Below are 72089 nucleotides of genomic sequence, written 5' to 3' on the forward strand. Positions count from 1 at the left end.
ATCAGAGTCTTGGCCATGTCAGTTTCTTTTATGGCCGTCTCTCCTATCGTCTGGTGACTGCTGGTAATTCTTGCCATGTCTTTGCTTGTGGAAATACTCACATCGTGTCTGTCTTTCCCCTTCATGTGTCTCTGTGTCTATTCTGCTCTTTGTATAACTTCGTATAACTCAGAAATGTTTACGGTTGGAACTCACCCTAGTCTGGTATGGCCTCATTAACATAATAAAAGAAAACTCTATTTCCAAACAGGATCACATTAATAGGTACAAGGATCAGGACTTCAATACATATTGTGGGGAAGAACAACACTGTACAGGCCAAGCAAAATACATTAACAAAATCATTGAACCAGTGATCTACCTTTTGTGAATCTGTCTTCTTGAGACCTTCACACTAGGGCTTCCACAGTATCTTTGGGTTCTGATCCAAGTGAGAGAAAGGGGCGTGAGAAGCACTGAGAGGACAGGGCTCCAGGCCTCCAGGCCTCGTCCCTATATCAACCAGGGCTTGTTTTAGTTGTTGCTGAGTAGGTTCCAATTCATGGAGACTCTAAGCTTTTATGTAGTTTATCTTTTGGGCTACCACATAAGATTATATTTGAAAAAAGAGTCTTACACTACCTTAACAAATAATGTTTGAAAATGATTGGCTCAGAAATGTGGCACTGGAGGACACTTTCAAAGGAGATACACAAGACAATAAACCACCCCGCTATTATTGCTGCTTTCTGCAGTGTAGCTTTAGATTGGCTGGGGATGGATACTAGTGAGAAGAAAACACTGTCGGCTTCAGTCAATGCCCCTACCTATAGAAACAGTCACAGGACATCAGGTTCTGCTGGTATAATATACTGGCCCTTACAGTTATCGCCTAAGGGGTGTGGAACTTTGACTTCGGCAACATAGGAGAGCAATAACCTTGGGTTATGCAATACACATTAAAAAAATGGGAAAAGTATATACAAAAACATCAAGAATCCACTGCATCCAGATGAAAAAACTCATAAAAGTAGGGGAAGCCGCGGACAAAATGAATGACCTTTGGAATCCTAAATCCAAAGGTAGTGGGAAATATTTATATTCTTGATATATGAGAAATTTAATGTAGTCAAAAGTATAAAAACACAATTTATACATGGAGGTAAAGCCAGAAATGAGTTAAAAGAACATATTTCAAACCTAAGTTAGAGGACTGGAAACTTCCTGGGTTGTCCCAATTTCATGCAATTTATTCTTTTTAACAAAGGTGGTTTATTAAAAGTAGAGTAACATATGACAGTTTTCATATGAGTAAATTCACAAATTTGGGGAAAAATTTCTTTATCAGACTAAGAATTGGGAGTTGATGAAAATGTGGTTCTTTGAACTGATTATTTTAGGGGCAATAGCAGACAGAATCCAAAGAAGCAGGAAAGAATTTTAATATCCCCGTATACGATAGATGTTAACCTCTTCAGCGTTAATGCTTTCATCAGACAGGGAGGCTGGTACTGGCAGTTTGAGTTGGAAAGTGGACCAAGTGAAAAAGCAGGCAAAACTGCCAAGGATGAAAGCTTTGTACAATAAGAGAAGGATTTATGAAACACCTGGGATTAAGAGTAAGCTCTACTGCCAGTTCTGTGGTTGTCGAAGGGCAGAAAGTCCAAAGTTCTGTTTCTAAAAGGCTTCTCTTTCAGATAAATTTTGGGATAACTCCATATTTTTCACACGGATGAACTGTGAACCAGCTTCAGAGCTCTGAAATCCTCCAGATGCATTGCACATTAGGCCAGTGCAAGGATCATGTTTTGTGAGAAATTATTTTTTTAAGGAAGTCTGTAGAAATCATGCTTTTGTGATAAGCATATTTTTAAAAGCCTTAATCCTAAAAGTGCCATTGGATTTCTAATGCCTAAGTAACATAATTTTTCAATACTAAAACTATGTTGATACAATTTACTTAATTAACTAGTTAAAGGAGACATGACATTATTATCTCAACAGATGGCAGAAGATATTTGACCAACTCTAGTACATATTCTAAATTAAAGCTTTAACAATATGATTATATATTTTTCGTCCCCAAACCACTTGCTATCTAGCTGATTCTGACTCATGGCGATCCCATCTGTGTCAGAGCAGAAATGTGTTCCATAACGTTTTCAATGGCTGAGTTTTCAGTAGATTGCCAGGCCTTTCTTCTGAGGTGCCTCTGTGTGGATTCAAACCTCCAACCTTTTGGTTAGCAGCTGAGCACGTTATCCATTTCCATCCCCCAAGGACTAACTCTTTCTCCCTCTCTCTCTTTCTATACACACACACACACACAATCTTCCTTAACGTATTAAAAACAATCTCTTATCTCAAACCAGCAGCCGGCATTTTGCTTAATGATGAAATTCTATAAGCATTTCTATTATATACTGGTCCAGTTTACTATCATTACTATTTTATTGTGTTCTACAGCTAAAAGCCAAAGCAATTAGACGACAGAAATAATAGTACAGTTAAAAATATGGTGAGTACCCCATTAAATTATTTTTATGGATTATTTATCTCATTTAATCTTTACAACTTCATGAGACAGATATTATTATAACACCAAATTACTGATGAAAAATGAAACTGAAACTAAGAAAATTTCATTCATAGATGTGGTGACACATCCAACAAGAGTCAGGGTTCAGACCCAAGCAATCTGACTCCAGAGCCCAGGCTCTTTATTATTATACTATATTAATGTAATTGACAAATTTACGTTAAGTACCTATCGTGTGTCAGGTCGATGGGCACTAGGATTACAGCAGTGCATAAAAAAGACAAAAGTCTCTGCCCTTATGGAGCTTATATTATAGAAATAAGATTGATTTTGGAAAGAAATGCAAAATTATGATTGTATATCGACGGCACTGGGTTTTTTTTATATTGATGATGTAACTATATATGCAGAAAACATAAAATTTCAAATAAATATCTGAAGTGAAAACTCTTAGTTACTGATTAGTTTCAAACTAATACACAAACTAATTTATTTCCTATATTCACCCGATACTAAATTAGAAAAATAATGGAAAATTGATGTATATTTATAATAGCAAAGATGATAAAATATTCATGAAAATTTGCCAAGGAGGGGTTCTATAAAGAACCTATTTGCCAAGGACCTTTATATAAAAAAATTAAACTGATGAGTATCATAAAAGTAGTTAAATAAAATTTTTCTATACATTTTTCAGTTGTCGTTAGGTGCCATTGAGTCAGTTCTGACTCAAAGACCCTATGTGCAACAGGTCAAAACACCGCTTGGTCCTGTGCTATCCCCACAATCTTTGTTATGCTTGAGCTCATTTTCATAGTCGCTGTGCCAATCCATCTCGCCAAGGGTCCTCCTCTTTTTGCTGACCCTCTACTTTACTAAGCATGATGTCCTTCTCCAGGGACTGATCTCTCCTGTCCAAAGTATATGAGACAAATTCTCACCATCTTTGCTCATAAGGGCATTCTGGCTGTATTTCTTCCAAGACAGATTTGTTCATTCTTTTGGCCATCCATGGTATATTCAATATTCTTCGCCAACACCATAATTCAAAGGCATCAATTCTTCCTCCATCTTCCTTATTCATTGTCCAGCTTTCACATGCATATGAAGTGATGGAAAGCACCAGGGCTTGGGTCAGGTGTATCTTAGTTCACACCCTAGGGAAACTGCCTTTACATTGAATCAGGGATGTGATCCCAGTAAGGGTGTTACATCCCACCCTAATCCTCTTTAATAGAACCTAGTCTTGCCTCATTAACCACAGGGAGACATTAGGATTTACGACACATAGGAAAATTACATCAATCACAAAATGGAGGACAACTTCACAGTCCTGGGAATCATGCTCTAACCCACTGACACATATTTTGGGAGACACAATTCAATCCATGACAAGTGACTTCCAACCTGAGGGGCTCATCTTCTGACACTATATCAGGCAATGTCCCTCTGCTATTCTTGAGGTTTTCACTGGCTAATTCTTTTCAGAAGTAGACCACTTGGTCCTTCTTCCTAATCTGACTTAGTCTGGAAGCTCAGCTGAAACTTGTGTGCCATGGGCGACGCTGCTAGTATTTGAATACCAGTGGCATGGCTTCTAGCATCACAGCAACATGCAAGCCTCCACTATGATTTTGCCCCAATTAAAATGCTACTAGTAACATTTTTGTTATATGTCAAAATTATACTAAACTTAACCTGAAAAAAAAAGAAATGCAGAACTTGGCAGAAACATTCCAAAAATTGAGATGAGGGAGTATTAGCACTACCACATAGTAAAAGTATCATAAAATTACTATAATAAACCAGTTTGGAACTGGCATGGAATAGTGAGACCAATCGTTAAAACATGATAGAAAATTAAGAAATAGGCCTACAAAACCAAACTTAACATTTGATAAAAGTCACAATTCAGATGAGCAGAAAAAAGATAGATTATTCAAAAATTGTGTGCAGCAACTTGCTAGCTATTCCAGTTATCAACGTGTAACAAACTACCTGAAACACCACCACTCTATCACATCTTGTGGTTTTATGAATCAGGAAGTTGAGTAGAATTTGGCTGGGTGATTATATTGCTCCACATGGTGGTTACTGTGTCACTCAGCTCATAGATGAACTGGTCTAGAAGGTCCAAGGTCACATGCCTGGAACTTTGGCAGGGACAACTGGAAGACCAGGCTACTCTTGGCTTTCCTCTCTCTAGGTAGTCTCAGGACCTCTCCATGAACTCTCTTCAACAGAGTGGTCAATCTTCTGACATGGTGACAAACTTAGGGCTCCAGGAAAACAAGATGGAAGCTACTATTGCTATCAAATATTAAAACCAGAATTAGCAAGCATCATTTTTGCTCAACTGTCCAAAGCAATCACTAGGCCAGACTGGATTCAAAAGGAGGGGAAATAAGACTCATCTCTCGTTGGGAATATTGTCAATTAATGTGGGGCTATCTTTATTCTGTCACACTCGCTAGCTGCAAAAAATAAAAATAAATAAAACTATATTACCTCACTCCCTACAACAATATAAATCCAGAGAAACCAAATAATTAAAAGTATAAAAGTAAATCAATTACTAAAAGAAAACATCAATAAATTTTTAGAATATTGGGAAAAGTCTTTACTAGCATTGAAGGAAATCATGAAGATTGATAAATTTGGTTTTTACAGGTGTTAAAACATCTAGACAGCAAAGAAAGAAAATTCAGAAAACAAAGGACAGACTTCTGCTTTTGTCCGTGATGGAGTAACTAGTACTGAACTGTTGTTGTTGTTAGGTGCCACTGAGTCAGTTCCGACTCATAGTAACCTTATGTACAACACAATGAAACACCGCCCAGTCCTGTACCATCCTCACTCACAATTGTTGTTATGCTTGAGCCCATTGTTGCAGACACTGTATTAATCCATCTCGCCAAAGGTCTCCCTTTTTTTCACTGACCCTCTACTTTACCAACCATGATGTCCTTCTACAGGGACTGGTTCCTCCTAGTAGACATGTCCAAGGAAGGTGAGACGAAGTCTTGCCATCCTTACTTCCAAGGAGCACGCTGGCTATATTTCTTCCAAGACAGACTTGTTCATTCTTTTGGCAGACCATGGTATATTCAATGTTCTTCTCCAACACCACAATTCAAAGGCATCAACTCTTCTTCAGCCTTCCTTATTCATCGTCTAGCTTTCACGTGCATGTGAGGCGAATGAAAATATCATGGCTTGGGTCAGGGGCACTTTAGTCCTCAAAGTGATATCTTTGCTTTTTAACACCTTAAAGAGGTCTTTTGCAGCAGATTTGCCCAGTGCAATACCTCATTTGGCTTCATGACCACTGCTTCCATGGGTGTTGATTGTGAATCCAAGTAGAATGAAATTCTTGACAATGTCAATCTTTTCTCCATTATCGTGATGTTATTTATTGGTCCAGTTGTGAGGATTTTTGTTTCCTTTACGTTGAGGTGTAATCCTTATCGAAGGCTGTAGTCTTTGATCTTCATTAGTAAGTGCTTCAAGTCCTCTTCACTTTCAGCAACCAGGGTTTTGTCATCTGCATATTGCAGGTTGTTAATGAGTCTCCCATCAATCCTGATGCCGCATTGGTACCAAATGTGGCAATGAACTAGCACTCCCCAAATACATAACTGTCTTCAGATGCTGAACAACAGGCAGCACAGAACTTTGATCCCTCGGAGAAAGACAGCAAATGAACTGAGCCCTACAATTTGCCCTGGTTTTCTCCTTGGTCGTGCTTTCTGGATTTTTGCAAAGGGTGAGAGTACCCAAATAGAGCAGAATTTTCCTACTAAGTTGAAGCAACAGAGATTGGAGTTGGGGAGGCTGAGGCAGATTTTGTGTGACAGGGTACTGGAAAGGAAAAACTACCTAGAGTAAGAGCTCCAAAAATCTGCGTAGGGGTCCCCTTGAGTCCTTGGCTGAACACTAAGCTATGCATAGGTAGGGCGAGACTGCACAAGAATGAGCAAAAAACAACTACTGATATGACTTCCAGATTTAGCAAATAAAAATATAGGACATCCAATTAAACTTGAATTTCAGATAAACAGCAAATATTTCTTTTAGTATAAATATATTCCAACGCTACTTAATCTGCTAACCCTAAGAACTGGAGAATGATAAACTAAATTGCCAGAGCTTGCCCAGAGCTGGGAGATATTCAAATTCAAATCAATTTGAATAGAGAGCCAGAGTGGAAACTGGAAAAAATGGAGACTCCAGAATATCCACTCCTTAAAAGAAGGACTAAACTAACCCTGGAGTAGAGCTCAATCCATACCTATCCTAACAAAGCTTACATATGGTATCAAAAGTCAGAAGATTAGATGAGATCACCAAGTAGATGGCTTTAACAAAGAGAAATTTTTTCTCTCACTGTCTAGTAGGCTACAAGCCCAAATTCAGTGTATTAGGTCCAGGGGAAGGCTTTCTCTCTCTGTCAGCTCTAGAGGGAAGTCCTTGTTACCAGTCTTCCCTTGGTCTGGGAGCATCTCAGTGCAGGAACCTCAGGTCCAAAGGACACACTCTGCTCCAGGCACTCCTTTCTTGGTGGTATGATGTTCCTCTGTCTCTCTGCTCACTTCTCCCTTTTATATGTAGAAAGATACTGGCTTAAGACACTATCTAATCTTGTAGATCTCATCAATATAACTGCCACTAGTCCATCTTATTATATCGTAGCGATAGGATTTGCCACATAGGGAAATCACATAAAATCGTGGACAATCACACAATACTGGTCTCATGGCCCAGCTAAATTGACAGATATTTTGGGGGGACACAATTTAATCCATGACATTCCACCTCTTGGCCCCCCAAAATTCATGTCCTTGCCACATGTAAAACATATCCACCACATCATATCATAGCAAAAGTCTTAAATCATCTACAGTCCAAAGTACAAAAATTCCTCTTCATCTGTGAAATCCAGAATATAAATTATTTGCTTCCAAAGGTACATTGGCAGAACAGGCACAAGTTAGACATTTCCACTACAAATGGGAGAAACTGGAGGAAAAGAAGAGATAACAGGCACCAAGCAATTCAGGAGAATACATTACACTAGCCCTCAAGGCTTTGAAAACAATACTCTGTTCTCTGAGACAATTTACATGATGGCCCTGCCCTCCAGACTCTAGGTATTGCCCACACTCTCTGGATTCTGAGTGCAGGCCCCTTGACCCTGGGCTTCAGCTCCACCATCCAGGCCCACTGGGACAGCAACTCTGCTCCCTTGGCTTTAGCCGAACCATTCTCCTAGTCCACCTGAGTGGCAACTCCACCCTTAAAAACACCAGAGGCCACGGCTCCACCGTTTGAAACCCCCGAGTTCATAGCCATACCTTTTGAAACTGAGGCAGCTCAGTTTCTTCAGTTCTTTGTCTCTTCAGCTTCTGTTTCCTGGTTTCTTGGCCTCTCGGCTCCTCGGGCTTCACACCCGCATCTGCCCTGCTGGGGCAAGCATTCCAAAGCTCTGTAGCTTCACTGATAAGTGCCTGGAGGCACCCCACTCCACCAGGGAGCCTCCTGCACACATGCACTCAGCTCTATTGCTCCATGGGTCAGCTCCAGCACCATGTGGCACTGGTCTCCTGGTTCTGCTGCTGCTGGTTCTCTGTCACTGCCGCTTCTCTGCCACTGATGGTTCTGTGCTGCTTCCACTCCTCTATCCACTCACAGTTTCAAAACTGCTTCCACATTTTAGGTATCTGTTAGAGCAGCAGCCCACTCTTAGTACCAAATTCTTTCTTGGTCATCTGGTGCTGCTATAACAAAAATACCATAAGTGGATGATTTTAACAAAGAGAAATTTATTATCTTACAGTCTAGTAGGCTACAAGTCCAAATTCAGAGAATTAGCTCCAGGAGAAGGCTTTCCCTCACTGTTGGCTCTGGTCTGGGAACATTTCAGTGCAGGAACCTCAAGTCCAAAGGATACACTCTGCTCCTGGTGCTGCTTTCTTGGTGGTATGAGGTCCACCTGTCTCTGTTTGCCTCTCTCTTTTATCTCTCAAAAGGGATTGCCTGAGACACTATCTAATCTTGTAGATCTCACTAATCCATCTTATTACATCATAGTGATAAGATTTATAACACATAGGAAAATCACATAAAATAGTGGACAATCACATAATACTGGGTCTCATGGCCCAGCTCAGTGGACAGATATTTTGGGGGGACACAATTCAATCCATGACAAGGTCTAAGAACTGAGCCCTGGAGTATCTTAATGTTAAGAATTCTATGATAAAAGATGGATTCAGCAAAGGAGAATAAGAAGTGACCACTGAGGTATAAAGAAAACCAAGAGTGTGCAGTGTCCTAGAGGATAGGTGAAGAAGGTAAGAATAAGAACAACTGTGCCAAATGCTTCTGAGAACTGTCCACTACATTTGATGATGTAAAAGTCATTGGTGAAGTTGAGGAATTTTGCTGCTAAAAGTAACAAAGAAATGGGACAGTAGCTGAAGGAGAAGATAGGATTTAGAGAGTTTTTTTTTTTTTTTTTAAACGGGAGAAATAATATTTAGCAGTTTTAGGAATCATCTAGTAAAGAGAAAAAATTAATGCTTCAGAAGAAGGGGAAATTAGCTGAAGTGATGTTCTTGTGTATGTATGAGAGAGGCTGAGATCAACACACATGTGGAGGTGGGAGGTGTTGGTTTTGGATAGGAGCATGAATAGTTCATCTCTAGTAAGCGGGAGGAAGGCAGAGTATATGGGTGTAGATGCTGCAATGGGCTAAATGTGCAGTTGGGGTCCAAGAAAGTGCTCTTTTGAGTTCTTCAGCTTTCTCAAGGAGGTAGGAAGGAAGGTCATCACCTATGGACAAGGGTGAGAAAGGAGGTGTGTTGAAGGTTTGAGGAAAGAAAAAAAGGTGGGAAAATGCTGTTTAGGAAAGTAGAATGGTGAATGGACCAAAGAAATAAAATGAGATTTCCAGGCAGCATTGAGTCCCATTGATGTTTGTAGTCATGAATTTAAAGTGGGAGTAATCAGAGGGAGGCATTGGTGGTTCAGTGGTAAAATTCTCACCTTCCCTTCAGGAGATCAGAAGTCCCCAGTTTGATTACTGGCCAATGCGCCTCAAGCCCAGACACCACTCGTCTGTCAGTAGAGGTTTGTGTGTTGGTATAATGCTGAACAGGTTTCAGTGGGGCTTCCAGACTGAGATGGACTAGGAAGAAAGGCCTGGGGATCCATTTCTAAAAACCAACCAAAGAAAATTCTATGGATCATAATGGTCTGATCCTCAACCCATCATGGGGATAGCAGAGGACCAGGTAGCATTTGGTTCATTGTGCACAGGCTCACCATAAGTCAGTGCTGATTCAACAGCAGCTAACAATCACAGGGTAGTGTGTTTTTCTTCAGCCAGATGCCGTATAGACTAGGTGGAGAGTTAGATTTAACTAGGGTTGTGTTTTGTCAAGTTAACATGACAAAGTGAGAGAGGAGCAAGGAATTGAATGTACACACAGAAAATATGATAGTGGTGGTCACAGATTTTAAGCTGGGAAAGAAGGGAAGTGAGACTGGGGTGAGGGACCAGGAAAATGTTCTAGGATCAATGAACTGGAAGTCCCGATGAGCAGGGATGAACATTAGAGGGAGTGAACTGGAAAGACAAGAGGTAGGGTAGTGAAATAGACATTATGAAGGAGTGGCAGTTAGTAATACACAATAAGATTTACAGTACAACTCTAGGAGTGAGTGGCTGAGGTGCGGTGCAGGACAAGAAAGGAATTCAAAGGAGCTGAGAGACCAGCCTATTGGAAGGATCATATTTGTATGCAACGAAACTACCAAGAATTAAGACTTGAGAGAATGACACTGATTCATGAAATTACGGCTTTTTCTAATTCATTCAGTTTCCTTTGATCAACAGGGTAACAATACAAGCACTATATGCCAAAACAGTTGCTGTGTTGGCAAACATTGTCTCAAACTTAGCAGGTCCTTAGAAGCCCTGGTGACACAGTGGTTAAGAGCTTGGCTGCTAACCAAAAGGCTGGCCATTGAATCCACTAGCCGCTCCTTGAAAACCCTATGGGGCAGTTCTACTCTGTTCCATAGGTCACTGTGAGCTGGAATTGACTTGACTGCAATTGGCCTTTTTTTTTTTTTTTTTGGTTTAGAGGGCTTCAGTTTTACGCTGCAGTGAGAAGTAAAGATTAGTTTATCTGAGACAGTTGTTGTTTTTGTTAGCTGCCGTTGAGTCAGGTCCAACTCATAGTGACCCTATGTACAACTAAATGAAACACTGCCTGGTCCTGCACCATCCTCACAATCATTGCTATGTTTGAGCCCACTGTTGCAGCCACTGTGTCAATCCATCTCGCCAAGGGTCTTCCTCTTTTTCACTGCCCCTTTACTTTGCCAAGCATAATGTCCTTCTCCAGGGAATGCTCCCTCCTAATAATACAACCAAAGCACTTCAGACAAAGTCTTGTGCTTGCTCCTAAGGAGGATTCTCGCTGTACTTCTTCTGAGATAGATTTGTTTGTTCTCATAGTCCATGGTATATTTGCAGCTTTCACATGCATATGAGGTGATTGAAAACACCATGGCTTCAATTAGGTGCACCTTAGTCCTCAAGGTAATATCTTTGCTTTTTGACGCTTTAAAGAGGTTTTTTCATTTTTTGATTGCTACTTCCTTTTTTTTTTTTTTTACTTCCATGGATGTTGATTGTGGATTCAACTAAAATGAAATCCTTGACAACTTCAATATTTTCTCCACTTATCATGTTGTTGCTTGTTGGTTCAGCTGTAAGGATTTTGTTTTCTTTCTGTTGAGGTATAATCCATACTGAAGGCTGTGGTCTTTGATCTTCATCATTAAGTGCTTCAAGTCCTCTTCACTTTCAGCAAGCAAGGTTGTGTCATCTGCATATTGTGGGTTCTTAATGAGTCTCCCCCTAATCCTGATGCCACATTCTTCTTCACATAGTTCAGCTTCTCGAATTACTTGCTCAGCATAGACTGAATAAGTAAGGTGGAAGGATGGAGCCCTGGTGGTGCAGTGGTTAAGAGCTACGACAGCTACTAACCCAAAGGTTGGCAGTTCAAAGCTACGGTTCGTTCTTTGGAAACCCTGTTGGGGCAGTTTTACTCTGTCCTATAGGGTCGCCAATTATTGGTACATGCCAAGTTTCGATTATTAATGGATGTTTGCAGCTGTTTCTTCTCATTTTGAGTCATGCCACATAAACAAATGAAGGTCCCAAAAGCTTTACTCCACCCATGTCATTAAGGTCGACTCTACTTTGAGGAGGCAGCTCTTTTCCAGTCGTCTTTTGAGTGCCTTCCAATCTGGGGAGTTCATCTTCCGGCACTATATCAGACAATGTTCTGCTGCTATTCATAAGGTTTTCACTGGCTAATTCTTTTCAGAAGTAGACTGCTGAGTCCTTCTTCTGCAAACATCTATTAATAATTGGAACCTGAAATGTACAAACTATGAATCCAGGAAAATTGGAAATCATGAACAATGAAATGGAACACATAAACATCAATATTCTAGGCCTTAGTGGGCTGAAATGGGCTGATATTGGCCATTTTGAATCACATAGTCTACTATGCTGGGATTGACAACTTGAAGAGGAATGGTATTACATTCATTGTCGAAAAGAACATTTCAAGATCTGTCCTGAAGCACAACGTTGTCAGTGATAGAATAATATCCATATGCCTACAAGGAAGCAAATAATAGGAGAAGCTGGGCTATATGAAGAAGAACGGGACATTGGGGTTGGACGAAGACTCATTAACAACTTGCATTATGCAGATGACACAACCTTGCTTGCTGAAAGTCAAGAGGACTTGAAGCACTTAATAATGAAGATCAAAGACCACAGCCTTCAGTATGGACTGCACCTCAACATAAAGAAATCAAAAATCCTCACAACTGGACCAATGAGCAACATCGTGCTAAACGGAGAAAAGATTGAAGTTGTCAGGGATTTCATTTTACTTGGATCCACAATCAACAGCCATGGAAGCAGCAGTCAAGATATCAAAAGACACATTGCATTGGGTAAATCTGCTGCAAAGGGCCTCTTTAAAGTGTTGAAGAGGAAAGACGTCACCCTGAAGACTAAGGTGCACCTGACCCAAGCCATGGTATTTTCAATTGCATCATATACATGTGAAAGCTGGACAATGAATAAGGAAGACTGAAGAAGAATTGATGCCTTTGAATTGTGGTGTTGGTGAAGAACATTGAATATACCGTGGACTGCCAAAAGAATGAACAGATCTGTCTTGAAAGAAGTAAAACCAGAATGCTCCTTAGAAGCAAGGATGGTGAGACTGCGTCTTACACACTTTGGACATGTTGTCGGGAGGGATCAGTCCCTGGAGAAGGACATCATGCTTGGCAGAGTACAGGGTCAGCGGAGAAGAGGAAGACCCTCAACGAGGTGGATTGACACAGTGGTTGCAACAATGAGCTCAAGCATAACGATTGTAAGGATGGCTCAGGATTGGGCAGTGTTTCGTTCTGTTGTGCATAGGGTCACTATGAGTCAGAACTGACTCAACGGCTCCTAACAACAACAACAACAACAAGGAAGACCAGTTAATATGACTATTATTCAAATTCACAAACAAACCACTAAAGCCAATGATGAAGAAATTGAAGATTTTTATCAGCTTCTGCAGTCTGAAATTGATCAAACATGCAATCAGGATGCATTGATAATTACTGGTGATTGGAACGCGAAAGTTGGAAACAAAGAAGTAGGACCGGTAGTTGGAAAACATGGCCTTGGTGATAGAAACAATTCCGGAGATCGAATGACAGAATTTTGCAAGACCAATGACTTCTTCATTGCAAATACCTTCTTTCACCAACATAAACGATGACTATACACATGGACCTTACCAGATGGAACACACCGGAATCAAATTAACTACATCTGTAGAAAGAGACGATGGAAAAGCTCCATATCATCAGTCAGAACAAGGCCAGGGGCTGACTGTGGAACAGACCATCAATTGCTCATACACAAGTTCAAGCTGAAACTGAAGAAAATCAGAGGAAGTCCACGAGAACCAAACTATGACCTTGAGTATATCCCACCTGAATTTAGAGACCATCTCAAGAACAGATTTGACATATTGAACACTAATGACCAAAGACCAGATGAGTTGTGGAATCATACATGAAGAAAGCAAGAGGTCATTGAAAAGATAGGAAAGAAAGAAAAGCCAAAATGGATGTCAGAAGAGACTCTGAAACTTGCTCTCAAACATCGAACAGCTAAAGCAAAAAGAAGAAATGATGAAGTAAAAGAACTGAACGGAAGACTTCAAAGGGCAGATCCAGAAGACAAAGTAAAGTATTATAATGACATGTGCAAAGAGCTGGAGATAGAAAACCAAAGGGGAAGAGCATGCTCGGCATTTCTCAAACTAAAAGAGCTGATGAAAAAATTCAAGCCTTGAGTTGCAATAGTGAAGGATTCCATGGGAAAAATATCGAACGATGCAGGAAGCATCAAAAGATGGAAGGAATATACAGAGTCATTATACCAAAAAGAATGTCGGCGTTCAAGTATTTCAAGAGGTAGCATATGACCAGGAACCGATGGTACTGAAGGAAGAAGTCTAAGCTGAACTGAAGGCATTGGCAAAAAACAAGGCTCCAGGAATTGACAGAATATCAATTGAGATGTTTCAACAAATGGATGTAGCACTATGGGAAATATGGAAGACAGCTTCTTGTCCAACTGACTGGAAGAGATCCATATTTATGCCTGTTTCCAAGAAAGTGATCCAACCAAATATGGAAATTATAGAATATCATTAATATCACACGTAAGCAAACTTTTGGTGAAGATCATTCAAAAGCGGCTGCAGCAGTATATACACAGGGAACTGGCAGAAGTTCAGGCCGGTTTCAGAAGAGACGTGGAACCAGCGATATCACTGCTGATGTCAGATGGATCCCGGCTAAAAGCAGAGGATACCAGAAGGATGTTTACCTGTGTTTTATTGACTATGCAAAGGCATTCGACTGTGTGGATCATAACAAATTATGGATAACATTGCAAAAAATGGGAATTCCAGAACAGTTAATTGTGCTCATGAGGAACCTTTACATAGATCAAGAGGCAGTTGTTCAGAAAGAACAAGGGGACACCAAGTGGTTTAAAGTCAGGAAAGGTGCGCGTCAGGGTTCTATTCTTTCACCATACCTATTCAATCTGTATGCTGAGCGAATAATTTGAGAAGCTGGACTATATGAAGAAGAATGGGGCATCAGGTTTGGAGGCAGACTCATTAACAACCTGCTTTACGCAGATGACACAACCCTGCTTGCTGAAAGTGAAGAAGACTCGAAGCACTTATCAATGATGATCAAAGATCACAGCCTTCAGTATGTTTGTGGTTTTTTTTAATAAAGAAAACAAAAATCCTCACAACTGGAGGAATATGCAACATCATAACAAACAGAGAATAGATTGACATTTTCAAGGATTTCATTTTACTTGGATCCACAATCAACAGCCATGGAAGCAGCAGTCAAGAAATCAAAAGACACATTGCATTGGGCAAATCTGCTGCAAAAGGCCTCTTTAAAGTATTGAAAAGCAAAGATGTCACCTTGAAGACTAAGGTGCGCCTGACCCAAGCCATGGTATTTTCAATCGCGTCATATGCTAGACAATGAATAAGGAAGACTGAAGAAGTGACGCCTTTGAATTCTGGTGTTGGTGAAGAATATTGAATATACATACCATGGACTGCCAAAAGAACGAACAGATCTGTCTTGGAAGAAGCACAACCAGAATGCTCCTTAGAAGCAAGGACTGTGTCTTACATACTTTGGACATGTCGTCAGGAGGGATCAGTCCCTGGAGAAGGATATCATGCTTGGTAAAGTACTGGGTCATGGAAAAGCAGAAGACCCTTAATGAAGTGGATTGGCACAGTGGCTGCAAAAATGGGCTCAAGCATGACAACATTGTAAGGATGGTGCAGGACCAGGCAGTGTTTCATCCTATTGTACATAGGGTCGCTATGAGTTAGAACCGACTTGACGGCACCTAACAACAACAACTACAATAGGGTTGCCATGAGTCCAATACCAGCTCGATGGCAATGGATTTTTTTTTTTTTTTTTTTTTTGGTGAAAGGATACAACCCTGATGCACACCTTTCCTGAATTTAAACCACTCAGTATCCCTTGTTCTGTTCGAACGACTGTCTCTTGCTGTATGTACAGGATCTACGTGAGTACAATTAAGTGTTCTGAAACTCTCATTCTTCTCAATGTTATCCATAATTTGTTATGATTCACACAGTTGAATGCCTTTGCATGGTCAATAAAACACAAGCAGACATCTTTCTGGTATTCTCTCCTTTCAGCTAAGATCTATCTGATGTCAGCCATGATATCCCTTGTCCCATGTTCTCTTCTGAATCCAGGTTGACTTTCTGGTGGTTCCTTGTTGATGTACTGCTGATATTACGCTGAATTATCTTCACCAGAATTTTACATATGTGTGATGTTAATGATATTGTTCGTTAATTTCCGCACTCTGTTGGATCCCTTTTCTTTGTAATGGGCACAGATATGGATATCTTCCAGTCAGTGGCCAGGTAGTTGTCTTCCAAATTTCTTGGCATAGATGAGTGAACGCTTCCAGCATTGCACCCATTTGTTGAAACATCTCAATTGGTATTTCAATTCCTGAAGCCTTGGTTTTTGCTACTGCCTCAGTGCAGCTTAGACTTCTTCCTTAAATACCATCAGTTCCTGATCATATGCTACCTCCTGAAATGTTTGAACGTCGACCAGTTCTTTTTGATACAATGACTCGGTGTATTCCTTCCATTTTCTTTTAATGCTTCTGTTTTAGTTATCTAGTGCTGCTATAACAGAAATACCAGAAGTGGATGGCTTTAACAAAGAGAAATTTATTTTCTCACAGCCTAGTAGCTAGAAGTTCAAATTCAGGTCATCAGCTCCAGGGGAAGGCTTTCTCTGTTGGCTCTGTAGGAAGGTCCTTGTCATCAATCTTCCTCTGGACTAGGAGCTTCTCTGCACAGGAACCCCAGGTCCAAAGGACAGGCTCTGCTCCTGGCACTGCTTTCTTGGTGGTATGAGGTCCCCACTCTCTGCTTGCTTTCCTTTCCTTTTATCTCTTATAAGATAAAAGGTGGTACAGGCTACACTCCAGGGAAACTCCCTTTACATTGGATCAGGGATGTGACCTTTGTAAGGGTATTACAATCCTACCCTAATCCTCTTTAACATAAAATTAGTATCACAATCGGGAGGAAAACCACACAATACTGGGAATCGTGGCCCAACCAAGTTGACAGATATTTCGGGGAGACAAATCAATCCATGACAGCTTCCTACATCGTTCAATATTTTGCCCATAGAATCCTTCACTGTTGCAACTCAAGGCTTGAATTTTTTCTTCAGCTCTTTCAGCTTGAGAAATGCTGAGCATGTTCTTTCCTTTAGTTTTTCTAACTCCAGGTCTTTGCACATGTCATTGTAATACTTTCCTTTGCTTTCTCTAGCCGCCCTTTGAAATCTTATGTCCAGCTCTTTTACTTCATTTCTTTGATTCACCTTAGCTACTCTATGTTCAAGAGCAAGTTTCAGAGTCTCTTCTCATACCCATTTTGGTCTTTTCTTTCTTTCCTGTCTTTTCCATGACCTTTTCCTTCTTCATGTATGCAGTCCTTGATGTCATTCCACAATTCATCTGGTGTTCAGTCATTAGTGTTCAATGTTTCAAATCTGTTACTGAGATGGTCTCTAAATCCAGGTGGAATATACTCAAAGTCATACTTTGGCTCTCGTGGACTTCTTTTAACTTTCTTCAGCTTCAAGTTGAACTTGCATATGAGCAATGGATGGTCTACTCCTAAGTCAGCCCCTGGCCTTGTTTTGACTGATGATAATGAACTTCTCCATTGTCTCTTTCCACAGATGTAGATTTCATTCCTATGTATTCCATCTGGCGAGTTCCATGTATATAGTTACCTTTTATGTTGTTGAAAAAATGCATTTCCAATGAATTGATCGTTAGTCTTGCAAAATTTTATTATATGATCTGCTTTGCTTCTATCACCAACACCATATTTTCAAACTACTGATTCTTGTTTGTTTCCAACTTTTGCATTCTAATCACCAGTAATCATCAATGCGTACTGATTGCATGTTTGATCAATTTCAGACTGAAAAGTTGGTAAAAATCTTCAATTTCTTCATCTTTGGCATTAGTAGTTGGTGTGTAAATTTGAATAATAGTTCTATTAACTGGTCTTTCTTGTAAGCATATGGATATTATCCTATCACTAACGGAGTTATACTTCAGGAGAGATCTTAAAATGTTCTTCTTGAGGATGAATATGATGCTATTCCTCTTCAATTTCTCATTCTTAGTTTCATGGATTGAATTATGTCTCCCCCAAAATTTGTGTATTAACTTGGTTAGGCCATGATTCCCAGTACTCTGTGGTTGTTCTCCAATTTGTGATTGTAATTTTATGTTAAAGAGGATTAGGGTGGGATTGTAACTGCCCTTACCAGGTCACATCCCTGATCCAATGTAAAGGAAGTTTCCCTGTATTATGGCCTGCAACACCTTTTATCTCTCAAGAGATAAAAGGAAAGAGAAGCAAGCAGAGAGTTGGGGACCTCATACCACCAAGAAAGCAGCACCAGGAGCAGAGTGCATCCTTTGGACCTGGGGTCCCTGTGCCTCAGAAGCTCCTGGACTAGGGGAAGATTTAGGACAAGGACCTTCCTCCAGAGATGACAAAGAGAGAAAGTCTTCCCCTGGAGCTGACACTCTGAATCTGGACTTGTAACTCGACTGTGAGAGAATAAATTTCTCTTTGTTAAAGCCATCCACTTGTGATATTTCTGTTTTAGCAGTACTAGATGACTAAGATACTGAGCATAGTAGACTATATGATTTTCCAATTCAAAATGGCCAATACCAGTCCATTTCAGCTCACTAAAGTGTAAGATGTCTATCTTCAAGAGTTCCATTTTATTAATCTAGCTGAGACTAACCCCTTGCAAAGATGAATCTTTAGTGACTAGAGTGCACCTGCGCCAAGCCATGGTCTTTTCAATTGCTTTATACACATGTGAAAGCTGGACAATGAAAAAGATAGAACTGATTCATTTGAATTGTGTTGCTAGGAAAAATATTGAATATACCCTGGGCTGTCAGAAGAACAAACAAATCAGTCTTAAAAGAAGACTAAAATGGGAATGCTCCTTAGAATCAACGATGGCGAGACTTTGTCTTGCTTACTTTGGACATGTCATCAAGAAAGACCAATCCATAGAAAAGAACATCAAGTTTGGTGAAGTAGAAGGTCAGGGAAAACAAGGGAAACCCTCCATGAGATAGACTGACACAATAGCTGCAATAATGGGCTCAAACATACCAACAATCATGAAGACGGCACAGAAGTGGGCAACATTTCCTTCTGTTATACATAAAGTCACCATGAGTCGGAGCTGACTCATCGGCAACTAACAACAAACCCTTGTATGCTTCCCAGAGTGGGAGCTGGCTTCCTGCAGGGTGTGACCATTTGGCAAACATTATGAGAGGATACTGAGGAGGCGAAGATTCTACACATCATATACCTGAAAATGCAAGACTTGGACCTGATCATACAGGGACAATGTGATACTACCCCAATCATGAATGCTGAGATGGCAGAACAGGGGAAATTCAATGTCTTAGTCATCTAGTCCTGCTATAACAGAGATACCACAAGTGGATGGCTTTAACAAAGAGAAATTTATTTTCTTTCGGTCTAGTAGGCTAGACGTCGAAATTCAGGTGTCAGCCCCAGAGGAAGACTTTCTCTCTCTGTCAGCTTTGGAGGAATGTCCTTGTCATTCACCTTCCCTTGGTCTAGGAGCATCTCAGCAGAGGAACCTCAAGTTCAAAGGACACACTCTGCTCCCTGCACTGCTCTCTTGGTGGTATGAGGTCCCCAACTCTCTGCTTGCTTCCCTTTCTTTTTATCTCTTGTAAGACAAAAGGTGGTGGCACAGAAATGGGCAACATTTCGTTTTTAACCACAGGCAGAGATGATTTACACCACATGGGAAAATCACAGAAGGAGGACAACCACACATGGCCTGACCAATCTGACACATATTTTGGGGGGACACAATTCAATCCATTACATTCAGTAAGGCATGGATTCCAGGCCTTCACCATACCAGAAGAGATACTGATGCTTTCCTAAGCAGGCCCCGTATTGGCCCACAGAGACTGGATTGCTGTCCCCTAGTAGATCACTTTGCACTGTCCCAGACAGAGAGAGACAAAGGTGGAACCACACATTTGCTCCTATTCTTGCTTCTGTAAGTTTCCCTTAATAAATGCTTTTCCAGGTCTAGTGTCTATAGTGTCAGACCATTCATGCTGTGTGCTCAATGAGCAGATATTATTTAACTCCCCTCTTTTCTTCTTCTTAGCTTTATAGTCCAAGAAAGAAAACAATAAATTTCCTAACTATACATTCAGTGTCATGTATTCTGATGACTTGTTCTGTGAGGGTTTGAGATAATAGTCTGGAAAAGGAAGACTAAAACTAGACTTTCTTTTCCTTCTAAGTGTTAGGAAAGAAGAGAATCTGGCCTGGAAAGTCCAGTAGAAGAAGGAAACTCAAAGTAATCAGGCATTTTGCAGTACCAGCAATAGGTTGCTAAGGCAAGTATGAGGTTCCTGGTGCACCCATCTGTCATGGATTGAATTATGTCCCCCCAAAAACGTGTGTATCAACTTGGTTAGGCTATGATTTCCAGTATTCTGTGGTTGTCCTCCATTTTGTGATTGTAATTTTATGTTAAAGAGGATTACGGTGGGATTGTAACACCCTTACCAGGTCACATCCCCGATCCAATGTAAAGGGAGTTTCCCTGTGGTGTGGCCTGCACCACCTTTTAACTATCAGGAGATAAAAGGAAAGGGAAGCAAGCAGAGAGTTGGGGACCTCACACCACCAAGAAAACGGCACCAGGAGCAGAGGGCGTCCTTTGGACCCGGGGTCCCTGCACCTGAGAAGCTTCTCAACTGGGGGAAGATTAAGGACAAAGACCGTCCTCCAGAGCCAACAGAGAGAGAGATAACATTCCCCTGGAGCCGACACCATGAATTTGGACTTTTAGCCCACTTTACTGTGAGGAAATAAATTTCTCTTTGTTAAAGCCATCCACTTGTGGTATTTCTGTTATAGCAGCACTAGATGACTAAGATACCATCTATACTCCCAAAGTCATGGCAGATATCACAGAATACCTTTCTGCTGGTTATACACCAGAAGCTTGTTTTGCACAGCAGTCTAGTGAACCACTGCCAGTGAGCTGGAATTGGCACCAAGTACCCACCACTTTTGGTAGGATCACCTTTCTTGGGAATAGGCATAAATATGGATCTCTTCTAGTTAATTGGCCAGGTTGCTGTCTCCCATATTTCTTGGCATAGACGAGTGAGCACCTCCAGAGCTGTTTGTTGAAACATCTCAATTGATATTCCATCAAGTCCTGGAGCCTTGTTTTTTGCCAATGCCTTCAGAGCAGCTTGGACTTCTTCCTTCAGTACCATGGGTTCCTGATCATATGCCACCTCTTGAAATGGTTGAACATTGACTAATTCTTTTTGGTATAATGCCTCTGTGTATTCCTTCCATCTTCTTTTGATGTTTCCTGTGTCGTTTAATATTCTTCACTATTGCAACTCAAGGCTTGAATTTTTCCTTCAGTTCTTTCAGCTTGAGAAACGCTAAGCGTGTTCTTCCCTTTTGGTTTTCCATCTCCAGCTCTTTGCACATGTCATTATAATACTTTACTTTGTCTTCTTGAGACGCCCTTTGGAATCTTCTGTTCAGTTCTTTTACTTCATCAATTCTTCCTTTTGCTTTAGCTGCTCCAAGTTCGAGAGCAAGTTTCAGAGTCTTCTCTGACATCCATCTTGGTCTTTTCTTTCTTTCCTGTCTTTTCAAGGACCTCTTGCTTTCTTCATGGATGATGTCCTTGATGTCATTCCACAACTCATCTGGTCTTCGGTCACTAGTGTTCAATGTATCACATCTATTCTTGAGACGGTCTCTAAATTCAGGTGGGATATACTCAAGTTCATATTTTGGCTCTTGTAGACTTGCTCTGATTTTCTTCAGTTTCAGCTTGAACTTGCATATGAGCAACTGATGGTCTGTTCCACAGTCGGCCCCTGGCCTTGTTCTGACTGATGATATTGAGCTTTTCCATCGTCTCTTTCCATATATGTAGTCAATTTGATTTCTGTGTGTTCCATCTGGCAAGGTCCATGTGCATAGTTGCCGTTTATGTTGGTTAAAGAAGGTATTTGCAATGAAGAAGTCATTGGTTTTGCAAAATTCTATCATTTGATCTGTGGCATTGTTTCTATCACCAAGGCCGTATTTTCCAATGACTGATTCTTCTTCTTTGTTTCCAACTTGCGCGTTCCAATCGCTGGTAATTATCAATGCATCTTGATTGCATGTTTGATCAATTTCAGACTGCAGCAGCTGATAAAAGTCTTCTATTTCTTCATCTTTGGCCCTAGTGGTTGGTGTGTAAATTTGAATAATAGTCGTATTAACTGGTCTTACTTGGTGTATGGATATTATCCTATCACTGACAGGGTTGTACTTCAGGATAGATATTGAAATGTTCCTTTTGATGATGAATGCAACACCATTCCTCTTCAAGTTGTCATTCCCAGCATTGTGGGCCATATGATTGTCTGACTCAAAATGGCCAATACCAGTCCATTTCAGCTTACTAATGCCTAGGATATTGATGTTTATGCATTCCGTTTCATTTTTTACTTTTTCCAATTTTTCTAGATCCATACTTTGTACATTCCATGTTCTATTAATGGATGTTTGCAGCTGTTTCTTCTCATTTTGAGTCATGCCACATCAGCAAATGAAGGTCCCAAAAGCTTTACTCCATCCACATTGTTAAGGTCGACTCTACTTTGAGGAGGCAGCTCTTCCCCAGTCATCTTTTGAGTGCCTTCCAACCTGGGGGGCTCATCTTCCAGCACTATATCAGACAATATTCTGCTCCTATTCATAAGGTTTTCACTGGCCGATGCTTTTCGGAAGTGGACTGCCGGGTCCTTCTTCCTAATCTGGAAGCTCAGCTGAAACGTGTCCTCCGTGGGAGACCCTGCTGGTATCTGAATACGGGTGGCATAGCTTCCAGCATCACAGCAACACGCAAGCCCCCACAGTATGACAAACTGACAGACACGTGGGTGTTAGTTCAATTACTGATGGTAATTAAATTTGGATATAATCCAATGCATAGTTTCACAATGCTTAATTTCACCATGAAACTGAGCTATTATGAGACTACCGGCAAAAAGGAAGATATTGTACTTCAGTTCAGTACTCTGGGTTTTAAAGTCAGATGGATGTGAATTTGCATCAACCTGTTATCTTTTGGACCTTAAGTAAGTTGTGTAATGTCGTGGAATCTCAGTGTCTCTTCCATATAATGGAGATAATAATACTAAGTACCTTGAGGGTAACTTTAATCTACCACAAAAATTAAAGATAATACATGTAAAGTATCTAGTATGGGGTCTGGAACAGAATTATCACTTGATTAATGGTAACTATTTACATATATACATGTATGTATCTATATAAAAAAACACAACTTCTAAAAACACTCAAATCACTAGAAGGTCATGCAACTTTCCTTTGTCAAGGGTAGACTTCTTCACACACCATTGTCGTTGAAAAAAAAATATATATATATTTTTTTCTCTCAAGTCAGTTCCGACTCATAGCTACCCCACATGACAGGGTAGAATAGCCCCATAAGGTTTTCTTGGCTGTAATCTGGGTAGGTTTGTACTGCCAACCTTTCAGTTAGCAGCTGAACACTTACCCGTTTGTACCACCAGGGCTCCTTTCAACTATTGTTAGCCATCAAAAAACAAAAATTTAGGCAGCTGCTTCCATGTGGCTTTCTGACTATGTGAGTCATTGTTAAAACCTTGGCTGCCCTGACCAAAACTTTTATAGGTTTGCAAGATGTTCCAGAAATGGGCCATTGTTTTGTTTTGTTGTTTTTTTTTCTTTTTCTCTTTTAGTGGGAAAATAGAAGGATGGGGCTTTTATTTGTGTTAGAATCTGTTAGCCTCTCAGTTTCTTATAACTTTATGAACTTCTGGAAGGAAGAGACTAGGTCATTTGTAACCACAACCACACCCCTGTGATAAAAGGAGGGCCATTCAACTGTGAGAACCACATCCTCAGCCAATGATCCTGTGGCCAAAATAAAGGCCAAAGCCACAAAACTCTAAAGCCACGGACACATCACCACTGCTGGAGATTCTTTCCTGAGCCAGAAAGAAAAGGGGTAGAAATATCCTAGCTTCTCCCTTTTGCTCACCTTCCAGTCTCCCACCAGTCCCTTCTAGAGCCACATGCCAAGGGAACATGGAAAACAACCTGTAGGAGCCAGGCCACTGCAATACACAGCAGACAGAGCAGGAGCTCTTTCCAACTTTTAGTTACATATTCTGTGTCTTCTGCCTATAATTCTTTTCTCACTACTACTCACCTGGCTGCCTCTTGCTCATCCTTCAGGTCCCATCTTAAATATTACTTCCTCACTGATGCCTTCCCTAGCTACCTATCTGAAAAATTTCTCCCCTATTATTATCTCCTCAAAACTCCTTTCTGGCTAAACTTCATAATTATATACACATCTCTGTAATTATCCGTTTAATGTCTACCTATCCAGGGGCAACATGTATCTGTTTTACTTCCTACTACAATGTCAGAACCTAGCACAGTGGTTAGCATATAGTTGGCACTAATTAAATATTGGTTATAATTGTTACCACCTATTTTTTTTTCTATTGTTTTGAACAAAGGTCCCCGGGTGGTACAAATGGTTCTTGCTCCGCTACTAACCTAATGTTGGCAGTTCGAACCCACCCAACCATATCGCTGGAAGGACGGTCTTACGATCTGCTTCCGTTAAGATTGTTGTTATGTGCCCTAGAGTGGCTTCTGACTCATAGCAACCCCATGTGACAAAGTAGAACTGCCACAAAGGTTTTTCTTGGTTGTAATCTTTACGGATGTAGATTGCAAAGTCTTTTTCCCATGGAGCCCCTGGGTGGGTTGGAACTGCCAACCTTTCAGTTAACAGCCGAGTGCTTTTAACCATTTGCACCACCAGGACTCCTTCTCACAGAGAGGACAGCCAAGAAACATACAGAGCACTTCTACTCTGTAACACATGGGGTCACCGTGAGTCAGAATTGACTCAACAGCAATGGGTTTATTGTTTTGAATAGTAATCAAATAATCAGATGGAGATATGGGCCCTTTCTGGAATGTAAATTTCTTTCTGATGCCATTTTCTATTTTTTTTCTTTGTAATATTGCATAATTACAAGTTGCATAATTACAAGTTGTAGGAACCAGCTCCTTGAATAATTTTTAAACCTTTGTAATCCCAAATTTCTACATTTTGAGGCATCAAAAGTCGTTAGGGGAAAGTTGATGCATTCTTTGAACTGTCAAAACAAAAGCTTTGTTGACAAACTTAGAATAAACAAATTCTTTCCCTCAAATAATCTGTAACTGAAAATGTGCATATAGTAGAGCAATTTATCATCTGCAAAGTCTGTTTTATGTCTCCACATTCCGGTTTGGATCTTTTGATTTTTGTTCTTTAGAACTATTGAGTGATACATTTTCCTTGACACTTTCCAAGAGATCTTCATTATTCTTCTCCTACAATCAATCGATTTTTCCTCCATAAATTGTGGCTCCTTCTTATCATTTTCTTCTTTCTGCTTCATGTGGATTACAGAAATGCCCTATTTTTTACATACAATATAAACCTGGGATCCAAACAAAGGAAGGCTGTTTTGTCTTTGGGGACTGTCTCTAAAGTTCCCAGGCTTTCTTAGCCTCAGGTTTCCTGATGCCAGCTGCCACCATCTCCCTATGTTATCATGCAGAGAAAAATTTCTGCAAGCTCAGGGGTTGAGGAGTTAGGAGGGCCAAGGAGGCTGGCAATGACCTTCTTGGGGCCATCAGCATGTATGGAGCTAAGTTCCAGGTTCATTTTTGCCATCACTCTAATATTTATTTGTTCATCATCCATCAAATACCTACTGTGTGTTAGACACTGCTAGAACTGGGGATTCAATTACAAACAAGATGTCATTCGTATTCTCAAGGAGCTCACTGTGTAGAATAGGGAAGCAAGCAAGTGACAAATATTTATCATTTGTATGTTTATTGCTATAAGAAAGATTTAAAAAAAAGGGAATACAAAGTACTATGTGAGTACCTGGAAGGTCTCGGACCTAGCTTTGGAAGGGTGTTGGTGGAGATGGTACAGCAAACGCTTTCTGGAGGAAGTTATGCTTGAGCTGAAAGATGAGTAGGAGCTACCCAGGCAGAGAGTAGAAGAATGCTCCAGAAAGAGAAAAGAATATGTGCAAAAGTTCGTAGATGAATGACAACAATGTGTGACTGTGGAACTACAAGCAATTCAGGGCTAGGGCAGGGGACGGAACTAGGACAAGAGTGAAGAAGTAAGCAGGGGACAGGGTGTTAACAGTTTTACATCATGTGGGAGCCTGTTCTTTATAACCAAGCCCTCCTGAACTTACTCAGGCTAAAAGGAATTGATTACAGACAGTAGAAAAAAAAGAGAATTTTAAAGTCAGCAATTTGGGTTTAAAACTTGGTACTATTACTGGCTTGTGACCTCTGTTTAGAGGCTGAATTACTTAGCCCTTCTAAGCCTCAGTTGCCTCATCAATAAAAGGGAGATAATAAAATCTACCCTAAAATGTTATCACTAGAATTAAATAATATAATACATGTAGTATCCAGTATATAGCATGGTACCATGTTATACCTCAGTAACCACTACAGAATAAAATTGCTATCATCAAGATTATCCATGCAAAGCCTTGAGTCAGAAAGTTAAGTGAACAAAAACTGAGCTAGGTTTCTCTCTAGTTACCTGAGAGTCATTTAGCCTGCCCGACCTGTTTGTGTCTTTTTTGTTTCTTTGGCTCTGTGTTCAGAATGGTAAAACATATATTTCACAATTTGATGCTATTTCACTGCCTAATAAATGAGTCATTTGGGAGTAAATTATGTCCTCAGACTCATACTCATAGCAGTTCCTTGATGCCACAGAATTTTAGAGCTAAAAGGGACTGTAGAACTTATCTATGGAAGGTGGGAACAGAGCAGCATGTTGGAGACATGGGCTAAGAGCAAACAACCTGACTATCCATCAGTAGGGGAATGGCTAAATAAACTTGTATCTCCATGCTATGAAATATTATCCAGAACTCAAAGGGGTGAGATAGTTTTCTATGTACTAACATAGCTAGATCACCAAGGCATACTGTTAAATGAAAAAGCAGACTGCATAAAGATATCTGCAGAATGATACCATCATTTTTGGTAGAAAAAATACACACATATATAAACACTATTACATGTTTTCTATGGTTACATGTATGTGTATAAATGCATAGAAAAAGTCTGAAAGGATACACACTAAAATGGTAAGAGTGATTATTTATGGTGAGATGAGAAGGCTTGTGGAGGTAGGGAGTAGTTTAAGGAGACTTTTGCCTTCTCAGAGACATTTTAATTTTTTACAAGGAGACACTCTTGTCTGTGTAATCAAAATTTTATTTTCAAAAGAGAAAGAAAGAGCAAGAACTTTAAGGTTTTATGGAACTGGCTCAAATCCTGGCTCAGTAAATTGTTAACTCTACGGCTTTTGGGAAGACTCGACCCCTCTGTCTCAATTTCTTTATCTACATATTGAGGATACTATCACCTGTTGTACAGAATTGTTGTAAAGATTGAAAGTACTTGTATATTACCATTATTTATGTGTTGTTTATTCCCCCTAATCTGATTCCTTTTCTTTTTTTAATTTTTTTACAAATTAGGAAACCAAATAAAGTGATTGAATCACTTCCTCAAGGCCCCACAGCTAGTTAATGTGAGAGCAAGGGCTGTAACACAGGTCTCCTATATCACAACAAAATCAGCATTATGCTCTACTGGGTAGCTGGGTAATGTGACTGTTTCTAGTTGTGGTTCCCATTTTCAGACCCCACGGGACAGGTTTATTTATAAATTTGTCATTTAGAGCATCATATTCTGGAATTGGGCTACTGTTGAACAAACCAAACGAAGGAAGGCCAGGCAGGAGGTGTTGGGTAGATTTACAAGGTTACACCTGGCACAGTTTTGTTCTTTTGACCTTACTAAACGTCAAGGATGCCTGGCAGTAGATATCAGGGACCTAGCTACAAGGGGAGCATTGGTACCAGGCAAAGAATCAGTTAACAGGAAAGGAACTGAAGTGAACATCTGACATTCTTTTTAGTCTCATTTGGCCAGGGCGAAAATGATCATTCTGAGCAGAGAGATGGTCTTGGGTAAGTTTAAGCTGAATTGAGACCACAGTGATCCTAGGTTTGCTTTGACTTTTTCATCTGTCTCTTCCTTCTTAAGGGTGAGGCACAGCCAAGGGATGGTCCAGGTTTCTCTCATCTGACGCTCTGTCCATCGATTCAGAGATGAGGCTGGGGCTTGGACTCCTGTCAGTGATGGGCTGCCTCCCACATCTTGCTACTCTTTGATCCCAGAGTTTCAGTTGTATTATTTTTGGCTTTTACTTGCTGATGAAGAGGTTGATGTGGATTTAATTCTTTCCTTTCTCTGGCTGCCAAAGATTTTGTCGTTTGTAATATTCATAGGGAAATAGATCAAATATGACCATTTTTTGCTGGGTGTATATTTTCATAGTAGCGAGTAGTCAGAAGTGATATGTAGGTTACTAAATCTTGGGCTTTAACATGTAATTTTTATGGCCAATGAGAATGAGTTAGCTCCTAATATTTCAGAACTTCACATAGGAAGTAAGCCAGAATGAAAAATTACACTGTCCACCAACTAAATCTAGCAATTGTATAATGTATCTTCTCAGAAAACATAATCCTGACCCCTACTCCAATCTGATTTTTGTCTTCCAAGTCTGGAATTCTTGTTAAATGAACTCTTGGTGCTTATTTTTCTTTGGCAATATAAAAAATAGCAAGTGTAAAATATCCCTCACACAAATGTACAAAGCAGATGTAGTTTCTTTGAGTACCTCAGTTGATTGTCTTTCCTTGATAATCCCCTACCCTACTAAAGAACAGAAAACTAAAAACCAAATAACTACAATAAGGAAATGTATAGAGATTAGAGTTTAATAGCGGTTACCTGGGGTGGGAAGGGTAGAGAATGGGGGGGAATCATTGTATAGGTAGCACTGAGTTTTTGTCTATAGGGAGGAAAAATTTGGCAATGGATATTGGTGATGGCTGCACAACATGATTGAAGAGGTTGGTTTAACTGAATTGCATATGTGAAAAAATGTCGAATTGGCAAATGCTGTGTCCTATATATTTTTATAAAGATTAATAATAATAAACAAGTTGTAGTCCAAATTTAAATGATTAGGACAAGGATGGAACATTAGTCTGTCCTAATCATTTAAAATCTCTTTGGGCAATTCAATCTCTGGTCATTTGGCTCGGAAAACAGTAAATGCTTCAGCATTCTAGCCCCTCATTCTGCTCTTCTCCAAGGTGGGGTTTGGGTGTGGGGTTGGCAGTGTGTGGCTTAGATGGAAGGATGGGGGTTCTTAAACCTACCCAATTCTCTGAATCCTCATCAACTCCAGCACACAGTGGCTGGATGGGGCTGCTCCTTCAAGTGGCATCCAGCAGAGGCTGCTGGTCCTATCTGTCTTCAGTCTTGAAATCTCTTGAAATCTTGAAAACAAAAAGCTAAGCAACAATCTCCTTGTTCTACCAGGTAGCTACCCTTCCAAAATACTTAAACCCCTTCCTTGTCAACTTGCCAGTTAACAAGATTTACAGGACATGGAAATGTATCTGGACATATTTCAAAAAATATTCTGAGGCATAATAATAATACATTTAGTATCTATTTATTGCGCTCTAGGGACTAAGGTTTGCATGTGTTATTTAGTTTTCATAATAACCCTGTGGGAAAAGTTATGGTAATACCCATTTTGCAAATGAGAAATGAGGCCCGAGAGGGCTAAATAAGTTGCCTAAGGTCACATAGCTAATAAAGGGTAGATACAGGATTCAAATTTAGGTCTGCCCGACTCTAAACCTCTTGCTCTAGCCACTATAATTCCTCCTTCTGGAAAAAGCTGGCTACTAAAACATAATTTTGATTACACAGAACTCTCCTTTGGTAATTTAACTTTTCTATTCAGTTATACAGTGGGCCTAGGTTTTGAAGCTGGGCTGTGTACCTGTGCTTCATCATCTGTAAAATGGGGATAATAGTACCCTTAACCCACAGTATTGTTGGGAGGTTTAAATGAGTTAATACGCAACCAACACTTGGCACACAGGAAGCTATAACAGCTACCAATTATTGTCATGAAAGTCCCAGGACAATATCATCCTCATCATCAGGCTTAAGATTTCAAAATCTTTGACATCCAGGAATATTTAAGTTGTGTTCTATTGTTTCTTTTCCCCATTTATCTCTTAGAAATTCACCTCTATTCAACTGTAGGAAGAAGAATGTGCTGGGAATATTTAGGGAGAATTGTAGCTTTAAGTGTATCACCTGTCAGAAATATCACTGATTGTTTCAGCTTGTTTTTGCTTTATGTTAGAAGAAGCAATTGCTTTAATGAAACATTTCCATGTGTAATAATAGTAATGGTAGTAGTCATTGTTGTTAATATTTTGCCGTCATGAACTTAAAGTTGACTTTGCAGAGAAGCATGGAGGGAAAAAGGAAAGTCCCTGGACTCTGCAGTCAGACATACCTAAGTCTGAATCCAATTTCTGATTAATCCTTAGAAACTAACTTAATCACTTTGAGTCTCAGTTTTTGTCATTTGTGCCTACCTCCCTGATATGATTGATACTAGATTAAAGGATGTAATATGCTTCAAATGCCTAAATATTAATTGGCACATTACCAAATTCAATGAAAGTTATTTCTTTCTTGCCTCTACCTCCTATCTGTCCTTTCCAACCACCTTTAAATTAGAAAGATGGCCGTAAGTTGTGTGGGTGGTATCAGGGTGGGGGCATTTTTATTCTTGTAAATTTGCTTATTTTATTATAGTAAAAAATGAGGACTAGAGCCTTCTCTGAAACGTTTAGCTTGGAGACCCTACATTTTATAATTATTAAATTTTTACTCATTTAAAGAATTTAGTTCTGTAATCAAAACCAGAGGAGGTTAACGGTTTACCCAGAGAAGACATTACTAAAGATAAAGATTGTAAATGACAAAGACCTCGTGGGATTTCACAGAACACTGCTCTAAAAAACTCAGTAGTTAACATTTTTAAATGGCTTATGATGGCAAATTTTACCAATTACCCGCTAAAATAATTAGAAACAAAATCGTAAAAAAGTTATAATCACAATAATCTAAAATCTAAGCCTGACAGTCAACCTTTTGCCAAAATCTCATATAAATATAAACCACAAGTTAATGGGACAGGATTGGGAAACCACATTCAACGGCCTATGAATGTGTTCCACCACCCATCTGTCAGTTTGTCGTCCTGTGGTGGATTACATGTTGCTATGATACCGGAAGCTATGCCAACAGTATCTCAAATACCAGCGGGGTCTTCCATGGTGCACAGGTTTCAGTGAAGCTTCCAGACTAAGACAGACTAGGAAGAAAGTCCTGGTGATCTACGTCTGAAAATTAGCCTATGAAAATCCTATGGATCACAACAGAATATTATCAGACCCAGTGCTGGCAGATGAGCTCCCGAAGCTGGAAGGGACTCAAAACAGCCAGCGTCTACGACATTGAACTCAAGCACACCAATCATTGTAAAGATGGGACAGAACTGGGCGATGTTTCTCTGTGTTGTACGTGGGGTTGCCATGAGTCGGAGCTGACTCAATGGCAACAGCAACATGAATGTGTTCCTTTCTGGGTGCTAGATATGTTCGTTGTTATTGGGTTGACGTTGCTTCTAGGATTTCCGAGCAAGCATAAATATATTAGATGCTTTATATTTTATATATATTGAAAATATATCCCTGCTCTAACACATATGCACTTTAGAAGTCATGAGTTTGTACTGAAATCCCCAATTCAAATTTAACCCCAGTGTTGTTCCTTGTCTTCCTCCATTCCATATTCATATCTCCCTCTTCTGCAGCTAGAACTTTGGCTTCCAACAACATCAATATATTTACTCATTTGTTCAAGCCTGTAGTACACGCAAGTTTCAGAATTGTTATACTCATATGACCAAGAAAAACAAACCTAATAAGAAGAGTTCAAAATCAGCATTCTTTTCTTTTTTTTCTCTTCATATTGAGGGTCTATGTATTAGTTTTCATTGCTGCATAACAAAGTACCACAAATATAGTGGTTTAAAAGAACATCCATTTGTTATCTTCCTCTTTCAGAAGTTCAGGCATAGTGTATCTGGATTCTCTGTTCAAGGTCTTAGAAGGCTGAAATCAAGGTGTTGTCTGCACTGTGGTTTCTCATCTGGAGCCTGGGGTTCTTTCTCAAGCTCATTCAGGTTGTTGGCAGAATTGACGATCCCTTGGAGTTTTAAAACTGAGGTTCCTGATCTCTTGCTGGCTGTCAAGTGGGGGCTGTTTTCACCTCCCCTAGAAGCCACCCACTGTTCCCTGCCATGTGACCCTTTCCACAATAGGCATTTTGCTCCTTCAAGGCCATCAGGAGAATCCCCCTAGTCTGCTATGATAGAGTCTTATATAATGTAACTTAATGGGAGTAAATATCCTACTGCTCATACAACATAAATAAGGGACTGACTATGCCATCAAATCACAGGTGCCTCCCATACTCGAGGGGAGGAGATTATACAAGGTTTATAAAGTAAGGGGTGAGAATCTTGGAAGCTCTCTTAGAATTCTGCCTACCACAGTATATTAAAAGCATGTTGCTAAAAAATAACTTGGACTAGTTTTATTTTCTATTTTCACCAATACCCCTTTCAGTGTATTATGGTATTCATTTGAAATACAGTAGGTTGTTTCTGTTTGCATTCATTTTTAGGAATTTTGCCTCATCTTTGTTGATTTAATTTTTTAAAAATATATACAACGTGCTTCCAAAAGTCAAACTATACAAAACTGTATAATCAAAGAAATGTACTCCCTTCTCTATCTCTTCCACCTCATTTCCCCCCACCCTTATAGGCAATCTATTTTATTTAATTTGTGGTTTATCTTTCCTATTTTATTTTTGCAAAATTAATTTAAACAGTAATAAATGCAGGATGTTTTCTTATTTCCCCTTGTTTCTTTCAGAACAGGTAGCATACTGTAGATATGTTTTTTTTTTTTACTTAACAAATCTTGAAAATCTCCTCCATACCAATTCACAGAGATCTTCCTCTTTTTCCAGATATATAGCTGTATGTTACTCCATTGTATGTTTGCATCTTAGTTCATTCAACCAATTTCTTGTTATGGGCAGTCAGGTGTTTTCCAATATTTTGTAATTATAAATAATGTTGCAAAGAATAGCCTTGTGCATATGTATTTTCATATTCTTAGAGATGCACTTTTAGGGTCAATTTCCGGAAGTGGGATAGCAGAGTCAAAAGATAAATATGTAGTTTTGTACTGCATGGTTTAAAATCAGGAAAGGTGTGTGTCATTGTTGTATCCTTTCACCATACTTATTCAATCTCTATGCTGAACAAATAATCCAGGAAGCTGGACTATCTGAAGAAGAACGGGACATCAAGACTGGAGGAAGACTCATTAACAACCAGCATTATGCAGATGACACAACCTTGCTTGCTGAAAGTGAAGAGGACTTGAAGCACTTACTGATGAAAATCAAAGACCACAGCCATCAGTATGGATTACACCTCAACATAAACAAAAATCCTCACAGCTGGGCCAATAAACAACATTATGATAAACAGAGAAAATATTGAAGTTGTCAAGGATTTTATTTTACTTGGATCCACAATCAACAACCATGGAAACAGCAGTCAAGAAATCAGAAGACCCATTGCATTGGGTAAATCTGCTGCAAAATACTTCTTTAAAGTGTTAAAAAACAAAGATGTCACCTTGAAGACTAATGTGCACCTGGCCAAGCCATGGTGTTTTCAATCACCTCACATGCATGTGAAAGCTGGACAACGAATAAGGCAGATGGAAGAAGAACTGACGCCTTTGAATTATGGTGTTGGCGAAGAATATTGAATATACCATGGACTGCTAAAGAACAAACAAATCTGTCTTGGAAGGAGCACAGCCAGAATGCTCCTTACAAGCAAGGATGGCAAGACTTTGTCTCATGTATTTTGGACATGTTATCAGAAGGGGTCAATTCCTGGGGAAGGAGATCATGCTTGGTAAAGTAGAGGGTCAGCGAGGAAGAGGAAGACCCTCAATGAGATGGACTGACACAGTGGCTGCAATAATGGGCTCAAGTATAACAATTGTGAGAATGGCACAGGACTGGGCAGTGTTTTGTTGTGTTGTACATAGGATGGCTGTGAGTTGGAACTGACTCTTTTGCACCTAACAAAAGCAACAAATTTTGTTAGAGAATGTCATATTTTCCTTTATAGTGGTTATACCATTTTTGCCATTTCCATCAACAATCTGAGAGTGCCTGTTTCCCCTTAGCCTTGTCAAGCTTTTAACTCTTTGTCACTTATGAGTTAGATATAATATCTTAATGTTCTTTTGATTGCTTAAGGACCATTTTTATATATTTCTACTTAAATTTCTTATATCGTATGCCTATTTTTTTCTATAGGATATTTAAAATTTTTTTTTAAGCTTTAAAAGTTCTTGTTAGGGAAATTAGTCCTTTATCTGTGATATACGTTGCAAATATTTTCTCTCAAGTTGTCCTTTCACTTTGCTTATTATGTTTTTTGTCATGCAAAAGACTTTTATTTTTTAGTAGTCAAATTTATCAGTCTTTTATTGCAACTGTATTTTAAGTCATATTTAGAAAGCATTCCCTTCAGCCAAGCTATAGAGAAATTCATCCATGTTTTCCTCTGCATTGTATAAAAACCAAAAACCAACCCCATGATTCCAACTCATAGTGACCCTATAGGACAGATAGAGCTGCCCCATAGGGTTTCCAAGGAGCACCTGGCGGATTTGAACTGCCAACGCTTTGGTTAGTAGCCCGTAGCACTTAACTACTATGCCACCAGGGTTTCCAGCATTGTATAGGTATATTTTATAACATTTGAATCTCTAAACTATTTGGAATTTATTCTTGAATATGGTATGATGAATTGATCATATTTTATTGTTAAAAGAATCTTTCAAAGAAGAGTCAATGACATAGAGAAATGCATTTAATAATCATAACTCAAATAAAGCAAGATATAAAATTGTATCTTCAATATGATATACACATACATAAATGAAAAATATATTGGAAGGAAATGAACCAAAATGTTACAAATGTTTATGTTTTGTTAATAATGTTATGAGGAATTAAAAATTTTTTCTTCAGTATACCTTTATATTTTGTAAAATGAATATGTATTGCTTTATAGCTGAAAAGAGCAGTTACATTTTTAATTTAAAAAAAGGATTAACACTGGCCCTAATTTTTTTTTACACTCTGAAAAGAAAAGAGAGACTTAGAAAATATTTAGTTTAAGTAAAAGAGAATAGAATCATATACATTTATTCTCCCTCTTCTCTGTGTACAGCTCTCTGCCTATCTTCCTCTGTTTTTTTTTTTCTTTTCCTCTATCTCATTTTCTCACTCCCCCTGTAGTAAAATCCATGCAAGACCTCAACAGCATATTATTTTATTGCTGTAAAAGCTACTCAGGGTTAATTCCTTCATAAAACACCACCGCAGTTATGACAAGTACTCAAAAAGACCATAATGCTAATGGATAATGGTAAGCCCCCTGGCATACAAAATACCCCTTCTCCCTTAGCTAACAGTCTTTATACCAGCAACAGGGTACCCTATTACAACACTTCCTCTGTGTTATCCTAGAGGGTGTAAAATTTCAAGTCCCTTTATCTTAGTAGTTGAGTGGTCAGAGGAGACTTATTGCTTCCTTTATTTTACGGCCATAGTGAGTCCCCGGATGGGCAGCTGAAAAATTGATGGCAGATGGCTCAGTAGGAGATAAGCCTAATGGTTCTGTGTTATTCTTAAGTCTCCCAAGAGGAAACCTTTACTGAGGGACACTCAGGACTGCCACATCCAGTGGTAACAACATTTGTTGAGTGTTTGCTGTGTGCTGAGGTTTGTTTTACATGCATTGTCTCATGACATCATCCCAGCAACCCTGCAAGGTAGGCATTATTAGCCACACATCACAGCTGAATATAAGTAACCTTCCCTAAGTCAGACAGCCTGAAGGTAGCTGAGTCAGACTTCGCATTTAAGCCAATTAGTCTTCAAAGTCTATTCAAAGACTATTCCGATGGCATTGGGTGATATTCAGTGCTAAGAAACAATAGCTTAACACATCTCAATATATCAGTGAAACCTATGACACATCCAGATGCGACAAGGCCACTTTGAATATGTTTTCTAGCAGCCTTTCTCAATGGGAGATCCATAAGAAAATTAAACTCTTCCAAAAAATTATTTGAATGACTATCTCATTTCTTCCAAGGATGGTACATAACTAGTACCATACTAAATGTAAAGGACAGAAGTTAATTCATTCCATACAATAGATGCCTTAAAAAAACAAAAACAAAAACCCTTAAGGCACTAAATTCTCTCTTTCTCTCTCTCACTTCTCTCTCCACACAGACACATACACAGAGTGAAAACAGGCTGCAAGAACAGCCAACACACTCTGAATTACTAGACGAAACGCCCCAGTTTCACTAGCAATACCTAAAGGATGTCTTCCACTCAGGACTTTACATTGACGATAAGAGAATAAATGCTGTATTGTGTATTATTACTCTGCTATTGATCTATGCAACCATTCATAACACAAGAGACGACAAATAATATATGGAATGCTTCTGGTATTCAGTTGAATCCTTCATTTTTAAGGGACAGTGAATCTTGATCTGGGGGGACCAAAGGGAAAGTTCTTGTTCTTGCCCTATCAAGATTTTCTTTTGTATTTGTCTTATTCTTCTTTGCTTGGAGCTCTCCACTGCCTACTAAGCTGGGCCCTCCCTTGAAGTAGGACTTATATATTTTTACTTATATTATTGCAATTTCTCAGAATTCAAGCTTTAAGTATGAAATCTTTATCAATGCTAGTTTATAACTTTTACTAGCGTTGCCTCTAATTTGCTAGTCATGAAATAATGGCTCTTGGAGTGGTATGTTCCTTTTCTCTTCCTCACAGTCCGTCAACCTTTTTTTTTTTCTTTTTAAAGAGATTAATGTTCGGATTAAGTACCAGCTGAAAAGGTCTTTTCCTTTGATACTGATGTCCCCATAATTTAATGAATGTTATGGTTCTTGGTTAGATTTGAGAATTTATTGCTTCATGCCCACTTACTTTAAGCATAGTTAGATATAAATAATCATTTGATGTTCCAGATCCAAAGAATGTCCTTTTCCAGACAAAACGAGATGTTTCAGTATTGTTTGCCTTTTTGTGGCTAGGAAAAAAAGTATGAAGTTCTGAGTGTTTTCAGGAAAGGTTGTAGGATGTTTTGTAGACTGCAACTTGGATTGAGTTGTCTAAATACCAGCAACACCCCAAGAGTATGGCCCCAGGACACCTTTTTAACTCAATACTGAAGTCACTCCTGAAGTTCACTCTTCTGCCAAAGATTAGACAGGCCCATAAAACAAACAACAATATATGTAGCTCAACCACATATACAAGACTAAAGGGGCACACCAGGCCAGGGGCAAGTACAAGAAGGCAGGAGGGGACAGGAAAACTAGATGAATGGAAATGGGGAACCCAAGGTCAGGAAGGGGAGAGTGTTGACAGATCACAGGGTTGGCAACCAATGTCACAAAGCAATATGTGTATTAATTGTTTAATGAGAAACTAATTTTCTCTGTAAACCCTTATCTAAAGCACAATAAAAAAAATAAATAAATACTAGCAACATTGGTAACAGCATGAGAAATGTCATAGGTCTGTCTGATACAGAAGAATGATGCCTGATATAGAAGAAGGATTTCAGACATCCTGAACTATTTCCTTGGATTCACCCTCTATTAAATATCCAATTACAGGAGGATAGTGATGAAGAAAATGGGCTTTAGAGTCAGAGACTCACAAATGGGTTCACCATTCCTAAGTTATAATACTACCATCCAGGGGAGCTGGGTGGGTGGAAGAAACAAGGGATCACTTAACACAGCACCTGGCACAAAGACATACTAATAATCATCCTGATTATAACCATGATTGACATTTACTGAGTGCTCAACAAGTACCAGACATTGTGCTAATAACTTATATGGATTGTCTCATTTAATCCTCATAATCACTCTCATTTTATAGGTGAGAACACTAATGTAAAGAGAGATTACGTAACTTGTCAAGGTCATCCAACCTATGTGATGGAGCCTAGATTCAAATTCAGGCAGTCTGACTACACTGTAATACACTGTTTGCTAAATAAATTCTAGCTACTACCAAAATACAATGCCACCTCTGTGATCCTTGCAAGTAGCTTAAAGTACTGGACACTCAAGCAGAAATTCCTTCTTAAAGAATGAAACTTGGAAGCCTTTCAATGGCGTTAATTGTCAGGGATACATAGCTAAAGTAGCATCATCCATAATCAGTTGCTACTATCCTTGGGAAGATAAAATTTGAAAAAAAAATTTTTTCTTTTTTTCACCAAGAGCCACAAATGAGTTTAGTATTTATGGAATTTGGATGTTGAATTGCTTAAGTCCTCAGTTATGGAATCTAATCCTTCTCCCTCCTTCTAGATTTCCTCCTTCCTAAGATGGTATCTGATTGCACACAACCAATGCTATTGGGCATACTGGTCCATGTTCTACATGTAGTCCTCTGGTTAAAATGTCTCATGCCATGTGTCTTGGACATTGACCTTGGTATTCAATACTTCCATTCCTGAAGTGTCTACAACTTATGGCATCTTGGCTTGACACAAGCAAGGAGGTTGCTCCAGGGGAGCTCAGTTTTCTCCTGGCTACCTAGGCCCCAATCTCTGTTCTCTTTCATATTGAGGATTCTTTAAGTTTTTACTGTAACTCATGTGCAACCCCAATCTTATGCAGGTGGTTAGGGAGGGGATTGAGGACAAAGGGCAAAAAGAGGCCAGCTTGTGACCTTTTGGAATCACTGAAGAGGTCATCTTGCAGAATGCCTTCATGCCAACATCAATCATCTGCCTTAGAGTCAAAATGGCAGCATGGTTTGTTTAAGCAGAGAAAGGACCTCTGCTAAGCCTACTCCATACCCACTGTCGTTGAGTTGATTCCAACTCATAGAGATCCTATAAGACAGAATAGAACTTCCCCATAGGGTTTCCAAGGCTGTAAGTCTTTACAGAAGCAGACTGCCACATTTTTCTTTTGTGGAGTAGCTGGTGGATTCAAACTGTAGACCTTTCAGTTAGCAGCCAAATTCTTTAAACTTTGTGCCACAAGGACTCCAGTGTACCTGGCCTAGTACTCCCAAATTTTCGTCAGCTCCTGTATGACATGGAAGGGATCCAGAAATGCCCTCTAAGGGTGAGAAAGAGAATCTCACTGGGATAGAGAAGAAGTATGAAATGATTTTTTTTTTTTTTTGCACTTCTAAGATGCAGTGTATAGACAGCTCCAATATATAGAAATTATCAGGCAAAAATAATATTGAAAATAGTAACAAAATAAATGAGTTTATAGGAAGGCTGATCAAAACCAAAAGCAACAAAAAGCAATGTTAGGGGTTGCAAATACTACAGATTTAAAAAAATAATAAGTATTGGAGAACTGGGAATTTTATGTTAAGACCACCCTGTGGGAGCTTTTGGTGTATATCATGTTTCTGGTGAACATCTGTCTATTGACTTATGAAATGACAAGCTCCAGTGCCTATCACTACACCAAAGTGATGTCTGAGCTCTTCTTACATACTCAGACACCCATGTCTCCTTGCAGACCATCAGCGGCATGGTGGACTTCAGGAATGTGGACATACCACTCGCGGATGAGCAGTGGGGTTCCTCCCACTGGGGCTGGCTCACAGTCTACAGTGGAGGTGGCTACTATTCGGACCTCCTGAGGTTTCAACAGGCCAGTGCAGAGGCACTCTGGGACCTACAAGAGGGGCTGTGTCTGGACCAGGGCATTCAGGTGGTCTTCACGGACTTCTCAGTCTACAATGCCAACATCAATCTTTTCTGTGTTTGGAGGCTGGTGGTGGAGTTTCCAGTTACAGGAGGTGCCATCCCATCCTGGCAGACCCACACAGTGAAGCTGATGTGCTCTGTCAGCAACTGGGACTTCTTTATTGTTGGTTGTGAGATCATCTTCTGTGTCTTCATCTTCTACTATGTGGTGGAGGAGATCTTGGGGCTCCACATCCACCGGTTTTGCTACCTCAGCAGCATCTGGAACATCCTAGACCTGATTGGCATTTTGCTCTCCATTGCGGCTGTGGGTTTCCACATATTTCAAACCCTCGAGGTGAATGAGCTGATGGTGAAGCTCCTGCAGCAGCAAAACACATAGGCCAACTTCAAGTTCCTCGCCTTCTGGCAGATGTAGTACAATAACATGAATGCTATCAACCTCTTCTTTACCTGGATCAAGATATGCAAGTACATCAGCTTCAGCATAATCACGACTTAGCTCTCCTCCACATTGGCGCACTGTGCCAAGGACATCCTGGGCATCGCCATCATGTTCTTCACTGTGCACAATTCAGCTAGCTACTTTTCGGGACCCAAGTGGAAAACTTTAGCACTTTCATCAAGTGCATTTTCACACATTTCTGGATCATCCTTGGTGGTTTTGACTACAATGCTGCCTACAATGCCAACCACATCCTGGTTCCTGCCCACTTTGCTACCCTACATCTTCTTCATCTTCCTTGTGCTCCTGAACTTGTTCCTGGCCATCATCAACAATACCTATTAAGAGATCAAGAAGGAATTGGCTGGACAGAAGGATGAGCTTTCTGACCTTCTGAAATAGGCTACAATAAGACCCTATTGAGGCTGCGTCTGAGGAAGGAGTAGATTTCGGATATGCTCCAGGTCCTGAAGGGTGGGGAGCAGGGGACCCAGTTCAAGGATTTTACCAACACCTTGCAGGAGTGAGCAACTAAAGATTAACCTTTCCTGACCTTGGCTTATAAGTCCTTGACATTCAACTATACATTCCTTCCCTATAAGCCACTGATCTTGGCCTCTAGGTCGCTGATCCTGACCTTCAGAATTGTGCCCTCAGTTTAAAGGCCTTTGACCATGGTATACAGCATTCCGAACCTTGCTGAACAACTCTTAGGCCCTAATGTAATAATGTAATTCCCTAATCACTGTATACACCCCTACTCCTACAAAACTCTGATCTTTGTTCTATGCTCCCCAACAAATACTGGTCTATTCTCTTAGCTGTTCTCTCTCTGCATGCCCATCAAACGTATTAGCAAACATTGAACAAATACATTGTGAGCACCAAAATAATAATAATTAAGTACTATAAGCAATTGTATGCCAACAAATTTGAAAATTTCAAATGAGATGGACAATTTTCTAGAAAAAGATTACCAAATTTGTCTTCAAACATTGACATGTGAAATGCAATTTGGTAATTATTAATAGTTTTCTCCTATCTTAAAAAAAAAATTGCCATAGTAAACTGAATTCATGTATATACACCAAATAGATTAATACTAGGAAGGCAGGCATGATTTAACATCAGAAAATTGATCAAATTACATCAACACATTTACTACATAAAGAGACTGACAAGGAAATGCAATACGACTCTCTCAATAAAGCAAAAAGTAATAATAATAAAACCTCTCAAAAAACTCTGAATTCTCATGGACTCCAGACTTTCTAGAGCCAAGGTGGCTGGATGAACCCCTGAAACTATTGCCTTGAGATAATCTTTAAAACTTAAACCAAAAATATCCCCTGAAGTCTTCTTAAGACCAAACAATAGCTTAGCTTAACTAGTAAAAAATGTCTCCCTTGAGCATTATGCTCTATTAAGAACTATCTGTATGGGATCAAAGTGACAACAGCAACACAAAAGATAGGAAACTTAGAAAACCGTGAGTTTATATTAATGGGGGAGGAACAACTCAAAAAAGGAGGGTTACAATGGTTACATAATTCAAAGAATGTAATCAATGTCACTGAATTGTACATGTAGAAACAGTTGAATTGGTGCCTGCTTTGCTGTGTATATGCTCAACAGCAACAACAAAATTAAAAACAAAAACAAAAAACTTTGCACAAAAGACAACTACCAAAAATTGACAGCAACATTAGTCTAAACGGTGAAATGTTAAAAGAACTTCCATTAAATAAGAAATAAGACAAGGACGTCTGCAATCATCCTACTACTCAGCACTGAACTGTAGTTCCTAGCTAAAGGAATAGCACAAGAAAAAGGAGGTATAGAAATTGGAAAGATACAAAATTTTCATTAGTAGATAATGTAACTGCCTTCCTAGAAAATTCAAAAAAATCTTCGGATAACCTGTAAAATTAAGAGGATTCAGAAAATCACCCAATTTAAAATAAATAGACTAAATAAAACTTAAATAGTAGCAATAACAATTAGAAAATAAAGTATAAACAAAAATTGGGCAAGACATTTATGGATATTATGAGTTGAAATTGACTTGACAGCAGTGGGTTTGGTTTATTTATTTTTTGTTTGTTTTATTACAAAACTGTGTTAAGTGTTAAGTAACACAAAATAAATACAGAAATGTAGTACAAGTACAAAAACACAGTCAGGATACAAACACCAGATGATGCTGGCCCTTGGAAAGGGAAGAGAATGGACCTGGGGAAGAAAACATTTAGTTAAAAAACAGAACAAAACAAACAAAAAATATTAATGTTCATTTTGAGTGGTGAATAATTATTATAGACATTTATTTGTATTTTCTATATTTTAGGAACTTCTCCTCCAAATATAAATAAATAAATTCAGAAAGAGATCTCATTAATTTGAACAAAGGATCTTATGAAAATTATTAAGAAAGATACTTTCACTGATTACCGAATTAACTATCCAGCGCTCATGGGCATTTATAAATATTTTTAGAAATACTATATTACCCTTAAGTACCCTACCCTGGACCTCTTAGGTATGATCCACTTCTGGGCTTCAAAAACATTTGAGGCTTGATGACATAAACTGCTGCAGTAGTTCCTGGGCTTTATCCTAATAGATTTGAGTAGTATATTCTCAAATGGCCTTTTTGTAGAATCTGCTCTTTGATCTTCGAAACTATAAGTGGAGCATGAGCGTTAAATGCTGAGCAGTACTTGGCATGCCTGGACATGATGGCAGATCTGCTGCTGACCTGTTTGGCAAGAGATCTATGCCCAAACGTTAAAGAAAGCCTTTTACTGGAAGTGACTCAAAATTCTATGGCACGGTGAAGCAGTCTCACATGTTTTCAGAATCTTGAGTTCTTCCTCCATTTTGAATTATGGGAATGTCTAGTGTATGGAAACAGACTTTATGAGCCTGGTCTTATTTTATTTAATTGTTCTGGAGTTTATGTACTGTTCAGAATATGTTTTGTAAGTTAATTTATATGATAATAACAGCCAGGCAACGGGCAAAATTGGTATACAAATTATAAAATCAGCCTGTCTACATATTTTTTTTTGGCCATTTACTTTTTCCAAATAATACCAATCAATCAGACAACTATAATTAATTTCTGACTTGCTAATAGAGGTCTGGTAGAGAGCTAGCAGTCAGAGAAATCCTTATTCTTAACTACAAAGAAGATTATCTCTTATAGCCATAAAAAACAAAAAAAACACACTGCTGTAGAGTCGATTCCAGCTCATAACGACCCTATATAGGACAGAGTAGAACTGCCCATAGAGTTTCCAAGGAGTGCCCAGTGGATTTGAACTGCCAGCCTTTTGGTTAGCAGCTATAGCACTTAACCACTATGCAACCAGGTTTTCCCTTATATGCAACCAGGTTTTCCCTTATAGGCATAGGCTCCATTTAAATAATGAGAAAATTAATGGGCTTCTTCATTAATCCACTGCGACAGAATCAATTCTGATTCCTAGCTACCCTATAGGACACCGTAGAACTGCCTCATAAGGTTTCCAAAGCTGTAATCTTTACAGAAGCAGATTGCCACAGCTTTCTTCTGTGGAGCAGCTGGTTGGTTCAAACCCTCTGAGTTTTCGGTTAGCAGCCAAGCGTTTAATCACTGCATCATCAGAGCTCCTTGTATCTTTATTTGAGCAGTATAAACACTTTGACCTAAAATCCAAACATTTTGATTTACTTTTTATTCACTGATGTGCTTTGTAACAGCTCTCAATATGAAACTGTATCTGCACATACAGGAGTCAGGCAAGTTCAAATGCGACCGTAAGGAAAAAACATTCAAAACAGGTACCAAAGTGGGGAGAGAAATAAATTTGAGAATATTTTTCTCTAGCCCTGTATTGAAAGTTTAGCTCGGAAACAGAGCCACTGGTTAGCAAAACTTTGAGACAAGCAAATTGATCTGTATTCGGTACCCTTCTGTCTTGTTTCTCTCTCTTTTCTGTGCCTTTCTCTTCTCTCCCCCATGAAACCCAGATTCCCCTGATGTCCAGTACTACCCATTGCAGTGTTCTATATAGACTTGCACAATACACAGAGCTTCAAGATGATGTTTCCTACGTCTCACGTTAAAAATTTGACTCAACTTAATGGCAACTAACAACAACAAGGGGTTCTGAGGGATTAGCTCTGGAATAAGCAATCCTAAGTTGCTAATAATTAGAGACAGCACTACATAGGCCTGTGGCAGAGGGCAACTCTCTAAGAGTTATCCAGATTTCCTCTGCCTGCTCCATTGTCCCTCCCACACACTCTACCTGCCCTGGTCAGGCCACCTCCATTCAGGAACCTGACAGTCACAGAGTCATGTAACAAAGTGGGGATCAACCCAGAGTTAAAATGAAGCTCTACCAAATCTAGGCATGGGAGCCCCAATCATCAGGAAATGGGTAAATGTTACTGTGAGGGTGACACAGCACCAGCTAAGACAATGTGTCTAAAGCCACCAATTCCTTCAGTGTCTTTTGCTGTAAACTGGAAACTGTAAGTACAGCATTATTCACCTCTCAGATCCAAAAGTTATCCTCCCAGAACAAAACAAAAAGTACCCTAGAAAAAGCCATATTGACTATCTTCCTCAGTATTTTATAGGACATGGCAGTATAAAGATCATGGATAAATTATAATGTTGGAGAAATACTTTTTGTGGCTCAATGCCCTAAGAGAACTCTGAACGCTGTAATAATTTTATAAGTCGACCAGATCTTCAGAGAGGATTATCCTGGAATTTGGGGGTGGGGGGAGACCCAATGTGGCTACTGACAACCACCAAAAGTCACTTCTTAGCAAATAACATTAGCCAAACCACTCAATATTTTACAAGCTGATAATAGTCAGAAAGAGTATTGAAAATGATTTAAAAATGGCAATCAAGAGATGAAACGGCTCTTGTTAAAATCAGGAAACATAGGGTGCATCTCCCTTGATTTCAGAATAAAGCCCGGGCACTAAAAATCTATTTGTTTTTTAAGCTTCAGTTAAAGATTTTGAGAGCCTACTGCTGAAATCTAAATCCAAAGTAATCCAGTAGGAGCCTCATCTAAATGAGGCTTTTTGATTCCTTAGAAGTAATAATGTAGATGAAAGAGGAATGATCAACGTCTTACTCATATAATGCTGCTATAACAGAAACACCACAAATGGGTGGCTTTAACAAAGAGAAATTTATTCTCTCACAGTCTAGGAAGCTAGAAGTCCAAATTCAGGGTGCCAGCTCCAGGGGAAGGCTTTCTCTCTCTGTCGGTTCTACGGGAAGGTCCTTGTCATCAATCTTCCCTTGGTCTAGGAGTTTCTCTGTGCAGGAGCCTCAGGTCCAAAGGGCATCCTCTGCTCCTGGCGCTGCTTTCTGGCTGGAATGAGTTCCCCTACTTTCTGCTCACTTCTCTTTCCTTTTATCTCTTGTAAGATACAAGGTGATGCGGACCACAGCCCAGGGAAACTCTATGACCTGTGTAAAGGTGTTACATCCCACCCTAATCTTCTTTAACATAATCCAGTCTTGCCTCATTAACTACAGGCAGAGATTAGGGTTTACAACACATAGGAAAATTACAGCAATCGTGAAATGGGGGACAACCACACAATACTGGGAATCATGGCCTAACCACGTTGACACATATTTTGGGGGGGACACAGCTCAATCCATAACAGCCAGTAAAAGCCCATGGATTTGATCTTACTCTTAAAACTATCTGTGAAATGTTTTAGTTCTCTTCTGTAATGTGTGTGTGTTTAATAAAAACTAATGTACTGTGAAGTGAATATGAATTTTAAAGAGTTTAGGTAATTTTATTTTCCTCTGAGGTCCCTGGTTGGCACAGATGGTTTGCACTTGATTCCTAACCTAAAGGTTGGTGGTTCAAACCCACCCAATGGTGTCATGAAAGAAGGCTAGTGATCTGCTTCTATAAAGGTTACAACCAATAAAACCGTATGTAGCAGTTCTACTTTGTAACACATGGGGTTGCAGTGAGTTGGGATCGACTACAGAGTAATGTGTTTCATTTTTTTTGTTTGTTTTCCTCTGTTAGAAAGTCATGGTTACCCAATTTCCATTGCAACCTTTAATTCTGACCTAGAGAGAATAAGTAACTTATCCAAGTTCACAAAGTTCATGATAGAGCTGCAGTTAGAGCCCAGATGTGGTTGTATCCCTTCCCTAACTAAATTGTAAGCTCTTTGAAGGAAGAAATGATGCCTCTTCTATTTGTGTTTCCATAGGCATTAGCACAATTCCTAAGCTAGAGTAGATGCTCAATAAATATTGTTAATTTTCTTTGGGATGGTTTAGATTTAATAAAGTCATGTCTATAGAGAGTGAATTGGCCTAATTATCTTCTTAGATCTCTGATTAGGGAATATTTACACTTTCTATAACTTGAATTATGTGATGAGCAAAAAAAATCTTAAAAATTGCTATGTATAGGAAAATATTAATACATAAAAAAGTACTTAGTAAGTATTTACTGCTCACCCCTGGGCCTCTTCTTGTGCTGATGGGGTAATTATTGGAGAGAAGAATTAATTTCAAAAATTGATTTATATGGATGAGTTGTCAAGCTATTTATAATCAAAGAAACAATCAGTCAATCAATCCAGAAGTAGAGATAAAGACTAGGAAGTGAAGGGCGAGGTGAGGAGTCTAGAGGGGCCAGATTTCCTTTTTTGTGTGTAGCGGGTGGGGGAAATACAGATGGAAAAATCTGTGCAGGACCAGAGTTCCAGAACAAGGAGTGGCAATGGAAAACACAGAGAGAATTGTCAAAGATTTGCTGGCGGAAAACTTCCCTAATATCATGAAAGACGAGAAAATATCCATTCAAGAAGCCCAGTGAACTCCATACTGGATAGATCCCAGAAGAAATTCACCAACGCCTCATAATCAAACTTACCAAAACCAAAGACAAAGAAAGCATTCTGAGAGCAGCTCAGGAAAAGCGAAAAGTCACCTACAAAGGAGAACCAGTTACTAAGCTCTGATTACTTATCAGAAACTCTCATACAGTCAAGAAGGCAATGGGATGACATATACAAAAGCTTGAAAGAAAAAAATGCCAACCAAGTATTATATATCCAGAAAATTGTCTCTCAAATACAGTGGTGAAATTAGGACATTTCCAGATAAACAGAAATTAAAGGAATTTGTAAAAACCAGACAAGACTTACAAGAAATATTAAAGGAAGTCCTTCAGATAGAGAACCAATGATAGCAGACAACAACCTGAGTTTAGGACACAGGACAAAATCTGCCAGATACCAACCCAGATAAAGAATTCTCAAAAATAAAACAAAGCTAAAAGACTGAAAATGGAACCAGAGCCTTCACTCTGTAAATGATGATGCCAAAACAAAAAAGGGAGGATAAACAGCGTAGTTATAGAACTTTCATATGGAGACAAAAACAAACTAAAACTCAAAGAATGGGAAAAAAATATCCAGCAAATAATAAGCAAAAAAGAAAAGGAGTGGCAATATCAGTATCTGATAAAATAGACTTTAAGGCAAAATCTACCATAAAAGATAAGGACATTATATAATGATTAAAGGGTTAATTCGCCAAGAGGTCATAACCATAATAAATATATACACACCCAATGACAAGACTCCAAAATACATAAACTCTGACATCATTGTTATGGATTGAATTGTGTCCCCTCAAAATGTGTGTCAATTTGGCTAGGTCATGATTTCTGGTATTGTGTGTTTGTCCATCATTTTGTCATCTGATGTGATTTTCCTATGTGTTTAAAAAAAAAAATGTAGATCCTACCTCTCTGATGCACAATTAGAGGCAGTTATGTTAATGAGGTAGAGCTCAATCTACAAGATTTCTTGAGTCAATCTTTTGAGACATAAAAGAGAGAAGTGAGCAAAGAAACAGGTGGATTTCATACCACCAAGAACAAAGCACCAGAAGCACAGCATATCCTTTGGACCTGGGGTCCCTGTGCTGAGAAGCTCCTAAACCAGGGAAAGATTGATGGCAAGGACTTTCCCCCAGAACTGACAGAGAGAGAAAGCCTTCCCTGGAGCTAACACCCTTAATTTGGACTTCTAGCCTCCTAAACTGTATGAGAATAAATTTTTCTTTGTTAAAGCCAACCATGTGTGGTATTTCTGTTGTAGCTGCACTGGATAACTAAGACAGTCATTGAGAAGAGAAACAGACAGTTCCACAATAATAGTAGGAGACTTCGACACTACACTTGGGGTGAATGACAGAACATCTAGAAAGAAACTCAACAAAGATACAGAAAACCTAAATACCACATTCAACCAATTTGACCTTACAGATATGTATACAGAACACTCCACCCAACAGCAGCAAAGTATACACTCTTTTCCAACACACATGGAACATTCTCTAGAATAGGCAACATTTTAGACCACAAAGCAAGCCTCAACAAAATCCAAAACATTGAAATATTAGAAAGCATTTTCTCTGAGCACGACACCATAAAAGTAGAAATCAATAACATGAAGAGCAAGGAAAAAAAAATCAAATACATGGAAACCGAATAATACCTTGTTTAAAAAAACAGTGGGTAATAGAAGAAATAAAAGATGGAATAAAAAACTTCCTAGAATCAAATGACAATGAAAACACATCTTACCAAAAACAGTTGGGAAACAGCAAGAGCAGTACTCAGAGGTCAATTTATAGCAGTAAATGCACACATCAAAAAAGAAGAAAGGGCCAAAATCAAAACATTAACCCTACTAGCACAAACAGAGAGTAGCAAAAGAAGCCCACAGTCATGGGAAGAAAGGAAATAAAAAATATTAGAGCAGAAATAAATGAAATAGAGAACAGAAAAAAATAGAATCAACAACACCAGAAACTGGTTCTTTGAAAGGATCAACAAGATCGATAAACCATTGGCCAAACTGACAAAAAAAAAAGCAGGAGAGGAAACAAATAACCCAAATAAGAAATGAGATGGGTGACATTACCACAGAATCAACTTAAATAAAAAGGATAATAACAGAATACTATGAACCCATAACAAAAGAAGAGATTAAAGAGGTAATAAAAAAAAAAAAAAAAAACTGCCTCCCTCCCCCCCAAAAAAGCCCTGGCCTCAACAGCTTCTGGGGGAATTCTACCAAACATTCAGAGAAGAGCTCACATCAATACTATTCATACTATTTCAGAGTATAGAAAAGAAAGGAATACTCCTGAATTCATTTAATGAAGCCAGCATAATCCCAATACTAAAGCCAGGCAAAGATGCCACAAAAAAAGAAAATTACAGGCCAATATTCCTCATGAATACAGACACGAAAAATCTCAACAAAATTCTAGCTAATAGAATTCAACAGCATACCAAAAAAATAATACATCACCACCAAGAGGGATTCATACCAGGTATACAAGGACTGTTCAACATTAGAAAATCAATCAATGTAATCTACCACATAAATAAAACAAAAGAATCACATGATCATCTCAACTGATGCTGAAAAGGCATTTGATAAAGTCCAACATTCATTCCTGATAAGACTCTTAGCAAAATAGGAATAGAAGGAAAATTCCTCAACCTAATAAAAGGCATTTATACAAAACCAACAGTCAACATTATTCTCAACAGAGAGAGACTTAAAGGATTCCCCTTGAGAACAGGAACCAGACAAGGATGCCCTTTATCACCACTCTTATTTAACATTGTGATGGAAGTCCTAGCCAAAGCAATAAGACAAGATAAAGAAATAAAGGGTATTCAAATCAGTAAGGAAGAAATAACACTATGTCTATTTGCAGATGATATGAAAACATACACAGAAAACCCCAATGCTTCCACAAGAAAGCTACTGGAACTAATGTACAAGATCAATATAAAAAATCAGTTGAATGCCTTTACACCAACAAAGGGAACTTCAAAAAGCAAATCAGGAAAATAATACTATTTACAATAGCACCCCCAAAAGATAAAATACTTAGGAATAAATATAACCAGGGACATAAAAGACCTATACAAAGAAAACTATAAAACACTACTGCAAGAAACCAAAAATGACCTACCTAAATGGAAAAACATACCATGCTCATGGATAGGAAGGCTCAACATCATGAAAATGTCAACACTACCCAAAGGGATCTATAGATATAATGCAATCTCTATCCCATTTCCAACAGTGTTCTTTAATAAGATGGAAAAACTAATCACCAACTCTGTATGGAAAGAGGCCCCAGATAAATAAAGCATTATTGAAGAACAAAGTATGAGGCCTCACACTACCTGATCTCAGAACCTACTATATGGTCACAGTGGTCAAAACAGCCTGGTACTTGTACAATGACAGACACATAGACCAATGTAACAGAATTAAGAACCCAGACATAAATCCACCAATCTATGGATCGATAAACCATTGGCCAAACTGACAAAAAAAAAAAAAAGCAGGAGAGGAAACACAACTAAAAGTCCACAAATAGCAGAAGATGAACTAGATAAATGGGACCTCCTAAAAATTAAACACTTTTGCTTATCAAAACACTTCTCCAAAAGAGTAAAAAGAGAACCCACTGACTCGGAAAAAATTTTTGGCTATGACATATCCAACAAGGGTCTAATCTCTAAAATTTATAGGAAATTTCAACACCTCAACAACAAAAAGACAATCCAATTAAAACAATGGGCAAAGGGTAAGAACAGACACTTCACCAAAGAAGACATTGAAGCGGCTAACAAACACATGAAGAAATGCTTGCGGTCATTAGCCATTTAAAATAAAAACCTGTTGCCATCAAGTCAATTTTGACTCACAGCGACCCTATAAGACAGAATAGAACTGCCCCATAGGGTTTCCAAGGAGCAACTGGTGGATTCAAACTGCTGACTTTTTGGTTAGCAGCCAAACACTTAACCACTGCACAACCAGGGCTCCTAATTGCCACAAATCAAAACTACGCTGAGATACCATCTCACCCCAACATTATTGGCACAAATCAAAAAATAGAAAATAACAAATTTTGGAGAGGTTGTGAGAAGAATGGAACTCATACACTGCTGATTGGGAAGTAAACTAGTACAACCACTATGGAAAATAGTATGGTGCTTCCTTAAAAAGCTGGAAATAGAAATACCATATGACCCAGCAATTTCACTCCTAGGTATGTAACCTAAAGAAATAAGAACCGTGACACAAATAGGCATATGCACACCCATATTCATTGCAGCATTATTCACAATAGCAAAAAGATGGAAACAACCTAAGTGCCCATCAACAGATGGATGGATTAACAAACTGGAATACACGTACACAATGGAATATTATGCAACAATGAAAAATAATAATGATCTGTGAAACAGCTCACAGCATGAGTGAATTGGAGGTCATCATGCTGAATGAAGTAAGTCAATCACAAAAGGACAAATATTGTATGAGATCACTATTATAAAGAAACAAGAAAAGGTTTACACTCAGAAAAAAACAAAATGTTTTTTGATGGTTACCAGGGATGGGAACCAAAACCCAAACCCATTGCCGTTGAGTCAATTCCGACTCATAGCAACCCTATAGGACAGGGCAGAACTGCCCCAAAGACTTTCCAAGGAGGGGACCGACAGATTCAAATTGCTGATCTTTTGGTTAGCAGCTAAGCTCTTAACCACTGCACCGCCAAGGCTCCAGGGATGGGAGTCGGAGGGAAAATCACAAAAGAGATAGAAGACACAGGTTAACATTGGTGAAGGCAAAGGCAATGCACAATATGGGGAAGTCAGCAAAACATGACCAAAGAAATGGTGGACTCTGAAAGGAAAGCAAGAACAAAGGGCAACAACGATAATTACTATAGCATAGACAATCCTGTGACAATAGTATTAACAAACAATAATTTACCAAGGTATGCCAAGAGGTATGGGAGGATGCAATGGAACACATCCAACTGCAGATATAGGTTTGGTGGTGGACAATTCTACATACATAACTGTAGGGGCTGCTTAAATATTAATATAGACAATAGAGCACACAAGGGCCACAGTGAGGGCAAATTCTTAGACATAAGCAAACACCTCGATCAGGCAGCATTTCATTCCATTGTACATGGGGCCCCCATGAGTTGGGGGCTGGCTTGATGGCAGTGGACAACAACAATGCATTTTGCCTGGCACATAATAGGTGTTCAAAAAGTACTAGGTCTATTTTATAGGATGATTATTAGAAGGCGAAGCAGAAAGGAACAGAAAAACATATTTAAAGTAAACACTAGTTATCAATTAGAAACAATAATACCTATTTAGAATGTACATAAGTCAGTGGAGATAGAAGAGAATTTATTTTTTAAATACAGTGTTAGGATACAGTTAGTTGGAAACTTGTGTGATGAAAAAAGGCATTCATATTGATTCTTACAACTAAAAAGTTGAGGGACAGATCTAATTTTAGGAATAACACGATTCGATTGTTCAAACGGTTTCACATTCACCCTCTTTCTCTCTTGTCTGTGCTTTTCTTTCTGATGGCTTAATTCTCAAGAGATTACTTCCATATGGAAGCAAATAAGGCCCACATAGTTCAATGATTACATTTCCATACAACCAGTGATCCTAGAGAAAAGAGTTCCCAATAACTGAGAAATCTCCCAGAAGTGACTCTGATTGACCCAGCTTGTGTCATGAACCATCCCTAACCCAATCACTTTGACCAGGCAAATGCAGCACTCTGCTTGGTCAGCCTGAGTCACATTTCCACTACCAGGGTGTGACAGGTAGAATCATGTAATGGGCATTCCCACCTGGTGGAAGAAAGGCAGCTACTAAAACAAAATGACATCAGGCAGATAAAAAATAACAGATATCCACAGTAAAAACCTACTGTGCATCAGGATACGGGCATCATGAGCCTCATATAAGAGGTAATAAAACTGAGCCTCAGAGATGTGAAATAATGTCCTTGAGTTGTATATAACTAGTAATTTGATAATTGGATTTTAAGACCAAGCTGTTGTTGTTAGTTGCACCAACTCATGGCAACCCCATACACAATGAAATCAGGCCATTTTGATCCATAGGGTGTTCCTTGATTTTTGGAAGTAAATCGCCAGGTCTTTAGTCTGTCTTAGTGTGGAAGCTCTGCTGAAACCTGCTCAGCATCATAGCAAGATGCAAACTTCCACTGACAGGTGACCAGGATTCAAACCTAGTCACAAATGTTAGTCTGGGCAAAATGCAAGCTTAGAAAGGAATTTAATTTCTTTTTTGATTTTTATTGTGCTTTAAGTGAAAGTTTATGAATCAAGTCAGTCTCTCACACAAAAACTTACATATACCTTGCTACGCACTCCCAATTGCTCTCCCTCTAATGAGACAGCCTGCTCCATCCCTCCACTTTCTCTTTTCGTGTCCATTCCTTCAGCTTCCAACCCCCTCTACCCTTCATCTCCTCTCCAGATAGGAGATGTCAACATAGTCTCAAGTGTCCACCTGATCCAAGAAGCTCACTCCTTACCAGCATCCCTCTCCGTCGCATTGTCCAGTCCAATCCCTGTCTGAAGAGTTGGCTTTGAGAATGGTTCCTGTCCTGGGAAAACAGAAAGTCTGGGGGCTATGACCACAGGGGTCTTTCTAGTCTCAGGCACACCATTAAGACTGGTCTTTTTATGAGAATTTGGGGTCTGCATCCCACTGCTCTCCTGCTCCCTCAGGGGTTCTCCATTGTGTTCCCTGTCAGGGCAGTCATTGGTTGTAGCCGGGCACCATCTAGATCTTCTGGTCTCAGGCTGATGTAGTCTCTGGTTTAGGTGCTCCTTTCTGTCTCTTGGGCTCGAAATTACCTTGTGTCCTTGGTATTCTTCATTCTCCTTTGGTCCAGGTGGGTTCAGACCAATTGATGCATCTTAGATGGCCGCTTGCTAGCGTTTAAGACCCCAGATGCCACTCTCCAAAGTGGGATGCAGAATGCTTTCTTAATAGATTTTATTATGCCAGTTGACTTAGATGTCCCCTGAAACCATGGTGCCCAAACCCTGCCCCTGCTACGCTGGCTTTTGAAGCATTCAGTTCATTCAGGAAACTTCTTTGCTTTTGGTTTAGTCCAGTTGTGCTGACCTCGCCTGTATTGTGTTGTCTTTCCCTTCACCTAAAGTAGTTCTTATCTACTATCTAATTAGTGAATACCCCTCTCCCACCCTCCCTCCCGCCCCACTCTCATAACCATCAAATAATATTTTCTTCTCTGTTGAAACCATTTCCTGAGTTCTTATAATAGTAGTCTTATACAATATTTGTCCTTTTGCAACAGACTAATTTCACTCAGTGTAATGCCTTCCAGATTTCTCCATGTTGTGAAATGTTTCACAGATTCATCACTGTTCTTTATCGATCTGTAGTTTTTTTTTAGTATTCCATTGTGTGAATATAACATAATTTATTTATCCATTCATCCATTGATGGGCACCTTGCTTCCATGTTTTTGCTATTGTAAACAGTGCTGCAGTGAGCATGGGTGTGCATATATCTGTTCGTATAAAGGGTTTTATTTCTCTAGGATACATTCCAAGGAGCGGAATTGCTGGTAGTTCTATTTCTAGCTTTTAAAGGAAGCGCCAAATCAATTTCCAAAGTGGTTGTACCATTTTACATTCCTACCAGCAGTGTGTAAGTTTTCCAATCTCTCCACAACCTCTTCAACATTTATTATTTTGTGTTCTTTGGATTAATACCAGCCTTGCAAAAGTGAGATGGAATCTCATTGTAGTTTTGATTTGCATTTCTCTAATGTTTTTTGGTTTTGGTAATGGCTAATGATGGTAAGCATTTCCTCATGGACCTGTTAGCTATCTTTTAGTGAAGTGTCTGTACATATCTTTTGCCCATTTTTTAATTGGGTTATTTGTATTTTTGTAGTTGAGTGTTTGCAGTATCATGTAGATTTTAGAGATAAGGTGCTGATTGGAAATGTCATAGCTAAAAACTTTTTCCCAGTCTGTAGGTAGTCTTTTTACTCTTTTGGTGAAGTCTTTGGATGAGCATAGGTCTTTGATTTTTAGGTGCTCCCAGTTATCTACTTTCTCTTCTGCATTGTTAGTAATGTTTTATATACTGTTTATGCCATGTATTAGGGGTCCTAACATGTCCTTATTTTTTTTCCATGATCTTTATCGTTTTAGATTTTATATTTAGGTCTTCGATCCATCTTGAATTCATTTTTGAGCATGGTGTGAGGTATGGGTCTTGTTTCATTTTTTTGCAGATGGATACCCAGTTATGCCAGGCCCATTTATTAAAAAGATGGTCTTCTCCCCATTTAACTCTTTTGGGGCCTTTGTCAAATATCAGCTGCTCATATGCGGATGGATTTATGTCTGGATTCTCAATTCTGTTCCATTGGTCTATGTATCTGTTGTACCCGTACCCAGCTGTTTTGACTACTGTGGTGGTATAATAGTTTCTAAAATCAGGTATAGTGAGACCTCCCACTTTGTTCTTCTTTTTCAGTAATGCTTTACTTATCCGGGGCCTCTTACCTTTCCATATGAAGTTGGTGACTTGTTTCTCCATCTCATTAAAAAATGTTGTTGGGATTTGGATCGGAATTGCATTAAATCTGTAGATCACTTTTGGTAGAATAGACATTTTTACAATGTTAAGTCTTCCTATCCATGAGCAAGGTATGTTTTTCTATTTATGTAGGTCTCTTTTGGTTTCTTGCAGAAGTGTTTTGTAGTTTTCTCTGTATAAGTCTTTTACATCTCTGGTAAGACTTATTCCTAAGTATTTTATCTTCTTGGGGGCTACTGTAAATGGTATTGATTTGGTGATTTCCTCTTTGATGTTCTTTTTGTTGGTGTGAGGAATCCAACTGATTTTTGTATGTTTATCTTGTATCCCGATACTCTGCTGAACTCTTCTATAAGTTTCAGTGGTTTTCTTGAAGATTCCTTAGGGCTTTCTGTGTATAAGATCATGTCATCTGCAAATAGAGATACTTTTACTTCTTCCTTGCCAATCTGGATGCCCTTTATTTCTTTATCTAGCCTAATTGCTCTGGCTAGGACCTCCAGCACAATGTAGAATAAGAGTGGTGATAAAGGGCATCCTTGTCTGTTTCCCGATCTCAAAGGGAATGCTTTCAGGCTCTCTCCACTTAGGATGATGTTGTCTATTGGTTTTGTATAAATGCCCTTTATTATGTTGAGGAATTTTTCTTCTATTCCTATTTTGCTGAGAGTTTTTTGTCATGAATGGGTGTTGGAGTTTGTCAAAAGCCTTTTCTGCATCAATTGATAAAATCATGTGATTCTTGTCTTTTGTTTTATTTATGTGGTGGATTACATTGTTTTTCTAATGTTGAACCATCTCTGCATACCTGGTATGAATCCCAAGCGGTCATGGTGAATTATTTTTTTGATAGGTTGTTAAATTCTATTGGCTAGAATTTTGTTTAGGATTTTTGCATCTAAGTTCATAAGTGATATAGGTCTGTAATTTTCTTTTTTTGTGGTGTCTTTACCTGGTTTTCGTATCAGGGATATGCCGGCTTCATAGAATGAGTTTGGGAGTATTCAGTCCTTTTCTATGCTCTAAAATACATTTAGTAGTGGTGGTGTTAACTGTTCCCTGGAAGTTTGGTAGAACTTTGCAGTGAAGCCATCCGGGCCAGGGCTTTTTTTTTGTTGGGAGTATTTTTTTTTTTTTTTCCAAGGGCCAGGACTTTAATACATGTATTTTGAAGACATAATTCAATCCATAGCAACTATGTTCCTCTTTGTTGGCAAAATAAATTCTAAACTCCAAACATGGCATTCTAGAAATAGACTCAAACTTATCATTTCAATCACTAAACTGGTCAATACACCATCCCCAAAATATATCTCATAACTCTGTACAGCTCAACTTGCTGCTGCTCTCCTTTCTTTTTTTTTTAAATAATTTTTATTGTGCTTTAAGTGAAAGTTTACAAATCAAGTCAGTCTGTCACATATAAGCTTACTACATACTCCCATTTGCTCTCCCCCTAATGAGTCAGCCTGCTCCCTCCTTCCAGTCTCTCCTTTCGTGACCGTTTTGCCAGTTTCTAACCCTCTCTACCCTCCTATCTCCCCTCCAGACAGGAGATGCCAACACAGTCTCAAGTGTCCACCTGATACAAGTAGCTCACTCTTCATCAGCATCTCTCTCCAACCCATTGTCCAGTCCCTTCCATGTCTGATGAGTTGTCTTCGGGAATGGTTCCTGTCCTGGGCCAACAGAAGGTTTGGGGACCATGACCACCGGGATTCTTCTAATCTCAGTCAGACCATTAAGTCTGGTCTTTTTATGAGAATTTGGGGTCTGCATCCCACTGGTCTCCTGCTCCCTCAAGGGTTCTCTGTTGTGCTCCCTGTCAGGGCAGTCATCGGTTGTGGCCGGGCACTATCTAGTTCTTTTGGTCTCAGGATGATGTAAGTCTCTAGTTCCTGGGGCCCTTTCTGTCTCTTGGGCTCATAGTTATCGTATGATCTTGGTGTTCTTCATTCTCCTTTGATCCAGGTTGGTTGAGACCAATTCATGCATCTTAGATGGCCTCTTGTTAGCATTTAAGACCTGTTGGGAGTTTTTTGATTATCTTTTCAATCTCTTTCGTTATTGGTCTATTTAATTGTTCTACCTCTGTGTTAGTTTAGGTAGGTAGTGTGTTCCTAGGAATTCATCCATTTCTTCTAGGTTTTCAACTTTGTTAGAGTACAATTTTTCATAGTAATCTGATATGATTCTTTTAATTTCAGTTGGGTCTGCTGTAATATTGCCCATCTCATTTCTTATTTGGGTTATTTGCTTCCTCTCCTGTTTTTCTTTTGTCTGTTTGGCCAACGGTTTATCAATTTTGTTGATTTTTAAAAAGAACCAGCTTTTAGTCTTGTTAATTCTTCCAATTGTTTTTCTATTTCATTTCGTTCTGCTCTAATTTTTATTATTTGTTTTTTTTTTTCTGGTGCCTGAGGGTTTCTTTTGTAGCTCTCTATTTGTTCAAATTGTAGGGATAATTCTTTGATTTTGGCCCTTCTTTTTGTATGTGTGCATTTATTGACATAAATTGACCTCTGAGCACTGTTTTTGCTGTGTCCCAAAGGTTCTGATAGGAAGTGTTTTCATTCTCATTGGATTCTATGAATTTCTTTATTCCATCCTTAATGTCTTCTATAATCCAGTCTTTCTTGAGCAGGGTATTGTTCAGTTTCCAAGTGTTTGATTTCTTTTCCCTCCTTTTTCTGTTATTGATTTCTACTTTTATGTCCTTATGGTCAGAGAAGATGCTTTGTATTATTTCAGTGTTTTGGATTCTGCTAAGGTTTGCTTTATGACCTAATATGTGGTCTATTCTAGAGAATGTTCCATGTGCACTATAAAAGAAAGTTTACTTGGTTGCTGTTGGGTGGAGTGTTCTGTATATGTGTATGAGGTCAAGTTGGTTGATTGTGGCATTTAGATCTTCCGTGCCTTTACTAAGCTTCTTTCTGGATGTCCTGTCCTTCACTGAAAGTGGTGTGTTGAAGTCTCCTGCTATTATTGTGGAGCTGTCTATTTGGAAACCCTGGTGGCGTAGTGGTTAAGTGCTACGGCTGCTAACCAAAGGGTCGGCAGTTCAAATCTGCCAGGCGCTCTTTGGAAACTCTATGGGGCAGTCCTACTCTGTCCTATAGGGTTGCTATGAGTCGGGATTGACTCGACGGCACCGGGTTTTTGGTTTGGTTTATCTCCCTTTTCAACACTGATAGAGTTTGTTTTATGTATTTTGCAGCCCTGTCATTGGGTGCATAAATATTTAATATGGTTATATTCTCTTGGTATATTGTCCCTTTAATCATTATGTAGTGTGCTTCCTTATCCTTTATGGTGGATTTAACTTTAAAGTCTATTTTGTCAGAAATTAATATTGCCACTCCTGCTCTTTGACTGTAGTTTGCTTAATATATTTTTTCTATCCTTTAAGTTTTTGTTTGTGTCTCTAAGTCTAAGGTATGTCTCTTGTAGGCAGCAAATAGATGGATCGTGTTTTTTAATCCATTCTGGCACTCTGTCTCCTTATTGGTGCATTTAGTCCATTTATATTCAGCATAATTATGGATAGGTATGAGTTTAGTACTATCACTTTGATATCTTTTTTGGTGTGTTGACAGTTTCTTTTTCCCACTTAATTTTATGTGCTGAGTAGATTATCTTTATATATTGTCCTTTCCTCATATCCATTGTTGTTGATTGTTTCTGCTGAGTCTCTATTTTGTTCTTGTATTTTATTTTGATGTGTAGGATAGTTTGTCTCCTTTGTAGTTTCCTTATTATTTACCCCTATTTTTCTAAATTTAAACCTAACTTTAATTTTTTTTATCGCCTTGCCTTCCTCTCCATATGAAAGATCTATGACTACATTACTTAGTCCCTCTTTATTGTTTTAATATTGTCTTCTTTTACATAATAACATTGCTGTTTCCCTGTTTTCAGCATTTTTTTATCTTGATTTATTTTTGTGATTTCCCTGTCGGTGTTGACTTCTGATTGCCCTGCTCAGTGTTCTAGTCTTGGGGTGGTGCCTGATATTATTGATTGTCTAACCAGAGAACTCCCTTTAGTGTTTCTTGTAGTTTGGGTTTGGTTTTTACAAATTCCCTAAACTTCTGTTTATCTGGAAATATCCTAATTTCTCTTTCATATTTGAGAGAGAGTTTTGCTGTATATAGGATTCTTAGCTGGCAATTTTTTCCCTTGAATTTTTCAAATAAGTCATCCTATTGCCTTCTTGCCTGCATGGTTTCTGCCGCATAGTCTGAGCTTATTCTTATTGACTCTCCTTTGTAGGTGACTTTTCATTTATCCCTAGTTCCTCTTAAAATTCTCTTTTTATCTTTGTTTTTGGCAAGTTTGATTATAATATGTCTTCGCGACTTTCTTTTAAAACCTACCTCATGTGGAGTTTGATGAACATCTTGGATAGATATCCTCTCATCTTTCGTGATATCAGGGAAGTTTTCTGCCAATAAATCTTTGACAACTCTCTCTGTATTTTCTGTATCTCTCCCTGTTCTGGTACTCTAATTACTTGTAGGTTATTTCTCTTGATAGAGTCCCATGTGATTCTTAAGGTTTCTCCGTTTTTTTTTAATTCTTTTATCTGATTTTTCTTCAAACATATTAGTGTCAGGTACTTTATCTTCAAGTTCAGAAATTCTGCTTCCCACTTGCTGAAGTTTGCTCCTCTGACTTTCTATTGAGTTGTCTACTTCTGTAATTTTATTGTTAATCTTCTAAATTTCTGATTGCTGTCTATGGATTTTTCCAGGTTATTATATTTTTCATTATGTTCCTGAATAGTCTTTTTAATTTCTTCAACTGCTTTATCTGCGTGTTCCTTGGCTTGTTCTGCGTATAGCCTGATTTCCTTCCTGATGTCTTGAAGGGTTCTGTATATTAATGTTTTGTATTCTGCATCTGGTAATTCCAGGAAGGCACTTTCATCTAGAAGATTCCTTGATTCTTTGTTTTGAGAGCTGGTTGAGGCAATCATGCTCTGTTTCTTTATGTGACTTGATATTGACTGTTGTCTCCAAACCATCTGTACGTTTTTGCATTAGTTTATTTTATGTTTGCTTACTGTGTCATAGCTTCTTGCTTTGTTTTGTTTTGATATGCCCAAATGGGTTGGTTGAGTGAGCTAGCTTGATTATTTTCACCTTTGGAGCTCTGACGTCCTGTCCCCAGGTGGCTAGAGGTGTTATCATGTATATCAGTCTAGAATTCCATTCACTTTTCTTGTATGAATTCAGCTCAGGCATCCAGGTAGCTGATCATCAAGTGTGTGTTGCAGGTTCCATCTTACAGTCTTAGAGGGGCAGTGGTGATTGCTGTAGGTACAGGTATCTGGTTGCAACAGGGTGTCATGCTGTAAACAACACAGAGGGCTGAGAATCATCCTCCAGGTGTGTCTCTGAGCAAATCACACCCTTCTTCCCTAGAGCATACAGGTGAGTAGGTACTGCAGATGGACCGTGGGCACCCAATATTTTTGGTTGTAAGGACTGTGAGGTACCAGTTTTCCTTGGACCCCTGTCACAGGTGGTTGGGTGACCTGTGTGGAGCCACCATTCCTTAGGCCCCTGATGTGGGTAGGTGAGGATCTTGTTTAATAGGCAAAGCAATGTCAAAGATCAGATACCCACCTCTCCACCGCATGGCTGAAATAGTTGTAGTCTGCCAACAAGGGCCTATTCTCCTGAAATAGACCCACACAGGTCCATGCAGAGGGTAAAAGTACTCAAAGTCCATGGTCTGTTTATACCCAGACAGGAGCCGCTTTTGTCCTGAGCTCCCCTAGTTAGTGGAGCTTGCAAATTATTTTTTCCACTAATTGCTCTGGGTGCTCAACCGGGCCTATCTCAGGTCCAGGGAAATCGGCCACTGAAGCCCGCTTGGGAATGGGGGGCACGGTAAAATATACACAAGTACTTAGCTCTTGGCAAGAGTACTGTTCTTCTCTGGTTCTGGAGGTGTGAGTAGGCTGTGTGGCTGGCTGCTTCTCCCTGAGTAAACTGCGGCCGAAAGCTAGTGCCAGCCTGCCGCAGCCGCTCCCAAGAATGGTGCCTGAGGGCTCCCAGTGATTCAGGTCCGGTAACTACTCCCCGCTTCTGAACTATCTCTTCCTCCCCCTGCCCCTCAGTTCATTTTCTAACCTTGCCTTTGATGTTCTGGGCTCCTAGCTTGTTATAAATATACTGATTTCACTTGTTTTTTCGGGTCTTTGTTGTAAGAGGGCTCGCCGGAAGCATCTGTCTGTTCTGCCATCTCGGCCCCGCCTCTCTGAAAGGAATTTAATTTCTTAGAGCCTTTACTTCACAAGAACAAGAGAATCTGATTTCAGGCTTAAAATCCTTTGGCTCTTTATGCCTTTGTACTTTAATATGCAAAGGATTTTTATCCTTAACCTTAAACTTCTCCCCAGGAATTTGATGATGGGAGGGTGGTGTATACACCTCTATGTTGGCATTTCACTATTAGAGTATTTTAATGTAACTGATTGATCTTATTGCAAAGTCTTTGCTAGGCTATGCTGAATAACGTGACTGGACATAACTTGGAATGGGTAACAGACTGAGAATCTTCTTATACTCTCTGAACCAATGTGGTTTGTGAAAAATGTTAATTCCCAGAACGATTGTGTCAGGTTCTTTCTTTCTCTTCTTCTAGCTGCACAGAGTTGAGGCTAGGTTGTACTGCAGTAACAAACATCCATAAAACCTCAGTGATTTAATACAACAAACATGTTTGTTTTTGTCTTGTTCATGGCACATGTCTAATGCAGGTTGTCAACAAGCTCTGCTTATCATATTCAGGGGCCCAGGCTGATGAAGGCTACGTCCTAACTTGAGCTTCTGAGAGCACCATGGCAGAGGGAAGAGAGGGCAGTGATTCATGCACTGGCTTTTTTATGGCTTCCACCCAGAAGTGACACACAACACCTCTGCTCACATCTCATTGACCAAGAAAACTACCCTCCAAAGAAGGTGGGAAAATGCAGTTCTATCATGCAGCTAGAAGGAGGAAAGAATCAGAATAGTGGTCAACAATTCTACTGACTTCCACAAACATGGTATATATTAAAAACCCACCTCCAAGTAAGGAAAGTACCACCACTGGCTTATTTCACCTAATTTTGCCCTGTTATGTTCAAGAAAGTTAGCTTCTGGGTTGGTGTTTAAAGTCGGGCAGTAATAGGGATGGGAGAATGGTGAATAATAACCTAAAACTTCAAAACCCAGAACCTGTGGCTGCCCACGTTTCTAATGGGTAAAGACCCTGAATAGAGTAGCCCAGAGGTAGTGGGGGAGAGATGAAGTATCTTCTCATCTTCACTCAGGACAATAGCTGTTAGTTGCCATCGAGTCAGCTCTGACTCCTGGTGACCCCATGTGCAACAGAAACACAGAATGAAACACTGACTGATCCTGTGCCATCTTCATGATCTTTGGTATGCTCAAGTCCATTGTTATGGACACTGGGTATTCTGAGTGCCTTCCAAGCTAGGAGCTCATCTTCCAGCGCTTTTATTGGACAATATTCTATAATGATCTATAGGGTTTTCACTGGCTAATTTTCAGAAGTACATCATCAGGCCTTTCTTTCTAGTGTGTCTCAGCCTGGAAGCTCTACTGAAACCTATGCACCATGGGTAATCTTGCTGATATTTGAAATACTGGTTACGTAGCTTCCAGTATTATAACAATGCACAAGCCACCAAAGTATGGCAAACTGACAGACAAGTGGTGGATTGCCTCTCTAAAGTCTTTAAAAAATGTTTTTTTCCTATATGCTAAAGTACAGAAAATTCAAGGAATAAAGTCTGTATTAGCTCAAAGGAATTAAAAAAAAAAAAAAAAACCTTGCACATGTGTCTTATTTATCCTCGTTGCGTGGCATGTGCCTGAGAACTAGTGGACTCAAGAAATATTTGTTATTATGTGACTTATATTACATACTCTCTCCTGATACCAGACACTCGAAACTGTTTCCTTGAGATATTATGTTTTTAATCTCGTCACTTCCTGGGTCTAAATCACAAAGTAAGGTAAGGCTTTGCTAGAGTTCAATTTTGCCTAACTCATTCCCTTCCTGCTATTGAGGCTTCCTCAGATAAATAAAGCAATATACCCATCATTGTGTTGTTCATGTAGGTAAAAAATATATATATTCTGACAACATTTTCCTATAATTAAAAAGATAGACATACAGTAAGGATCATATAGTTGAAAGGTTAATTATTCTAACAGCCTCAGAGCTTCCCTTCAGTTATGTATTAGAGTAGGGAAGTTATTACAGAAAATGCCTCCTTGGTGCATAGGGTAATAACCTCATTAAGAATGTTAAAAGAAGAAAATACAGACAGAATGAAAGGAGTAAACAAGATAACTGGAAAGGGCCTGTCCTACTTATTTTACTACCTTTAATAATAATGTCTATAAGCTCTTCACTTTTGTAATGAAGAAAGTGGGGTATGGGCAGAGGAATATTTTACCATGTGCAACTGACATTTTATAGGCCACACAAAAGCAGGAAAAACAAAATTTTTAAAAGGCTCAGTAGCAATGTGTGGGAGATACAGCAAGGACTATATAGTAAAACAGCTCTGAATTAGAATTTTTATGCCATTTAGTAGCTGTGAAATCTTGAATAAGTTACTTAACCTCTCTGAGCCTCAGTTTATCAATCTATAAAACAGGAATACTAGTACTATATTCATAATGTGGATGAGATAACTGAATGTCGTAATGTGTGAAAAGGGCCTACAGCACAGTGCCTGGCACAGAGTAGGCACTCAGCAAATGGATTAGTTAGGGTATAGGCTACCTTGCTATAACAAAGAGACCCCAAAACACAGTGGGTCAAACTGCTTGTTTTTTCTCTCACTTAACAGTCCTAAATTGGCAGTGGACTCTACTTGCTGAAATCATCCTAAGACTCATATTGCTATCTGCCATTCTTTGGGTCAAGTTGTAGTCATCTCTAGCCAGCGGAAAGAGGGAAATAAGCAGTCCTGAGCAAGTGGCTTTATCCTTAAGGAGATGACACTAAAGTTGCATACATCATTTTTACTTACATTGCACTGGGAAAAACTTAGTCTTCTATAGGCCAAATGTAGCTGTAAGGGATGCTGAAAATAAAGTAGTTGGGCAGCCATGTGACCAGTCAAAACTCAGGTATTCTCTCACTAAAAGGAAGAGACATTAGCAATCTCTGCTACAGTGAACTAGTCTTATTGCAAAAAACAGATCATAAAGGATGCTCTAGTAAAGTCAGAATAAGGGAGGTATACCACAGCCTTCAGTATGGATTACACTGCAGCATAAAGAAAACAAAAATCCTCACAACTGGACCAACAAGCAACATCATGATAAATGGGGAAAACATTGAAGTTGTCAAGGATTTCATTTTACTTGGATCCATAATCAACACCCATGGAAACAGCAGTCAAGTAATCAAAAGATGCATTGCATTGGGCAAATCAGCTGCAAAACACCTCTTTAAAGTGTTCAAAAGCAAAGATGTCACCTTGAAGACTAAGGTGTGCCTGACCCACACCATGGTGTTTTCAATCACCTGTTATGTGTGTGAAAGCTGGACAATGAATAAGGAAGACGGAAGAAGAATCGACACCTTTGAATTGTGGTGCTGGAGAAGAATATTGAATATACCATGGACTGCCAAAAGAACGAACGAATCTGTCTTGGAGGAAGTACAACCAGAATGCTCCTTAGAAGCAAAGATGTCGAGACTACGTCTCACATACTTTGGACATGTTGTCAAGAGGGATCAGTCCCTGGACAAGGACATTACACTTGGTAAAGTAGAGGGTCAGTGAAGGAGAGAAACACCCTCAAGGAGATAGACTGACACAGTAGCTGCAACAATGAGCTTAAGCATGGCAGCGATTGTAAGGATGGCGCAAGACCGGGCAGTGTTTCGTTCTGTGGTACACAGATAGGGTTGCTATGAGTTGGAACTGACTTGATGGCACCTAACAACAACAACAACAACCACAAAGAAGATGAGTGTCTTGAAAGGTGATTAAAACTCAATAATGAGTAATTCCAAAGCCAACAATACTCATAAATCTATGCATTCAGGAAACACTTACAGTTGTGGATCTCAATATCTTCAACCACTACATTCAGCTATACTTGGTTCCTGAGCCATCTCTGAACAGCATCAGCAGTTGATTGGGTCTGATAATATTCATGGATATAAACCATGATTTGAGAGGAATGTAGAGATCTCTGCCTTTTCTTAAGGTCTTCCACAATGTATTCTGCATTTTCTTCTTTACTGATCTTTATTTATTCCTGAACACCTATACTTGACTAGTGTCATAACCTCCTCCTTAGTTCCTTCTGGCACTTTCCACTAGGAAGTTGGGCCTTGCCTCCTTATAGTCCCAGCTGTTTGCTAGGAGTCTTACTAAAAAAAATCCAGGGTGTGGAACTATAACTTTACTGCCCACCTGAGTTTTGCCACTCCCTGGTGCCTTGTGCTACCGTGTCATATCAGATAAAACTTCCTTGGTTATTAATGCCAGCTGGAAGCAAGCTTACTTTGGCCTTTGGACTCTCTGTATTAGACTGCTATCAATCTATTGGGGCTCTGTGTGCTTGGGGTGGGGCAAAAAAAAGGAAACTTCAGCCTGGAAAATTCCCTTAATCTTATTACTGGCTTATTTTTCCTACCACTCTCTGCCACAAAGGGCTCAGCATGCCTTTCTGTGACACTTGCCTAAGTTATGACTGGAGCAGACAGGAAGCTTGAGAGCAGAAGGGTCAAGTGTTCCTTAAAGAATTCTTTAACTCTAGGACTGACGTAAACTTGGCTTGACCATAAGTTTTATGACAAGGAACTAGATCTACCTTGTTCACCAAGTGTTTTCAGTACTCATTACAGAAGTTAGTACAGTACCTAATACATCACATGCTAAAAAAAAAAAAAAAACCTGCTGCTGTCCAGTTGATTCTGACTCATAGCGACCCTATAGGACAGAGTAGAACTGCCCCATAGAGTTTCCAAGGAGCGCCTGGCAGATTTGAACTGCCAGCCTCTTGGTTAACAGCCGTAGCACTTAACCACTACACTACCAGGGTTTCCACAACACATGTTAGAAGCCAATATCTGCTAGCCGGATGAATGAGGTACTAGGCAGGAATATGAGTACCAGGGAACAAGGGAGAAGCCTAATTCTGAGACATAAGATTATAAACACACAAAATATTCCCTATCTTCCAGCATTTCCTTATAAGAAAATCTGCCCATACCACAGTCTCATCCAGATCTAGACTCAGCAGCAAGACCAGCTACAGAATTTATAGTGTTCTCTGCAAAATGGAAATGCAATGCCCTCTGTTCAAAATTTTTAAGAATTTTGTGACAGTGACAGTGTTGTTCTTGTTGGTAGGTGCCATCAGGTTGGTTCCAACTCATAGTGACCCTACATACAATAGAAGGAACTACTGCCTGGTCGTGTGCCATCCTCACAATCCTATGTTTGAGTCCATCATTGCAGCCACTGTGTCAATCCATCTTGTTGGATCTTCCTCTCTTTTACTGACCCTCTACTTTACCAAGCATGAGGTCCTTCTCCAGGGTCTGGTCCCTCCTGATAACATGTCTGAAGCACATGAGACGAAGTCTTGCCATCCTCGCTTCCAAGGAGCATTCTGGCTATACTTCTTCCAAGACAGATTTGTTCATTCTTCTGGCTGTCAATATTCTTCACCAACATTCTTCACCAACACCACTATTCAAAGGTATCAATTCTTCTTTGGTCTTCCTTATTCATTGTACAGCTTTTGCATGCATATGAGGCAATTGAAAATACCATGACTTGGGTCAGGAGCACCTTAGTCCTCAAAGTAACATCTTTGTCTTAACACTTTAAAGAGGTATTTCGCAGCAGATAAAAAATAAAATAAAATAAAATAATAATAATTTTTATTTTTATTTTTTTGTTCAATGCAATATGTCATTTGATTTCCTGACTGCTGCTGCCATGAAAAATGGAATGAATTCAATTAAAGTGGATCCAATTAAAATTAAATCCTGGACAATGTCAATATTTTCTCCATTTATCATGATGTTGTTTATTGGTCCAGTTGTGAGGATTTTTATTTACTTTATGTTGAAGTGTAATCCATACTGAAGACTGTAGTCTTTGATCTTCATCAGTAAGTGCTTCAAGTTCTCTTCACTTTCAGCAAGCAAGGTTGTGTCATCTGCATATCACAGATTGTTAATGAGTCTTCCTACAATCCTGATGTTGAATTCTTCTTCATATAGTCCAGTTTCTCGGGTTATTTGCTCCGCATACAAATTGAGTAAGTATGGTGAAAGGATATAATCTTGACACACACCTTTCCTGATTTTAAACCACGCAGTATTCCTTTATTCTATTTGAACAACTGCCTCTTGTTCTATGTATAGTTTTCACATGAGTGAAATTAAGTATTCTAGAATTTCCATTCTTCACAGTGTTATCCATAATTTATGATCCACACAGTCTAATGCTTTTGCATAGTCAATAAGACACAGGTAAACATCTTTCTGTTATTCTTTGCTTTCAACCAAGACCCAAATGACATCAGCAATATCCCTCATTCCACATCTTCTGAAACCAGCTGAATTTATAATAGTTCCCTGTCAATGTACTGCTGCAACTACTTTTGAATGGTCTTCAGCAAAATTTTACTTGCATATGATATTAATGGTATTGTCTGATAATGTCTGCATTCTGTTTAATGACAGTAGAACATTAAAACCTATCCTAGGGCCCTTCTGGGTGCAGGGCCCTGTGTAACTGGACAGGTTGTCAGATCTTGGAGCTGCCCTGCCTTGCAGCCATGTTTACATACATAAATCCTGCTCTTCAGAAAACTGCTGACCCAAGCCAAGCCAATTATATCCTTTCTGGAGAACTGGAACTAAGAGACTGAGAGATTAAGTCAGTTAGACAATGAGCTTTACTAAGCTAATATTGACTTAGAGCTGGTGGCCATTTTTGACCACATGCATACAGATTCATAAGCAGGGAAAGCCAATCTGTAAGGAAAATTGGAGAATGTGGCTGAATTAGGTGAGATCATCAAGATACCATGTGACCACAGAGACAGAGAGAGAGAGAAGCAGCCTGATAAATTCTCAGGAGGCATTGATTGTATACAGCATTTTTCAGGTTTCTGGTTCAGCTCTATGTCTGGCAATTCCCTGGGTCCTTCTCTTCTAATCAACTCCTTATAATTTGAGCTAATTGGAGTAATTGTTTTTTTGTTTTTTTTACTTTAAACCTAAAATTTCCTGACAAAGCCAGAAGGACATAATAAGCCAATGGTGTGGCATCCCGAAGGATTGACCTGCAATTTCTTAATCCTTTCTGCTTCTGTAAAAACCCTAACAAGGATGGAACCATGGGCAGTAGTCAACTGGCCCAGATCAAGGGCAGAAGAGGGCTGCAGGGTCTGACAAAAGAATGGTTCAGTAGAAGTCCCTTAGCTGTTGTAATGTAAACTAGCAGCTGGTCACTTAATTGAAAGAGGGGATGAGGTAGGAAATACTAAAAAAAAATATATATATATATCATAGTTATTTTTTATTTATGTATATACACACACACACCTATTAAATATTTTATGAATTTAAATGGATATTTGCTTACCAAATTTTTTTATATAGGGCCAAGCTTTTTTTCTTCCATTTACACATTAGAGTTCAGAATCATCTTTCTTCCATAAACCACACTCATAACACATCATCTATGATTTCCAGTTCCCTTTAATTGAGAATTTAAAGATTCTTGGAAAGTGAAATTAATGCAGTTTTTCCCCATATTTTATGGCATTTTCCAATCTTTTACAGTTGTCTCATTAGCAATTTTTTTTCATGACTTGCTGAGTTTTTTCAACCATTCGACTTTTTTTTTTTTTTTTTTAAGATATAATTTACATACAGTAAAGTTCACCAATTTTAAGCTGATGCTATGGGGTCAAGGTCAAGCCTATACTTTTAAGAATTGTTTTTATTTATTTATTTTTTATTGGTGTTGTTTTGTTGCGACTACTGTCAGCTGTTTATAACCGTCCTTCTCTTCCTTAGGAGGAGGGTAAGGAGAAGGAAATGAAGTCTGAGTAGTCTGTTTTCATTTTAGCTCCCAAAAGCTGACTTTTCTTGAATAATGTTCTCTTCTATCTTCTTCCAGTTGTTGAGTGTTTCTCAGTTTTTTTCTAATGTTTGCCACTGTTTGGCTTAGAAGTAATTCATAATTGTATTTTTGGTTCTTCTCTCCTTTTTTAAATAAAACATTTATTTGGATAAACTTAGATTTGCAAAAAAGCTACAAAGATAGTACAGAGAGTTCTCTTTAGACTTCTCACCCAGTTTCAGTGTCTCCTAATGTTATTATCTTACATTACCATGGTGCATTTATCAAGACTGAAAATCAACATTGGTACATTACTATTCACTAAGTTCCAAACATTATTTGGATTTCAGCAGTTTTTCCACCAAAGTATTTTTTCTGTTCTAGGATCTCAAACAGGATACCACATTGCATTTAGTTGCCATGGTTCCTTAGTTTTCTCTGGTCTCTGACAGTTTCTCAGTCTTTCTTTGTTTTTCATGGCCTTGAAAGTCTTGAGGAATACTGGTCATATATTTTGTAGAATGTCTCTCAAATCAGTATTATTGAGTTTTAAGAGTTCTTTATTTACTTTGGATATAAGCCTTTTCTCAGTTACGTGTATTTTTTACACATTTCATATTTTCTCCCAGTTCATGGCTCGCCTTTTCATTTTCCTTCAAATGTCAAAAGCTTTTAATTTTGATGAAATCTAATTTATTGATTTTTTTCTTTTATATTTCGTGATTTCTGTGTCCCATCTAAGAAATTTTACTTTAATGCAAGGCCTCAAAGATTGTCTCCTATAAGGAAGAATGAAGAAAACGAAGGGAAAGATTAGTCCAAAGGGCAAATGGACCACACCTACCATGGTTTCCACCAGACTGAGTCTAGTACAACTAGATGGTGCCTGGCTACCACCTTTGACTACTCTGACAGGGATCACAATAGAGGGTCCCAGACAGAGCTGGAGAAAAATGTAGGACAAAATTCTAACTCAAAAAGAAAGACCAGTCTTGCTGGCCAGACAAAAACTGAAGAAACCCTGAGAGTATGGCTCCCAGACACCCTTTCAGCTCAGTAATGAGGTCACTCCTGAGGTTCACCCTTCAGCCAAAGATTGAACAGGCCCATGGAACAAAACAAGACTAAAGGGAGTGTACCGGCCCTGGGACAGGGACTGGAAGGCAGAAGCGAACAGGAAAGCTGGTAATAGGGAACCCAGGGTTGAGAAGGGAGAGTGTTGACATGTCGTGGGGTTGTTAACCAATGTCATAGAACAATGTGTGTACTAACTGTTTGATGAAAAACTAGTTTGTTCTATAAACCTACACCTAAAGTACACACACAAAAAGATTCTCTCCTATATTTCCTTCAGGTTGTTTTATATTTAGCTCTGACATTTAGGTCTATGATCCATTTTGAGTTAATTTTTGTCAACTTAATTCTCACAAAACAACAGCACTCTTATTTTTTCATTCATATTTCTTTGGTTATATAATATTCAAATTACATTATTACATTAACAAGTACAACTATCATGAACAGACTGGAAAAACACAACTGAGTCTTACTTAACTTAGCTTTCCTAGCCTCAAGTCTTGAACCCTGGATTTCAATAAGTAAGTTTAACTGATGGAATGGAGAGTTTTGGTTAATCTGGTGTATAAGTGAAGTGAAGATGGGTTAAAAAAAATCTACCAGATACAGAACAAGTGAGTTGATAGATCAATTTTGTGTTAGTCACGCTAATCCCAAAGTATGTCTTTATTTTTGGTTGTCGATTTAAGAAAAATTGACAAACTGAAAAAGTAGTGTAAAAACTGTACTTCATAATTCTAAGATACTGTGGCAGTACTTCAGTAACACCCAAATGGAGTAGTTTGTTGTTTCTATTTTGCATAAGATTTTCTTCTCTTTTTTAGCGGCTCCATACTTTAAAAGAACAAGAATAAAGGTTAAGAATCATGGCTGAAAAGGTGTGTACTCATAGGAGATCAATCAAGTATGTGTATCCTGGGTGATATGTATGGAAGACAGAGTTTGTTGCCTAACCAACATCCATTTCCCCCGCTTTCTTG

At 39.0% G+C, this 72089-nt stretch overlaps 1 protein-coding gene and 1 pseudogene across 1 annotated transcript; one reads left to right on the forward strand and one right to left on the reverse strand.

Annotated features, from left to right (window-relative positions):
* Positions 1-3034: 3034 nt before the first annotated feature.
* On the reverse strand, positions 3035-34959 carry LOC126075793 (craniofacial development protein 2-like). Its single transcript, XM_049883883.1, has 2 exons — positions 9566-34959; positions 3035-8295 (listed from the first exon to the last, which is right to left on the reverse strand). Exon 1 carries the CDS (start codon positions 22474-22476, stop codon positions 21277-21279), a length of 1200 nt encoding a protein of 399 aa, XP_049739840.1. The 5' UTR covers positions 22477-34959; the 3' UTR covers positions 3035-8295; positions 9566-21276.
* Positions 34960-39723: 4764 nt separating this feature from the next.
* LOC126076459 (polycystic kidney disease 2-like 1 protein) lies at positions 39724-40874 on the forward strand (annotated as a pseudogene).
* The last annotated feature ends 31215 nt before the right edge of the window (positions 40875-72089 follow it).

The sequence above is a fragment of the Elephas maximus genome, chromosome 4 (assembly GCF_024166365.1).
Source record: "Elephas maximus indicus isolate mEleMax1 chromosome 4, mEleMax1 primary haplotype, whole genome shotgun sequence".
NCBI classification, from domain to species: Eukaryota; Metazoa; Chordata; class Mammalia; order Proboscidea; family Elephantidae; genus Elephas; species Elephas maximus.

Excerpts from the sequence above, each read along its gene's own strand:
- LOC126075793 (XM_049883883.1), bottom strand. The coding sequence starts at position 22,476 with ATGACTCAAAATGAGAAGAAACAGCTGCAAACATCCATTAATAGAACA.